This window comes from Cariama cristata, unplaced genomic scaffold (genome assembly GCF_000690535.1).
Source record: "Cariama cristata isolate BGI_N322 unplaced genomic scaffold, ASM69053v1 scaffold5484, whole genome shotgun sequence".
In the NCBI taxonomy this organism is placed as follows: Eukaryota; Metazoa; Chordata; class Aves; order Cariamiformes; family Cariamidae; genus Cariama; species Cariama cristata.
Window position 1 is genome coordinate 11998 of NW_009613398.1, and position 72089 is coordinate 84086.

A 72089-nucleotide genomic window follows, 5' to 3' on the forward strand; every position below is an offset into this window, starting at 1 on the left:
GTGTCCCTTTTTCTTAAACTCACAGCTAATCTTCTATTGCATACAGATATGTAGGAACCCAATTTAGAGACTCAAAATTTTGATACCCCTGTCCAGCTGAGACAGCAGAGAAAGTCAGAGGCTGGCTGAGCTGTGTCACAGTCCACAGGCATTTTTACCTGTAAGGTTCCTGCTCATTCTGTGTTTTGTACTGCAAAAGTTCCTCTCACCAACACAACAAGCAGCCCAAATAAAAACAGTTTCTTCAAGGATAGTTTTGAACATTAATATTAATCCCAACTTGAGTGCCAACGTCTGTATGGGACCTGGGCGGAGTTATGACAACCTTATTTTAATGATACTTCAGAGATTTCCAAATTAGAATACAGGAAATAGGAAGCGGGAATAAATGAAACAAAGATCAGTGAAAGGATAACTGGAAAAAACATTTTAATACACACTTGCCTATTCCTTAAACATTCATTCAATCAACGTTTCCTGTGATTTTTAATAGCATGGCTCTGTCTGCTCTTTTACACTTAACTTTATCGGGAAAGGAGCTAATTTTTTTGAAGATGTTGTTCATAGTTGAAAGCATTTGGCTAGATGGTAGTAGTTGCATGCCGGGAGCCTCCTGCAATGCTTTTAAGATGTAAAGGGAAGTACTAAGTCTTTTGGATCATTCCCATGTACAGTAGCTCATTGGATCATGCATCACTGGTTCTCACTACTTCTCCACAACCTTCTTGTATAACTTCAGCTTCCTTTGGTGGTGTTTTTAAGCAACTTTTTCTATCAAGTCAGATGGATACTGGTTTAATATATGACAACCCCCATTTATAGTGCTGAATTTCCTTTCCCTGTCTCCCTTACCATTGGGTCTTCTTTCTCGTTTAATCTCTGCCCCAGTGACTTACTGTTACTGCTGCAGCCCTTGGGATGTATGACAACCTTTCTGTATTTTTAATTCGTTAGTATACCATCTTCTTTCACATCTTGACTGAAGACACTGTTTCTCATGATTTCTTCCTGCTTTTGCTGTGGCTTTTTTTGGCTGTTCTAGTACAAAACAGAGGAAAACACTGCGGAATACAGTTGTATGGTGAGTGTGGTGTTTTACAGTAACACCAGCCTCTGTTGCCAAAGGTGTATTACAGGTGACTTTCTGTCCTGTTTAGCACACTATAGCTCCTAGTCTTGAGACTTCAGATCCATGTGTTTCAGTGATTCACGTATAGGCAGGAGGAAATACCTGCTCTTACATAGTTGGATGTTTGCCAAAAGTAGTAAGAGGACTATGAAAAGTAAAATATAAACCAACCTATTTTAATTCCTGAAAAAGATTGCAATGCTGTGCAATCAAAAGATAAAGAACATTTAAAATACAAATCTGATGATTTCATGATGGTGTGGAACATCCAATGTATTATATTCTTTGCATGGTTTATCAGTGTCCAACCCTCAGTATCACTAATACTTACATAGAAAATTACTCTTCTCTAACTTTACAGCAGTGTAGATGAAAGTTACTCCTTTTAAGTCATGACATCAGAAGAATATTTGCATATTCCCACCAGTATAACTGTGAATATAGTCTCATGCTGTGTACACACACCAACCTTTGTAGGTGTCACCTGGTAGAAGAGTAAGGTTATACTTCTGTTATGACCTGCCCTTTTCCCATACTCCACACCCCCTTGAATAGCTGTACTGGAACTAAACGCAAATCCTGTTAAACAGAAGAGTAACCACATAGCGTAATTTAAACAAGAGCCAATTTAAATAACTCTTGTGTTAATGCATGCAAAAAACAGTGTTCTGGGGCATGCAGCACTTGAAAGAACAGGACCCTAAGTGTGTTGAGAGATTATTCTGCCTGCCTGTTACCATATTAAAGAGTCTTTCTGAAATTAGCATGTCTCTTGTGTCACAAGTTAAAAATATTTTCCATATTATACTTAGTTGATTGAGTTTTAATAGAATATTTATTTTGTGGAAAATAAATTTAGTGCTTACTAGGACTTTGTCTTTAATATTAACAATCCACCCCTATGTGTTGTATTGATCTCTCTCAAAATCTGATGTTGCTGTTTTCTAAGAAATTTTACAAATGAGAGCTAATGTAGGAGGTCAAGTTTACCTATAGACTCTTAAAATGTCACCTAGAAAAATGGGGTAGCTGTAAGAAAAATGAAATCATAATTTATCCAATAAATCACCAAATAGGAAAGGAACATTAAATATTAGAAATCCTTTCAGATAATACTAAAATATGTGTGACTTGGAGAAGACCACAGATACTTTAATCAAAGGCTGCTGTACAACAGAGTGAAACTGCTGATTCAATATATTGAGAATAAATTCACCAGCAGTACCATAAAATTTACTAGACTCAGCCTTGTCTTCTGATTCCCTGGAGGACATCATCATGCATCCTCCAAAGCAGACCAGACCTGCAAGGCTAACAATGAATCGAGTGGGCCTAATTCTGATTCTATTTATGTGGAAGTCAAAGGACTTGCGTTCATGCAAGTTAAGAGTTAGGAATACGGCCCAGCACATTTTTGCAGTTAGTTTGTTGACATCAGAAAAAACAGGTGTGTTTCCAGAGTAATTCAAGGGAAAAAAACAGCTTTAGTACCAAAAGCTTTAGTACAAAAACTACATAGCATTATCTGGTGGTTTTTTTAATTCTAGACCTAACTATGCATAAACTTCTGCTGTACTAACATCAGTAGAGATACTCACAGGATTAGGATTTTTAAGGTCAGTACTATGGGTCCAGTCCTGAAGAAGGCACCTCCTTCTTCACCCTGTGAAAGAGATGCTGAGAAGAAGAATTAATTTTCCTTTTTCCTTATCTTTGCATTCACTTTGACAAGGAAGAAACACTGCGTTGTAAGCAAAATTTTCAATTGGGACTAAAAAGAAATCCTTTTCTTATTTTCAGTTTAAAAAAAAAACACCCAAAAAAGAACCTAAGAAAAACACATTTATAATTCATCAGAAATAATGCTGACTGTGAAATACTAAGTCATTTTCCATGCAATTTGCACAGAGATAAATGTGAGGAAAAGGAGGAAAAATAGGAGTGTTATAAGTTGTGTTTGACACACTATATAATTATATATACACACATAAAGTTTATTATAGCTGCCCTTTCATCTGATGTTTGAAGAAATGAGATTTGTTGTTTACCTTCTCCTTAATAGAGGGGAATGCTCTCTAAATGGAGTCCAAAGATCTGTAAAAGAGAGGTCTTATTCTTTAGTAGGATCACCATCTGCTGCTTGCCCATACTCCCTTCAGCAATGTGAGGCCCCTAGACTCATGCACCTTGTGTTATATTCCTGCAAGAAAATGGGGTGAGTGTGAACTGATGCTCAAGGCTGCGTTTTATTAAAGTATTTTGGCTCAATGGAAGATTAGCACTGAAGCTGGGAAATGGCTGGTCACTGCTGCTTTGATCCTCTCTCTCACAGTGACCTTACACATAGCTGTCCAGGGGCGTGGAGGGCAGAAGCTGTTGCAAAGCCTTCACTCTCCCTGCGTGCATTTGCTAAGCAGGGAACACCACACACCATTCAGAGCATGGGCACCGCATATTCACCCCTTCCCCTTCTGGAAGGGTAAAAGTGCGGGGATTTTCAAAGTTATAATGTTGCTTTGTGCTATAAATTCCTTATCTATGTCCTTTAAAAAACTGAAAAGTGCCTTGATATTCCAAATACTAATGGTTCTTTGAGCAGGGAGTTAATGAAGCATTTTAGTCCTCCTCTCTTCCTCTCTCTCAGTTCTCTGCTGTTGAGTAAAGGGTGAGCCTTTCTTGCAGCATGGTACCCAGCAGTTATTTTCCTCTATCTGGATACTGGTTCATGCAAGGCATATAGGAACGTAATACTTTGGATACATGAACTGCCCGTTGAAATAAGCTGACACTGACTGATGGATTCAGAAGTTATGGAAGGAAGCGGCGCACACACACACACACACACAAGCAGGCACACACCGAGTATAACTGCACCTTTATAGCAGCCTCTTCACATGTTGTAAAGGAGCAGGAAAAGAGACACGCTGAAGTATTTCTATTATTTCCTTTCATTTTTAAATCACAAAAAAATGTGAAAATGCTACCAAATTTGGACAGATTTTATACTCACTTCACACTAGAGCTGGATGGCAACAAGACAGTCGACTAACCCAACACAGGCTTGTAAAGATCACTCCCTGCCTTTACCTAGAGATTTTATATAACACACAGGATTCTAGTAAAGAGCTGGAACAATCATAGTTAAGATTAAATCATTCTTTCTTGAACTTTTTAGCATTTTATTACTGAGGTTATAGGTAGTAATCACATTTTATTAGGGCATTTACTGATTCTGAATGTTACGTGCATTTACTTTTAAAACCGCATCGGCTGTTATGTGCTGCTTTTTGACATCAGCCTTGCACAGGAGGTTTCCCACTGTTAGCAGCAACCCATCTGGAGAGTCAAATCCTTCCCTACCTATGTAACGATTTGGAAACCATGCATGCATTCAGGAGTAAAAATTAGCCTCTAGAGTGCACTTGTCTTATAAAACTTTGATTTGGGGCGATTTGCTTCACTATAGCATAAGAAAATGGAGTAACAACTCGAACTATATGTCTGCAAGGACTTGTGAGTGATCTCCTAACTACATTTGAAAGAAAGTTCAACCATGCCTTGAACCTGTATGCTTCAGGCTGAACAATTCAGACAGATGTTTAATCACTTCATATTCACTAGGAAATGGCTATTCAATGGCCGTAGAATTTAAAAGTGGCACTATGAGATGAATGCTTCGTGTTATTTCTGTATTGGCATTCCCTTTTAGAAGCATAAGTAAAAACAATTCAGCTGAATCCAACATGGTTTTATCACATAAATTTCAATCATCATATTTTTTTTTAATCATTAGATACCCTTTTAAATTTTTAGTAGCACAAAAGCCCAAAGCTATAGTGAAGTTGATGCAAATGAAAAGAGATGAAAAAGGATTCTCCAAGTTCTCAGAAAGGGAAGTGTAGACCGGGTAAAAGGTGAGTGCATTGCTTAACTGAATCTGCAGCAATAATTATAAGGAAAATATTTAACTTCGAGCAACACAAAAAAAACATGACCCTGAAACTTTTAACAGGTAATTCATCAAGTGTCAGGCTGAAAATACCTCTTCAGAAGAAAAATTGTAATAAATCCACAGTTGTTGGTTACAGTATGCTAAATATTGTGAAACACTTTGCTAAAAGAAAGACACAGTGTGGTTTCGATAAGATTAAGGTGCATTTCAGCCAAGCATACACATTATTCTTCATTTTACTGTTTGGCAACTTCAATGTTCTTCAGAGAAAACAAAAGTTTATAATGATTAACGTTCTCTGCTGTGGGAAGCATACACTCTGCAACAATACTACTCTTGTGTCGTATTAGCCTTCCTCATCTGTAACATCAGCACAAATAGTTTTTCAGATGAGTAACCAGCATTTCTGAGATAAGTCCTTCCTTTAATTACAGTTGATAATGCGTGATTGTGTATTGCAGTGTCAACAGAGGCCTCAACGAGCCTGACAAACTTCCACTGAGTTCCATACCAAAAGCTCAGGGTCCAGCTGAGTGGGAGTCTGGGGTTCATGTGACTCTCCCATCCCCAACCCCAGACCACCTTTTGTCCCGCGAAGAGATAGTGTGTCACCAAGATGCTCAGAATTAGACCTTTACACTTCAAATTGAGAGTCTATTTCCTCCACTCCTGGAAATATACTACATGGCTCGCATTATATTGGTAAGATAAATTATGCAAAATAATAGTTGCATCTAAACGTATTCTTATGCGTGCCTGTGTTTTAATTCTTGTTAGCAGAGAACTCAGAAAAGTGATTTAAAGTCACCTTATAATTCCAGCTGGCAGTGGAGGAACTCAGGCATGCCACCAGGGAATTCTGTGTTCAAACCTGTATTCAGACATTTAACAGTATGAAGTTCACTGTGCAGATGAGGAATACCACGTGAATCTTTCACAGGGGACACAAAGAAGTCTCACAGTTCCACCAGGCTCCATGGTTCTATTAAACCCCTGGGAAAAAAGATCAATTGACCTGGTGGAGGGGGTACATCTCTTTATGTCTCTCTTTTCACAAATCTGGGATTTTTTCAAAAGTTTTAAATAGGGAACACTATTTTGTAGTGAAATTGAAGAGTACGCTAATGTAGGGAGCACAGTGACCCTCCTATGCTTGGGGCATAGACTCTGCTACTGCACTGTGACCCACCTTCCTCCATTCCTGTCCCAAGACACGCGAGCTCCTCCTGACCCAGCCGTACAGCAGTTCTGCTGTCGTGCTTTACTGAGAAGAGCTGGGATGGCCAATGGCTGGGACACCAAGGGAGCACACAGGCTGCAGCCAGCTCTTCCCCAGCGCTGCGGCAAACAGGCTGTGCAAATAGTGATTCCCTCCTGGGGCGGCCCGAGAGAGAGAGAGAGAGAGAAAGACCACGCCAAATGTTTCTTTCACAGAAGTCACAATACTGAAATATTGTCAATTGATACTGATACTATGCGCTTTTCTACCATGAGGTCACTGAAGATATGTTTCCAGGTCAACATGGAAAGGACAAAAAACCTTATCAGAATATCAGTGCATTGCATCCTGCCATCCGCCTGTACACCAAACACCTGTCAGTGGATATTGCACAGGCAAACTGACTGTGCAGTGTCTCACTCACCATGTCTACCTGTTTACCTATCAGCATTCCAGATGCTGGGAGACCCTTTTTGCACAAGGAGTTACGCTCTTATGTTAGTTTATTCTGGCTAGCTTGGTAGTTAGTAGGCAGCACAGTGGGATGGTGCTGGGTGGTTGTGGCAGGAGCCCTTTGTCTTCCAGCTTATGACTTGGGGAATATGCTACAAGTAGTCCAAACAGCATGAGATACAGGGTAATGGATGACTCCAAATTCTGACATGCCTCCTTGTCCCCACTGTAAGCATAGGTAAATAGGATTTTGGTACAGGAAATAGTAGGATTTACCTATTGCCATGTATTAATGGTATTAGAAAGCTATCCTTGCTCCACCTTTGTATCCCTGCTGTTTGAGCGAGTAGACAACGCACATGCCTGCTTTCACCTCTGGGATTTCTCCTGCCTGTGCTGGTGACAACCGCCATCTTCTGCTTCTCTAAGACAAAGTACTTGCTCCTTCTCTGCCCCAGCAGCACCACTTACTGTTACACAAACCCTTTAAGTCTGCATCTCATCCAATCTCGCCATCCTCACCTTCAAGGTTTTACCTGACATCCAACTTCTCTTATGTCTTCTTTCACCACACATCCTCCCCATTGCCCTTCTTTAAAGCCTCCTCCTAAGCACTCTCTTTGCTTCCCTTGTCACTTAGCAGCAGTTTTACAAGTGTGACTTTTTACTCCTTTAATATTCGTAACATTATTACTCTTTCATGCCACCCTGCATGCCGGAAATGATCTCCTATTTAGAGTCACACACCCTCCCTTAGATTCCTCCCCATCTTTCCTTAAAAGCCATTTCTTCAGCAACAATTGCCGGTTATGCTGTCCTCACTGGTGTGTCTTCATCTGAATGCCACTGGCCAGAGAGGACCTAAATTTAACCATCTGGGCACGGTATTCACTCACACTTTTGCTTGAGGCTAGATAGCTGTCAAGTAGGTATCTTGTTTGACAACTTGCTTAGGTAAGTCATGGGTTACATTATCCTTGTGTCAGCATTCTGTTATTGCAGGGAGCAGCTGCAAATTTGGGGGGTGTTCTTGCAGCAGCCAGTTGTTGGCTGTCTGATGTTCAATTTTTATTTATAAGTGTTCCCGGTAGTTGGAAGAAAGGGCACTTTTTTCTTGTTGTTGTTAAAATACTGATAATACTCTTAAAGATCTCCACAAACTGAAAAACCTCAAAGGTTAGCCAGTAGTACAAGTTTATGAGCTTGTTTCTAATTCAATGTATACCATGATTGAAAATGATGTTGATTATAGGGAAGTGTCAGACTAGAGCTAAATCTCTTGGTGACAGAATCTTACCTTTTCTCCTGCTTACCCTGTTAATGGCAGACTAGCATGCTTTGGCTTTGGAGTCAGAAGACTGAAGTCCACAAGGTGCTTTTTTCTGCAGAGGATCTTCCTCTTCAGAACTCACTCTCCACTTTGGCCACCAAAACTTATGCCTCTTTGCCTTCAGGATCAGTTTAAGGCACATACTGGTTATGGTGAAAGTCTCATTTTTTCATTTTGCCAGATAGTGTGCTTCTGCAAGTCATTTATTGACGTGCCACAGAAACACAAAGGTGTTTGTGTTCTGGCTGAAGTTACACACGTCATATGGTTTACCAGCTCATTCTAACATAAGTGATGTGCTACTGGTTTTGTTCAATGTGGTCTATGTCATTTTCTATTTTTCATTTCATATGCATTAGCAGAGATAAAGTATGTGTTTTTCCTCATCTAGATGCCTTTCAGAAGTAGGCTAGAATCAATCGCATGCCCTGAATTTTAGTAATCCGTGACCCTCCTTAAAGTCATCTCTGTTTCCTCCTAATGCAAACTGGGAAGCATTCTGCTGTCCCACCAGCTTTCTTAGAATGGCAAAAGCAGCTGAATCTAATAGTCTTCTGAATGTTTCAGATGTGTATTGTGCTTTTTCTGCTATCCATTTTATAGGCTTCCACTGGTTAAATTACAATGAATACAGAGGAGCAGATTTTGTGAACCACTAGCAGATGTTCGCTGTTGCTAGTTTTATGAGTCTTGCAGAACAGCAGGAACAGACTATGTGCAAAACATTTTGTTGTGTGATTTTGCCATCTCATACTGTTCTCACAGCACTGGCTCGGTAATGATATGATAACACTTGGGAGGTAGGCTTTGATTGCAGACTAGCTGCTGTTGGGGCCTTCAGAAAGCCAGACGTGTAAAGTGTAGTTTGTTTTCAAAAGCCTGTGGCTGAGACAGATGGGTTAGCTGGAAATACGTAACTTATAATATAATCAAATACTTGACCTCTTATCCAGGTATAAGTTGTTATGACATGGCTGCTGAATGTTTAAACTGTCTCACAATTTGTTTCATTCAGATGTAAGCTGTGGTGGCTTTGTGTGAAATGCTAATTTTGGATGAAATTATTATGTTAGCATGATTTATGTGATTTTTGTAACACCTTGTTGTATAGAGAAGAAAACGATCACAGAACAGTTTCACATAAAAAGCAAGAGTACTAGAATCTGTAAATTTCAAACATTTTCCTCAAATAATGCCTTATTTTAAACCTGGCGCAAGTTTTGGTAGGGAGTGTATCAATGTGGTAATTTACTGTCCTCTCTTGAGCTAACAAGTCACTTGGTTGAATTGGTTTTGTAGTCAAATACACGTTGTGGGCAAAGGAAGAGATCTTTAATACAGAATCAGCCTTGCTCTGTGATCTGAACAGAAATGAATTATCCGAGGCACAGACAGCATAGGGACAGAGCAAGGCTGAGTTTGTGATAGCACTAGCTTTACTTTGACTTAGTAATATATCCATCTACAGAGTCCACACCTCTTCCTTTCCTCCATCTCTATTGCCAAGGGATATGTAGCTTATAGCAGTTATCTGAGCATACACATATTAACTGTGACTGTAAGCAGAACAGCAACCATGATAAAAGATTATTCTTAATACTGGAAAGCCAAAGCATACAAACAATTTGAAATATAAGATCTGAGAGTGTTTGCACAATTCTAATTCAGCCCTTTTGTATCTATGCATCAAAATCTGTTATAACACAAATGCAGATTGAAGATAAAATAAGAATAGGACAGACATTCTTAATACAAGCATTATCTAATTCTGCAGTGCTTGATTTGCAACCTTAAGATTTATTTTAGCACAGATATTTAGATAGAGTTTTCCTTGTTTGGTTGGGGTTTTTTTTCCTTTTTAAAGAACAAAGGGGGAGGGTAAAAATAAAATTTTAAAAACCCAAACCAACCCAAAACCCCATGAAAATTGTATCATCCTCTAGGTAAAGCAGTAGTGGAGGGAATGAGCTGCGCAGTTTTCCAACACAGACCCTTGTTTCAGTCATGGAGCAGGTGAAAGCAAGAACCGAGGGTCCCAGTGCAGGCTGTGTGGGAGAACAGTTACCTGCTGCACACGGGTTCTTCAGCCCTTTTCTCACCACCAGCTTAGTGCTAATCTGCTCCCTTTCTCTCCTGATTTCATTTGCTTGCATAGTCCAGTAAGAGGGAATAATTTGAGACAGATACCTAAGGGGGAGAAACTGGGACAAGAACAGTTGGGAGAAGACTGTGAGTGGGGAGAAGGGAAGTTAAGATGAATGAAGGAGGCAAACAGAGACTTCGATGTTTAAGATGTTAAAGACTGAGCTATATGGCAAGTGACTGGAAAGAGGGAGACAACACTAGGTAACTTCCACAGGCAACACTACAGAAATCTATTAATAACAAATGTTACTTCCTTCTCTACCACACAACCAGAAAACAAGCTTGAAAGATTAAAGTTCAAAAATTCATTAGGTTGTAGCTGATAAAATTTGAAAACATCTATTCAGCTCATGCAGGATTGCTCCTTATAATGAGGTTTCTTGTGCATTATGAAATCTAGTTCTAAAGCGATTAAAATTAGAACCCTTGAAAAACAATTTTAATAGTTCCATGTCTCAGAAATTCTAGGTATTTCTCCAATTTAAATATTCGCGTTGCTAATTTGTTTTTTACTTCTCCTAATTTGTAGCATTTTTAACCTGTTCAGCAATTGCTATCTATGCAGGTTCTTAGAGTCCTTTTAACTGTATACATGCTATTACCACATCCACACCAGACACTTAATTGTAGCAAGGCTAACATCTCTTAACTCTTTCAGGACACATGTCTGAAGTCAAAGATTTTGTTTGATTTTAGGAAGAAATCAGTAAGTTTAGTAAGAACAGGTCCAGAGGATATTGATGCTTATCATGACTTAATTCATAGTCTGCCTTCCACTAATTTTTTCTCCCATTTCCATGGAAATCTTAATTATTTTTCAGTCTTTAAAGTGAATAAAATGGGATGCAATCCAGTTGCAATAGAAGTCAGTTTAGTGATATACTTTGTTGTCATATAATATGCACATCCCAAATAACATCGCACAAAAACTTAATGTAGGTTGCTTGTGCTGAATGCCCAATATGTTCCCTGTGTTATGAAATGCAGTTAGTGGTACGTCTCACTGCTCACTACTGCCTTGTGCACAGCCCTTTCTTGCCCTACTGATGACACCTGAAGCTGATCAGCTTCTATTTATGAAGAAGTTTTCTTCTTTTTTCATAGTACCACAACCATTCTTAGAGGGAGTGCTTACCTCTCTCTTCACCTTTTCCTTTGCAAGGGACCTATCTCTGACTTGGGCTTGTTGCAGCAATAATGATCCTGAATCTGCAGATTCCTTACCATTTCCAGAAGCTGAGGTTCAAGGATGGCTAGTATGGGAAAGTTCACATTGGCATTATTTCCACTATTCTTGTTTCGGGTAAAAGTAATATCCCATTTCCATGAGCATTTAATAAATATACTATTATTATTATTTTGCATAACAATGCTGTAGTTCTGCTTTCCTAGAATGTAAGCAGTAGTAAATATTCTATATGTTTTACAGATAAGGGTTTCAGCAGTGCCCTATTTATTCAGCTGAGAATAGCAATTTTGTGGATGAATAATTTTTTACAGCATTTCTGTTCTTATGATGTTAACCAGATGCTTGAAGGACTGACTTTTGGTGTGATGTAAAACTTCCAGAGTGATGCCATCAACGTTCATGTTTGCTTTACAGGTTGATGACCAAATGAAGTTGCTTCAGAACTGCTGGAGTGAACTCTTAATTCTAGACCACATTTACCGGCAAGTGGTACATGGGAAAGAAGGCTCCATCCTTCTGGTTACTGGGCAACAAGTGAGTATGTGGACTCAGAGAAGTATTGATGGCTTTTTAATAATAATTTTCAAAATAGCAGGAGTTTAACTAGGTCAGAAGCACTCCTGTGTTCTCAGAGATTCTCCACAAATAATGTAGATAAAATTACTTGTGCACTCTGTTCCTAGTCTGCTGATTACAGGTAAACTTATAAAAGCAGATATAATCATAAGCACTTTGCTTTTCAAATATACTTGTATACTTCAGTGATTGAAAAATAGCAGATGAGAAGGATTTCTCAAGAAGTTGTATTTTCTTGGGGCCAAAATGTTTTATGACAGCACAACACTCCCAAGCCTGATGCTTTAGGTCTAAGCAATTACAGCTTATTTTCCCTTCAGAATTGTGGTTTACGCAAAAGAATCACTACCTGGGTCAGAAACCTAGAGAATCTGCAGCTACTACCTCAGAAATATCTTGCTTTTAGAGAAATATGCACATGTGAGAGGCTGAGCAGGTAAGACACCTAATTCCAGGAAAATTATTCAGTCCATAGGCTATAAATACAGGTATTGTCTCAGGAGCTGTCTCAGGGTATGCACCCTGAAGTTTCTGCACAGCTTTCCAAGGCTTAATTGTCTTCAGGTGTCAGATGCATAGATCTCCCAAAATGCAAGAGCAATAATGTGGCAAATATTAGGAAAACTGTGAGAAAACCCAAAGGAAATAGAAAGTTTTGTCTCCCTCATACTTTCCAAAGCATAAAGAGCTTGACAGTAAAATAAGAACCTTATTCCGAAGATTCTTATTCCAGTTTTAACAGAAAAAAAATCACAGTATCAAAGAGAAGTAAAGTGTGCCTCTACATTACGTTCCTGATTCAAACAATGGCCCATCAGTACTTCAGTAGCTGCAAACTGAACTGGCTCAATTTATACACACATGGGAAAGAGCTCCATTTTCTAAGATATATCATTTGTGTCTGCATGTTGTGGAATCTGCTTACAGCTCTAGTTATAATTTTAAAACTGTAGCCATTTCTTAATGCTAAGAACAAGCATCTATAAGAATCAGAAGGAGAAATAACTGTTTGCCTTTATGTTTAAAAGATATACAGTAGAAGGGAGAAATTATCAACTTGTCCAAGAAAAGAAGTGGGAAAATTCAAATTCTAGCTATGGAACCGACTCCTGCACCTTCATGGAAAGACACTAACCTGTCTGAGATAAAGTTATTCTCCCTAATTATATGGGCAAAAATTAGTTGCATTACTCTTGATTTATATTGGTGCTATTGAGAAAATGACTGATCTCCTTTCCATTTCATCATCTGCAAAACATAGACAATTGTACCAGCAATTATTTTATTTACCACACAGGGTGCTGGATTATTCCTTTGTTTATAAAGCTATAAGTGTATTGACAGTTTTCTGTTCCTGAGAGACCTGCTAAATTAGTGTCTTATATGTTATGTGATTAGCTAGTTTTTAAAGGTACTGAGTGCCTAACTCCCACTGAAATCATTAGCGACATCTAAATACCCTTAAATTCCAGCCATTGTCCCCATTTTTCCACAGTAATAATTCTTACCTCATTAGCCACTTTTATCTTTTCTTGCAAAAAACCCCCAGCTGTACATGATCTCAAGGCAAAGCAGAGCATTTCATCCCTGTTGGACAACAGGTAGCCGGATGCTTATTAAATGTACTGCTTGCAAATCATTGGCTAGTTTTGGAAGTTGTATGTTTCCAGGCAGAATTATAGTCTTCAGCTAAATTAAAACCTGGTTAAATTGGACTTATTGAATCCATTTTTGCCCCAGGTTTGTCAAATAGGTTTAAATATATCCTCCTTTCAACCCAATTTCACTTTCCTATATCAAAGTTTGTCATCCTGAAGTTGCTGCAAGCACCCCCAGAGTCTCCCATCATCTTTCGTACTTTCCTCTTTGCACTTAGGCTGCTTGGAGAGCAAGGAGCCATATTACAAGAACAGCAAACAAGAGCACTACAGTCAGTCCCTTTCCTTATGGATGGACTCCTTCCCATTTCACACTTGCTAACAGCTGGAGAACATACTCCCATGGATGCAGCACAGATTTTCCTTGAGAAACAGGGAGACACCAGACTTGAATTAAATACGCAGTCTCTGGCTGCTGGTTTTGAAACTGGAACAAGTCAAAATCTACACGTAATGTCACTGTATTTTCCTGATCTCATTCAGCTCTGGTCACCGTCATCCTAGATGAAAAGCCAGGTTGCTTACAGGAGTGGGCAAGGCTGCAGTGACTGCGCCTGCTCTCGCTGGGCTGTGCGTGCTCACAGCAAGATTGCTGTAGCTGAGGTATTGCAGAAATGCCACTACTATGCCAGTATGTGAGTTGTATAAAATTAGTAATTCGAAAGCACTTACTTCAAAACATCATCTATTTAAATTATTTTCATGGGTGAAAATCATTCATTGAAGAAGCTCGTTTATTTAGATGGACAAAGCTGTGTGAGCTAAGCAGAAAGTTTAAAACATCTAGAACTGCCAGAGCCACAAATCTTAAAATCACAGAATAATCCAGGCTGGAAGGGATTTTAAGGAGTCTCTAGTCCAACTCCCCGCTCAAACCAGGTTTTTCAGGGCTTTGTCCAGTTGGGCTTTAAAAACTGCCCAAGGATGGAAACCACAAAACCTCCCGGCGCAGCCAGCGCCACTGCCTGACCATCTTCATGGGGAGAAGGTTTTTCCTTAGTTCTGGTCTAAATCTGTTTTTTTTCCAACTTACACCCAATGCCAGTCACTGTCCTCCTCCTTGAGCCCTGCTGCAAAGCACGGAGCCTAAGAGACCTTGTTAGTCAAGACTGAGGCAAAGGGCACTGAGCACCTCAGCCTGGTCTGTGTTTGCTGACACTAAATCACCAACTGAAGCCAGCAGCAGTTCCACATTTTCCTTGTTCATCCCGTAACTAGCAATTTGACATCCTTTGCAAGTCTCAACTCTAGCTGAACACTGGCCTTTTTAACATCATCCCTATATGCCTGGACAGTGCTTCTAAATTACTTGTTCAGAGCCACTCCTGGCTTCACCTGGTATATACTGCCTTTTTGCAATGTAGCTCAGTTGTGAGTTACTTGTTTAGCCAAGCTGATCCAATACAACTGCTTCTTTTCCTGAGCATCAAGATAGACCATCTTGGCAGCATCAACTCAGTCTGTTGTCATTCTAAGACACAACGCCAGTTCAAATGTATTTATGAAAGGACAATTATGACTGTGTCTATCTCCTCTGTATTAACTGCAAAATAGTTCTGGAAATCCACACTTCTAGACCCAGGCATTATGAGTCTTTCCTATTGCACTAAATGCTGCATACTTTCTGGTTGCTGCCCTGATCCCTTCAGTAGAGAAAGGGAAATAACCATGCCACTATCTCCTAAAAATTAATTGATTAAGGTGTGGAAAGCACTCTGACACTTCTGATGAAAAGTGCTGTAGATGTTTTTATTTACTGCTACCAGCAAAGCACTATGAGCAAAATTACAGTCAATCATCTGGCTTTCAAAGATATTAACTTTAAACTGAGGACCTGAGCTAGATAACCTACTTTATTACCTGAGAGATCATGATTATTGTCACAAGTTAGCAAATTTAAGACCTCACTCCTTGCTTTCCTTAATATATCCCTCTATAAAAGCTACTCATAAACACAGTCCTTTTTACAATCACAATCAAGGAGGAAGCTGTAAGGGGGGGAACTTATCACCACTTAATTAGAACATACCTGCTTTCTCCACTTAGGCTGCACAGCCTCTGTTCCTCAGACACAAAAGTCAAACTTCATCCAGCTCCCCAGGGCCATACCACTGTCAGTTCTATACTAGGTATCCAAAATGGGCTAGTAGTTAGAAGCACACTCGATAATTTTCAAATGCATTCGCTCAAAACCCGTTACCTTAGGGCATTCTTATCACATTTCCATACATCTGCATTTCCCTCAAGCCACTGGCTTATGAGTTTTACCTGGTGTCAATCTACTGTTCCCACTTTGATAGGGAAAAAGTGCAGTCAGCAACAAAGTAGTCAGCATTGGTCCTTGCAAAAAAGACGACTGTGGTTTATTTTATTTTGTTATTTATTTGGTTGGAGTTTCATAAATGAAGGTCTTTTGTGTGTGTGTGTTTCAAGAAAGCACTTTTTTCAAATCATTACAATTCCTCAGCAGTTCCCCAGAAACAAGTTCCTCCCTATGCTGCACACTTCATTTTCTGCACTAAGTACTGCCCCTCAGCAGTAGCAATTACCATTTCAAAAGGAAATAAAGCAGCACAAATGCATTTTACAACTCTCCAAATTTCATAACAGAAAACAGCTAAGGAGTGATTTACAATGTGGTGGTTAATTGTAAGTCATTGCCAATATGCTCTCCACATGCCAAGTTTCGTAGCCTTGCCATGTGGCATGTAATTTTAACAGACCATTTCTAATTATAGAACTGTAATTCCTCCAAGTTGAGCGCTTTCCTTTTGTTTCTTCTACACCAGCAATACACTGCCAGCTTCCAAGATCCAGGACACACAGGGTAGATACTAAAGCTCTGTACAGAATATCATCGTTCATGCATTTTCATGCAGCAGTCAACACAACACACATGAACTGTAGCCTCAGCTGCCCAGACACAAGCTGCTCATTTTGTTCATACCTATGCTCTACTCATTGCTACCAAATCTTCCCTCTGCTGAGCTCAGTCAAAGCCTTTCAGATTAAAAAGGTTGTCCAAAAACATGCCTAAGTGTCAGATTTTTTTTGAGATTGTTGAAAGTACTGATTTAGTTAGAGTCATCACACAAATACATCGTTCTACCTGGATTTGTATTCTAAAGCATAGCACCAGAAAGGAGCACGAGACATAACCAAGATCTTGACAGTGTTGTGTTTTGAAGCAAATTAAAACTTAACTTCAATTCAGATCAGAATTTTGTGGCTTGAACCTCTCCGTGGATGGGATATTTGTAGATCTTTCAGCTGTACCTTATTGAAAACTGGTGATGTGTGGCCTAGGGAATTCTTTGTGGCAACCTAATCTCTGTAAGATTCACCCACCTGCAAAGAAGCCTTCCACTATCCCAATGTGGCTGTATCTGCTGAGGCCTTTGGAGAATCTGTTTGTCTAGCGAACAGACTTGCAAGTTCAAGGAAAGATCACCTTGCCACAGAAAAGGTTCTCAAGAGGCAGCTGAACTTTCAAAACTGTGGGCTACAGACGACTGTATCACAAAGAAAGATCATCCTTGCAGAAATATCGCTGTTGTGTAAAAAGTTACAAGAGTATTAGAGGAAGGAGTGTCTCCAAAGGACAAGAGAAAGGAGCTGGCAAAAAAAGTAGATAAGGAAATGGGCTTTTTTGTCCATTTTAAGTAATTACTAAAAATACATACACTAGTCATAGCTATAGAATCCTAATGGATATCTAATGGAAAGCTATTGCATCTTACGTTCTTGGAAATTAGTAATTTTTTTATAGATATTTTTTTTCCATTAGATTTGTGATTCCAATCAGTGAGGCTTCATAGTTGTAGCTGGCAGAAAAGAGGTATTGGTATTTGGGGGCCAAATCTAGAAGTCCTTACATAGGCAAACAAACATAGGGTTTCGTTCAAGGTGGATACAAACGAGGTCAAGCAATATTAATTTTGCTGTTCAATGTAGTATTTGTTCTGTTGTATCCAGGCTTGCACAGTTCCTCACTGTAGTGGTTTCTGCCTAAAGGAAAAGAAAACAAGGTTGTGCTAGTTGTTAAAAGTGCCTCACACCTTATGAAGATATTATGCTAGCTGCTTTTTGGTGCTGAACTAGATGTTCTCAGTTAAACTAGGTAAAACACATCAAAATTCAGTTATAATCATGAAGTGACCAATGCAGGTTTGTCCAAATATTCGTTAAACCTTTTGAGCCTTCCAAGTAGCTATGAACACGCCTATGAACAAACTGATCCCAATTTACATTTGCTTTGCTGTGTTGCCATGAAACCATCATAGCACTATGGTTTTAAGTCTAAAATCCCAGTTCCAGTAAAAAGTCCTGGAGAGGGCACCCAGCATGAATCCTTGCACATCAGAACTGTTCCATTTCCCACATGCTAACTCTGTTGGGTTCACAGGAAACACATTTCTTTTGTATTCTGTACACATTGCTCCCATAAAGAGAACAAAAGCTATTTGCCTGGAGTCTGGCAGCATTTCTTCAATGTTACTAATCCTCCTTACAAGTCCCATACTAGTGGACTAATTCCTCCATATAAATTCATGTAAAGTCCCATATTTAATTTTAAGCTTTCCCAAATGAGAGACAAGGTGTTCAGAGACCTAACTCAAAGAAGAAAGCAGCACAACCAGTTTGTCCCAACAGCCTATTGGAGTAGTGACACTGATGGGATTCAAAGTGAGCACATCCAGTCTTCCATCGATGGGAAAGGATTTAAAATAGTAGAGTAGAAATGTGTGTAAGGTAAGAGGGTAATAAGGCAAAATCAACTTACATGGCTAAAAGCTCCTGAAGAAACAGCCTGAGTTAGCATAGCCCTTGTGATGTTACCTAAATATTCACAAAAAAATTTCCAGTGATGGTCTGTCTTCAATGAAGTTCATGGATATTCAGACTCAGCAGTGATTTCCTATCATCTGATCTCCATATAAAAAACACAAAGTGCATTGCAACACTTTGGTAAAAAATGGATTCTATTGTACTCTAGGTTACCCATATTCTGCAGATTACTTTAACATCTTCATATCAATAATTTGAAGAACCCAATATTCACCATTAATAGAGTGGAAAATTTAATTGTACTGATTAAAATAGATACCTGCACAAAACTTAACAATACGTTTATTGTTATGTGTTTTGTAACATAAATCTGTCTACTATAAATGAACTTATATATGATCAGCTACAGGGCATAGAATTTTTCCAGTCTTGATGTACTAGTTTTTCTGAAACTAAGTTAGGCAAAGTAAATGCAGTACTTTGGAGTGTTACTATTTGCATATTATAGCTAATTAGCACGCACAATAACATCATCCTAGGGGAAAGGTCCACTGGCAACTTAATTCATTATCTTCTATTATTGTGTATCATGTTAAAATGACATGCATCTTATGCTGTATAAGTCATCACAATTTTAATTAATATATCCAAACCTGATATAAGCATATCTGCTGATTTTGTCTGTGCTGAGTCCTCCTCAATTTTTGTACATCGGTACCTCTTCAAATCATTTTTCCATGTTCATTTGCTTAGAAACATAACACAAATACTGCTTTAAATGTTTTCAATCAAAGTATTAGTTACATGAAAAGCTCAAAATGAGTGTAATAACCACAATAGTTGCCACTGAAATACATATTTCAGGAAACAGTGGAAGAGTAGTTATGGTTGTGATAGTAAATTAACTTGTTTGCTATATACTGTGCTGAATGCATCCTTCCGAAAGAAAGGCTTCTCCACCCACATAGCTGTACACTAGAGCCAACTCACAGGCTCTCAGCAGGGTCAGGACTTCCAAACGCAGGGCAGACCATTGTGGGTCACATCGCAGGCTTTTGGTGCGGTTTGTAACCGAGGAGGGAGCGGTGGGGGAGCAGCCTCCCAGCAGCAGCAGCCAGCTGTGCTGGTCAGCCTTGCAAGGAGCAGAGCGGGGAGGAGCAGGACGGTCCCTTTGCTGCACACCTAAGCACCCACTGCCTCCTTTGCCTTTGTGCCTCAAACACACAGTGATCCAATTTACTAAATTAGTTACGAAATCAATCTTTCACTAACTTGAACTACCTTAGTCTGCTAGAACATTTGTTCATTATACAGGTACTGTATACAGCCATGGCAGGGGCTTTAGTCCTTACTTGCACAATTCCTGTTCTGGCTGAAAGGAACGGCATTCAGTGACAGTCGGTACCTGGTAACAGCCGTCAAGTAAGACCACTCTAATCCTATATTCTGGAGAGTGTTTCAAGCTTGCTGAAGCACTGAAAACGGGGGGGTGCATTTCCACACAACATTTCCACAATTTGTATGACCCCACTGTCATATCCTAGAAATCAAACACAATTTAATTTTAGAAGAAGGAAGGAACCTTATTCCACCATTAAACGTTGGGCTCCATTTTGTGGGCGTAGAGAGGGGTCGATACCAGAGACCACCAACCGACTCCACCAGAAAGTTTCTGTCTGAGCCCAGGGACACCAGGGATTTGGCTTCAAGAATCATTCATTACCATGACAAATAATTTGCAAAATAAAAAAGCACAAGTGCTCCCTGCATTTCTGTCCTTCAGCCTCAGCATTTATTTAGCCTATGGTTTCATATTGTATAAAAGGTTCGTCTTTTGTTCTGCTTTACACAATATCCTACTGTGTTAAATGAGACCTTCATGTGAGAAAAAACCTGCAGAATTAGTCACTTCCATCTGTCTTACCCCTGTTTATCAGTTGAGAAATTATTTGATAGTTGAATATGTAAATACTGCTGAACTCCAAGTACTTTACTATGATATATTGTTTTAAAGTAGTATTTTCATAAACATTCAGCACTCTCTTAACTTGCTTTTAGTGACATTAAAGGGATATGGACTTCTAAGCCACTCTCAACTGTATCAAGAAAAGGATTTAGAAAAAATACACAGTATTGCCATGTCTTTCTGCAGTCCCATTTAAGTTATGATCCTCTTACTAATACTATCATCTTTTTTATTTCTTTTCCTTTGCTGCTAGTGCCTCTGTACTGCCCCGCTCTCTTGCAGAGCCTGCAGCCTCATCTGCCCGGCCCTTACCTCTGCAACGCAGGGTGCAAGGAAGGCCAGCAGCAAACTCGGTGGTAACTGTAAGAGGTAGCCTTGAGAAAGGCTGAGGAGAGAGGTATGACACAAATGCTGCCTGTCCAAGGGACTTATGCACATCTTTCTACCTGCGATTCCCAGCTGGAAGTTCCTTCCTAGAGTTAAGCACCGAGCAAATCCTTCCTCCCCAAACCGAGCCAAAGGTCCCCCTCTTTCTGCCCAATACTCGTGATCAGAAGATATCCACAAGATGTGCCAGATTGACCTGAAGAAACTTGGTATTTCTCACTTTCAGAAAGATACCTCAATTGCCAGGCTATAGCCTTATTTATTGCATGCACTCATTAGACTGGAGATTTGCCCCTGGGTTTCCCGTACCTCAGTGGCTCCAGCCACTGGTCTGCTGAGGAAATCCTGCCTTTGGCTTTTTTTGCTGCCTTAGGTAGATGAAAGCCACATAGTTCATAAATTTAAGAAGAGCCATATCATGAGCTGGACACACAGTTATTTACCACTGTCATGACCTGAGTAGTCCCGGCCATACCTAGAGGCAGTTTGGCACCCAAAGGGCTGGTGGAAGGTGGAGCTGTGAGGACTTTAAACACAAAGTGAGGTGGCAGCAGAGTAGAGGTTTTGAGTATCTAATTTTATATTTAGGCACTTCAGTTAGCAAATGGCATACTACAGCACAGCCTGCAATATAACATATGTAGCGATGTCTATACTAACCTTAAATATGCCAGTTAAACACCAGAATGGTGAGACCAGGCAGCAGTGTAAATTATTCAATGCTGATCTGTCTGCATTGCTTTGGTACCAAGCTAATCCAATTAAGCCTCTGTCATTACTTCTTCATCATTACTGTATTCATCATGCAAGATAGCACTGTGTACTGGTACATGAGGAACTCACACTTCCATTTGTCTGTGCAGCCATAACTCTACACCTGTCATTTTACTTCCAAATTAGGTTATGTAGAAGCTTCACCAAACCTTCTGTTTTCAAATGTGCCAGTCAACATACCACCTTCAACATCAAAATCAACTGTGAAATGTAATACTATTAATTGGGAAGCAAGAATAATTTATTTCAGTTGTGGTTTTGATTTTACCAAATGAAATTAATGGTACTATATAAAGTAGATGCTAAGACTTCAGTATGCAATTTGCTCAAGATCCAGGCTGTTTTAATCTTTGTCTTTTAAAAGCATTTTTAATCATGAATTGGAAGGTAAAAGAAGTAATACACCTTTTAGTATCAATTTCTGCATACAGGACCAAGCAAGCAGGACAGCGTACTCTTTAATGGGACCACTTTTTCAGAATAGACATTAACTGAGGCTTTTTCATGCACAGTTGATTTTGTATAAACTGATTGACACCTTTGGGGGTCGTCTTTCCACTGACTCATAATTTTGCTCACTCTTGAAAAAAGCCTTCTGCACACCCAGTATTCTCTAGTTAAAGCTGAAAATTCAACTCATCATATTTACACAATAAAAAAAAAATCCATTCTGCGTTGTTTTTAATTGCAAATCCTACTCAAGGGACCAATTCTCTTGCTTAGGAGGCAGCCCTGTGCCTTCTACTAGAGAACCAACTGCAGTCAATTATGGTAATGAAATGTCAATAAATATAAAAATTTAATACAGCCTGCTCTTGGTGAGTGGCAGATGAGGACTTGCCTCCCAGACAAATTTGCTGGTGCCGCAAATATTAAATGCACCTGAAAGAGTAGCAGGTTGCCTGAGAGCTCTCCAGTAGAGGGATGGTGGGAGATCCAGGCATCTACTGGGTTTTTCCATTATGGCATAATCGCTGCAATAAGGCCACTGATATTCTTGACATCCAGACATCTTAACTTCTTATTATGAAGTGAATAGCTTATTTCCCCCACAAACTGGAACCTCAGTGAGGGATTTTGAGCTTTTTTTACCCCCTGAACAATTACAAAAGGGAAATTAAGTTGTGAAAGTAGATGTTTATATGTGACCAGTTTCTCAATATGAAGGAGTTGAATCATTTCACTATATTAAACAGGTCTTCAAGTAAAAAGTATTTGAGGTTACTTTATTTTTTCTTATTATTTATACAAGTATATACACTTACATATAAATACATATATATATATAAGTGTCTATGTAGAAAGAGGGAGAAATAACAGATGAACTAAAAAGTAGTTTATGAAAGATGGTTTGGCTGGGATTTCGAAAGACCAGATCCTAGTTTTGTCACAGATTTCTTTGGCCCTGAGTAAGCGATTTAATGTCACTACTTCAGTTTTCCCAGGTGTAAGAGAGCGCCATAAAACCTACCTCACAGGGTACTTAAGCATAATCCATTGACTTAATTGAAACAAGCACAACTTTAAATGCTTTGCTGAGTTGGAGCAGTGTTATTCTTAACAGCCATACAAAAAGTGTAACTTCATTTTTCTTGTACAGTTGCCTTCAGTCAATGTGTTGGGAGCACTGAAACTGCATCTAAATAAAATGGCTTATTAAAAGTCATTAATCTATTGATTATATTAAGGTCAACACTGGGGGAAGTTATTTGTAGTTCCTTTCGGTCATCTCTATCTTTCCTGGCTGAAATTTTCTCAGGTTTAAAGTCTTTCAGGTTTTTTTTTTGCTTGCTTTACTGCTGTTTATACTTGAGAAAAATCAATTCAATAATTTAAAATTCAAAAACATATTCAAAATACATGTTCCTTAATAGATTTTTTAAAAAACAGATTTTCAGGGATCAGTGCCTGGAAAAACAAAATTTTGCAGTATTGGTTTGTTCCCTCTGGTGATACCTGGCCATTCTTTATTAACCACTTTATTATGGGAGACCCTAAAGGCGGGATTAAAGCACAGATACCTTTAAACAAATCATTAACCAAAAGTGTGCACTTACCTTTGTGCATCGTCTCAGTTTAGAGCCAGACTTCACTTACATGTGCTTAGATGAAGTATGGCTAGCAATTTCCCTGTTGTTACAAACGCTCCTAAAAGAGAAAGGTGTTGGTAATATTAGAGCAGCCAGGCAAGAAAAGGCATTTTGAAAATGTATCAATAACTCATTTAAGTCTCAGCCAGTTGGCCAGGAGTGGTTCATCACAGGAGCAAGCAACACAGTTGGCCATTTCCCTGGGACGGTGGCACTTGCAGGGGATATCCAACACTCTGGTGAAAACAGGGCTGAGCCGAAGGCATTTCAGCTGAACCAGTGGTGGAGATCACCCCAATTCCTGACACACCAGTTACACCCTGCTCCACACTGTCACAGCTGCCAGCCCTGTCTCGGAGCCAGCTCACCCCGGCCCCGGCCCCTGCGTGTCACCTTTGCATCACGCCATTCCCACAGGCTGCAGTACCCGAGCACTTCTCTGCTGCTAACCAGCCCATGACAAAGCGTGCATGTCTTCAGAGTGGCAAAGGCTGGTATGGCCACCTGCGTGGAGACGTCCTCTTAATGGGGACCAGCATCAGCCAGAAAAGTTTCAGTGTGCAAGCAGTGGGGAGGTTGTCCGAGATTCAAGGATCACTCAGGGATGTGTCAGCTATGACAGGCTTTAAGTATACTTTACTTGTGCATATTACCTTTTTCAATATGGTGTATTAATTCCAGCTTTCTGTGGGATTTCTGTAGGCAAGTGACACTTCAGAAAGCTCATAGACAGGTCAGCCTGCCCTGGGAACAAATGGGCAGCATGAGAAGGGCAGCAGACCCCCAGAGCAGTATTGCTTCTTTCTGTGCCCCAGAGAAAGTAGTTCCGCGCGCTGCGGTTGCTGCTGGGGACAATGCAAGTGCAGCTGGCCTGTGTCACGCACCTGCCTCCTCCTCCTCCTTCCCTAGCACGGGAGGACTCGGCAGAACAAGTCCGTTGGAACCAACTCCAACAAATACCAGGATTTTGTGTAGCTAAGGAGAATAGAAACCACTCACACAATACCTCTGTTTCCTGTGGGAATACACCGACATTTCTGGGCTTGAATAGATGTTTCTGGCCAAGTTATGGACACTGGACCATTTCCCATAAATACCGTTACGTCCCTCTGGACTAATACACCCAGTGTAGGCGCGAAGTTCACTTCATCAGTCTTTCTTCACAAGTTCATACAATTACATTGAGAACAAGAGACACCAAACGAATAAAACAAACTGATATGAGGACAGCTGCCAGTGTCATAAGCAGTTCTCATATATAAAGCTTCTAAAAAAGCTAATACAGAGAAACCAGCATTCACACTGACATGACATACCATTAAGATATATGGTTTAATAATATTTTCAATATATACCATTGTGCTAAAAATCGGTTTACATATAAAATCATCTTGACTTGATAACATCATTAAATTGAGAGTGATTCTTTTATCCAGGAGCATCCTGGTTGTACGTGATTGCTTGAAACGTCCTAAAGTGGTTCTGCAGGCGTGACAACCAGACAGAAATATAATTCTCTTTTACAGGTGGATTATTCCGTAATAGCATCCCAAGCTGGAGCCACTCTCAACAATCTTATGAGCCATGCACAAGAACTAGTAGCAAAGCTTCGTTCCCTGCAGTTTGATCTACGAGAATTTGTATGTCTCAAATTCCTGGTGCTGTTTAGTTTAGGTAGGTACACTCTACTCTTCATACTTAATAGTGGTATTATATTTTTTCTAAAAACATTGAAAATACTTTGCTTTTCTTAATTTTTTCCTGAAAAATATGATTTTGAAATATATTTAATGAAGTTTACAGTAATCCAAGAATTCTTTTTTAATTATCAGTTGCAGGAAAATTATTTATAAGGATTAAAAGTGGGTTTCTATGGAAATTACTTCTAAAATCTATAGAATTTAATAGAGTATTACAAGCTTTCTGTATTTCTGTATGTGATTTCTGAATATTTCAGAGCAAGAATAAAATTCTATTAGAAATTCTAGAGAACAGTGGAAAATACAGATTGCCAAGTTTTTCTATGATACTGAATATAGTTATGTAAAGCAGATGGAGTGGGGATATGCTTGAAATATCCCGCTTTTTCAAAGGCATCTGTGGTAAGTATAAACAATCTTCTTTGCATATGATGGCTGTCATATCGTAATCCATAAATCAGGAATGTATCTCATAGTTTTTAAGAAGTGAAAGGAACTCTTAAAGTGCAAATTAATGATAATAGCTTTATGACAGATCTGGCTAGGAAATAAACTTTAAAGGGAAGACTGTTTTGTACTAGTGGCGAGGACATGGAACAGGAAAGATACCTATGCAAGACAAATTAAACCAGTGCCCTCCAATGAATCAGTCAAGAAAAATCACCAGTGCCGGGGAAAAAAAAAGGACTTAGGGAGATGGATTCTTATTGACTTCATAGGAACAGATTTTTCTGCCTGTCCTCCATTTCAGGTTTGCACTTTGTTGATTTAATAAAGCTGGTCTAAATAAACTTTGGCCAAGTGAACCTTTATTTACTGGCAGACAGTTGAAAGGAGAGACTTAAAAACATAAATAAGGTCAGACACAGCCATAGCCAAAACTCCTGTTTTACTCAAAAGGTCTTTTTTTTCATCTACAAAGAGAGTGAACAGTTGAGCCAAGCACAACAATGAAAGAAATATCAGCAGTGGTGACATTTGTAATGTTTTTCTTTCATTTTCAGTTTAAAAAAAAATGTCTGTAAAGGAATAAAATTCCACAAATAAATTATTATAATACAATTGCAATTATACTAAAAGAAACAGTTTTGGTTACAGTGTAAAGCATTAATTACTGTCCTAAACATGTCCCTTCCGTGTGGTGTTTATAGAATTTGAACCTGCTTCGGAAAATTCTGTATGAAGCTCTCTTTAAATTCAGGGAGCATAAAAGATCAATACTTCAGAGGTATAGGGGACAGAACAGGTAGGAAAAAATAAGAATTATTTTTAAAATTAGAACAATGCTAACAGAATTGGCTGTTATGAAGTACGCACATTCTGAATCCTAGGAAGATATGATGGATTTCCTTGGTAACTGTTAACATTCTGTATTCAGGGCTTCGTTGCTTTCCATGTCTTAGATTCAGAGAAAGAGAAGCAAGCCATCTGTTGCAGAAATTATGTTTTATGAATTAATCTGGTGAATGACAAGAATTCAGACTTTCTAATTCCTAATAAGTAGGTTTTTCAATCACTAGACAGTGGCACAGAAAAGTCTAAAAAGCCTGTAGCTTTCCTCTGATAAAATATTTAGAGAATTCATCTCAGTTCAGTGATATTTTAAATTAGCTGAATAAGTGAAGTGCATTTGGAAAATTCTCCCATTTAGGCAGCCTTTTTGTTTGATCACTTTCATTGGCTTTTCTAGTACTTTGCATTGATTTAGGAACTGTTCCTACACCTTTAGCTCTTCTAATTCTGCCAGGTAGCGTGCTCAACTTCTGAAGCAGTTGGGCAGGAATACCTTGCAAGCTTGTACCGAGACAGGTTATCCAGTTTTTCTCTCATTTATGCTGCTATAAAAAGAGCCATTCTGCTGCTAATAGAAGCCTTGTAGTCACATCACTTGCATATAAAAGTTATGTAGCTAAGAAAGGTTCAACACCTTTGAAACACATTTGTTAATTATTTAGCATACTGCATAATTCCATTCGCTAATAGACAAAGCTAGATGTTATTCTGCAAAGAGTAAAATATAAAGATGTTACCACTTAACCCACAGGACTGAGGCAAATATTTAATAAGAATGATGACAAAACTGAAATGAAAAACATAGGTAACCTTTCCAGCTAAGTACTTAAAGCTTGTGCCCGAAAGTATGAATGAATCATCTGGCTGAAATTAATAAGACACCACGTATCCCAAAAGTGAGTCAGGTTTTTGAAGACATTGAAGTGCCTAACAATGCTGGTAGGCATTCAGCAGGGCTGTCAAAACTAGCTAAGCATCAAATTCTACATAAATAACTGGGAGCAATTATTGTACCTAAGTATCTAGGTGCATTTGACATGTATCTACATCTCTTAGGCATCTCAACAGAAAACTGGTCTTAATGCCAAAAATATATCACATAATCAAAAAAATGTTTCAAAAACCTCAGCTGGTTCTTGTTGACAGTCTGGCCCTGTAATGTTTAATGGAATAAAAAGTGCTTCAAGACATACCAGCCTTTTTACATTTCTAAGGATGTTCGTGCCACAGTGTTAACCAAACCAATAAACCTTATGTGATTGTTCTGTAGTATAGTGCTTGGCTGAGAAATAAATGTCTAATATAAAGTCTCTCAAAGGCAACACAAAGTCAATAATCCACAGAATTAATTCATTGAGAAGAAGCTATTTCTTTTTTATAACTGCACAAATATGACGCTGCCTTCTAAAGCTATTTGTTATTCATGGCTGTACCATATTGTCTGCTCTTCACAAGATGGCAATCTCCTTCAGGGCAAAGAGCTTTGTCTCTGCCTTTTTTCCTAACATTTCACAAGTGATTATCTTAGTAAACTAACAGTAAAATAATGCTCAAAACCCAAAGCACTTACAATAATTTTTCAAAACACAATTAAACCATATGAGTATTGCTTGCTAGATTCCTAACACGAGAGGTAATTGTTCATTTTCTAACTCATCAAAGGTTTCAAAGGGTTTATACAGGAAAATGCTTTTGATTGATGGTAGCATTAAAGGAGATGCTGTTGAAGCTTAGACAGATGTGTATTTATTGTAGCCTTAGTGGTCAGCAGTGCACAACTTTCCTGCAGTCAAACTGAATATACCCACCCCAGTGAGTGATCCACCCAGGCATAGGAGCTCATCTCCTTTCTCCAAGTGGGCCATCTAGTCTGCCTGGGCCCCTCTGACCGACGCTGCCAAGTATATAATGGTACAGTTGTCTCAGCAATTATTCAATAAGCCAGAATAGCTTGGTCAGTAGTTCCTGAAGTGTCACATCGCTTTAGTTTAGTGCTATATAGTATTAGTATATGTAGAGTTATGCAACCTTTAAATTGCCTCCATCAGTTATAAAAAGCAAATGTCTTTACAGCTAGGTAGTTCTTACCTCTCTGTACATAAAAGTCTTCTTTCATGTCCATGGATCTTCATACTTCAGCGACTGACTGTCTGTCTACCCTCAGTGGTTCCTCCTACCATCCTTCAGTCCAGTCACTGCCAATCTCTGGAGAGGAGCAAGTCCATCACACCTGGACTATTGTTCTCAGCAGATAACCAGTTCAGCTGAATCAGTCCTTCAGCTCTTGTGCTCCCACAGGTTAAAAAGTCAGAGAACAAATCAGTCCTCACAATCATCATGACCACTCTGGAGATTACCATCTTGTGCATGGTTCGCACTCAGCTGTATTTTAGATTAACAAGAGCCTTAGCTCATAAGGACTTTAAAGCACCAGCAGAGACCCCTTCCTTCACAGCTTCAATTCACCATCAGTGGTCAGTCAATTACTCTGTCAAGACATAGGAAGTTTGGACTAAACTTAAATTCCATCACCTTATTCTGATCCACTTACATGATCTACAGATTTCTACACTAGTCCACCAGGGTTCCCTTACAGAATCACAGTCTTTCCATGAGTCAGTCTGTGGCAATTCCCTCGCTGTGTACCTCCCCACTACACAGAAACAACCATATGTTGCTTTCCTCTCTTACTGCACACCAGAACAGCATTACACAAATCTACCAGTCTAATTGATATCTGAGACCACAGTAAAGCAAACAGAAACAGGTCTTGTGATCAAAATTACCCTTCACAGTTTTGGTTGCATAGCCTGGTATAACTGCTAAGCCATCTTCTAGTGACTTCTTCCCCTACTTGACCTCTGATGGACATGTCTGGAATCTGTACCAACATCAGTCTTTGCTGCAAATGATACACTAGATGATGATTAAATGTTTTATTTGAAGATGAGCTGGACTGCTGAAGCCAAAGCATTTTGTTGCAAAGGAGTAATCCATCTACCAGCATGATTTATTTGAAAGAAGCCTTCTGTTTAGGTGGCCTCGAAATAAGCAATTTCTGTTATCAATCTCCATTTCAATTATCTTGAGCTATTAGCTTGCTTTGAAGTAAACCAGGACACTAGTTCTGATAGCAATTATTCTTGCCAACCTTTCTTGGGCTGAGGTTTACATATTTGCAAACCCCCAAACATGCCTGTTTTCTGGGGCGTCATTCCTGTGTTTTCACATATAGAGGTATTCTCTCCTTAATTCCAACTAAAGCAGTGAAGGTAATCAACATACTAAACCACAATTTAACTCAGGTATATCAGCCAATTTTTTTTCCACAATCTGAAGAGAGGTGGATTAAAAAAAAAAAGAAAATCAGTAGCTCAAAAGATATGGATTTTCTTGACTACTTAGTTGCATTTGACAGGTTTCTTTCAAGCAAAATGGACCAAGACGGAAGTATGACAATTCAGCAACTGCAGTCCCATAGTTGATGGAAGGTTAGTGGCCAGGCATGTGTTGCAAAACTGGGAAAGATTAAAGAAATCTTTGACAGACTTCAGTGTTAAACCTACTTTTCACACTACTTTATGAACCCACATCCAAAACATAGAAAGAGCACATCTGAGAAAGATACTGATCACATAGTTGTCTAACTGTTTATCGGATTTACCACTAAATGAGAATAAACATATCTGGCTTTCCCAAAGCTAGCCAAATTGAGGATAATGCAATTTCTTTACTCTAATCCCAGAGTAATAACATCCCCGATTTTTCTATAGCATATAACCAGCATAGCCCACAGTCCACATTATCAAAAAGTAGGCCTAAAAAGAAATACAAATGGTTTCTTTGTCTTTAATAATTGATGGTTTGAATCAAGATACACTACAGCTAGAAAAAGCAAATGTGTCAGTTTATCAGCCTCTTTGAATTTTCATTACCAAATTTGACATTAGTTTGGAAACTCCTTTCTTTGTCATAAATCAGAATCAGAAATTTTTTAAAAAGAGCCTCATCCCACATGTGCTGTTGAATTCTCTTGATTCTGGGGCTGAAATAGATTGGCATGCTCCACTGGGGTGAAATCTTGGCCTCATTAAAGTCAAAGATAATTTCACAGTTTTTACTGGAGCCAAAATTTGTCTCACAGTTTCTTTCGTCTGCTTCCTATCACAGAATAAAGTTCAGATCAATTTTTCAGCAATTAAATTTGCTAAATGACTAAATTTAAATGGTACTTGTAGAATCAAATGAGTGCCTTACACGGGATACTTTCAATCATCTTTGACACAACAGATCTCTTCATTTTACCATCCAGTAGCTTTACAGACTGGTCACTTAACCTGAAATCAGCCATTGTTTTCTCTTTACTAAAACTTCCCATTTGTCCTGCTAGTTTTTATTATCTGAACTCAGCAAGGATGATTTGTCAAACCTCCCATCAGAGCAGTTTGTAAAGTGAAATGCCAATAGGAAGAAAGTTAGACATCATTTGACCCATGTCCAGGCACTTGTCTGCCTGTGGAGCTAAATGCTAGACTAGGCAGCAGCTGACGGGTACTGCTCCCTTATCACTGTCAGGACACAGATAAATGTACTTAATTTAAGAAATGAAGGCTTTATCAATGGACAAATAATTGCAGAGCCACTATTGATCTCACATCTCACTTAACATGAGACAAGAGGGTCTTGTAGAAATGGTAAACATTTAATCGCTGTGGATGGTAAACAATAGGCTCTTGCTTAAACAACAAAAAAAAACCAAACAAAAAAAAAACCAAAGAAAAAAAGAACTCAGTTTTCAAAAAAACAACAGCCTTAAGGGTAAAAAAATCCATCCAGATCTGCAACACTCCATTCTCATTTCTGTTAAATAAGAGGAATATTAGCAAATTAATCTTTCCTTGCTTTTAGTCTCCCTTAATTGTCAGAGCTGAGATGAGAGGAGGTATTGGAGGTACTGGGCTCTACCACTTGCACTTTTGGAAAAGAAATGTACCTGTTAAGATCTTCATGCAGATGAAACAGGCTGAAATGAAGCATTTTTGACTCTGCCCTCACTACTCACAGAACTAGAAGGAGCTTCCTGCAAACATGCTCTCAAGGAGGAGCAGCACAAAGCCTGCCTGTGCTGTGTTTCACCTGGTTCCAGTAACTCACATCAATGCAATTGTGCAATATTCTGGAGCTGGGGAAAGAAAAAAGTAAATTAGCTATGGCACTTTTTAATACACTTTATGTAACATCATTGGTCTATTAGATTTACAGACTATCCAGAATCTCTGCCTCAGTAAGCTCGCAATCTAAATACACAGAAAAGATAAGAAAAAACACAGCAGCGAACAATGATGAAACATGGGGCTGTACATATTTTCACTTCCACAGTTTTTGCTGAGAGCTTAATTTGGGGTATCATGTATGCAGATAGGAAAATAAGTGTATAAGCATCAACTGGAAGTAATATAACAAGGAATATTGATTAAATTTTTGTATTACTTATGATGCTTAAGGGCACACAAACAAAAAGAATAGGAGAATGAAATGAAGGAATTAGTGAGGTAGAAGGTTTTATCAGACCAAAAGGAAAACAAGAAACAAGACCGGAAAATTAGATAAGAACCAATTCATGCAGGATTATAGACACCTAAGCGTAATATAGACATAAAGGCATAACCTAGCAAATTTTGGCATGTAGATCTTTATTGCAGCCTTCCTAATAACCACATTATACTTTCAACAAATATAGATCTGCCTTTTACACTGTTTAATAAGACTCCACTAGCTTTTCAAAGCACAGTCCACAAAACATGGGAACTTACTAAGAACGAGAATTAGCCAAAAAGCTGCTTCTTCCTCCCATCATTCTAATATTTTAGTATCAGAACAAAACTAATTAAACTAGCAGGTGACTGGCTCAAAATGCAAGAATTCATTCTTCAACACAGCATATTATCCAGCTCTGGCACTCCTTGCTCCAAGATGTAGAGGATGATGAAAGTTTCTGTGGTTACCAAAGTCACCTGGAGAGCTTAAAGGAAGGAAAATCCACTGAAAGCTATGAAATCCAAAACCCACTACTTCTGGCTGTTGCTAACCTCCTGGCTGCTGGAGCCTGAGTGACTGCTCCTGAGAGGTATCACTCCATGCTTTTCTTCTTCTTACACTGTTCCCTAGGGCATCTGCTCCTGGTCACTGTCAAAGATGGGACAGTAGTCTAGATGATCCAGAGTGCCAGCACGGCCATTATGCTCTCATTGGGTAGGCATGAGCCGTTTGTAGTTTTCAGGGATGCTATTCTCCTTCCTGTAAAATGAGTGTGGTGGTTCTTTGGCAGGATACCAAGAAGTTCACAGATAACAGTACTTTGTCTTCACAAAGCACCATCAGTCCGGGATCTGAGGTAGGGGCTGTGAATTGGAAGTGAAAAGTATCTCATGACAGTCTTTCTTGCCAAGCCAATGCAAGCTGGTAGTGGAGCACTTATCCAGGGATGGACTTGTCATCACAAGTGTGTTCACTTCTTACTCACAGCGATCAGCAGTACTTAGGGTTTAATGCAGTCTTCTTCAAATTGGTCACTCTCGCCGTTTTTACTTTTGGTAGTTTTACATCTGTTTGTTTATATATATGTTATTTATAACACACATGTATAACTAGGCTGTTTATTATGAGGTGGTTTTATTAAATCCATTGGCAGTTTTCTTATATTCATCCATTTGGTTACCCAAGTGTATTTGTAAGATTGCACCTGGTAAACACCAGTAAGTGAGTAGTTGAGGGGTTCTGTACAATTAGCATTCAGCCAGGGCTTTCAGGCTTCCCCACATTACGTTTGAGTTTAGAAAAATACTTACTGCACACTTGTCAAATACAGGCTCATACCTCAACCCTAATGTCTGACTACAGTAAACATTGGAGAATAATATTGGCAAAGAAACATTTCCTAAACTATATGTAATCGTTTGGAATTCAGGAAGGATTGATTAGTATTCTGGAGATATGACTGCTCAATATTTATACTATAGACTTGGCAGAAGCAACTAACGGTACATAAAGCTGATGCTTGTCTTAATTAAATGCAGTACAATAGGTGTTGGGGATTTTTTTTCTTAGTGAAGAGAGTAGTTTAGCAATGACCAGATATAACTCATTCTGAAGTTCAGAGTTTAAAAACTAATCAATATGTATTTATAACAAGGAAGGCACTCAATATAATTTATTATTAACTGACAGCTGACTAATAGATAAAAACAAGATTTATTTAAGTATGTTTTTCCACATACTAATTTCTGACAAAATATTTGCCCCCTTGGATTCTTGATTATTTTTTGCTGTACCAACAGTATTTCAAATAGACTTTTTGAAACTAACATCTCATCTCCAGATAAGCTGGGAATGCAACCAGACATAGAGGTAGAATAAGACATCCAGCTAGGACAATCCTTTCACTGTGACAAACTTTATTAGGATTTTATGATTAGGAATCCTTAATGGCAGGTAATATTTTTAAATACTCCTTTAAAGTATACAGTCTACGTATGTGATAATGAACAGATGTTGATTGGTAGAAAATGCAAGGATGAAAGGCACAATTCCACCACACCTACAAGCCCAGGCTTGCCTCAAATGTCACAGCAAAAATTTTTGAGAGGGAATATGAAGAACAGGACACATAGATTTGGCATATTAAGCATGAGAGGCAGAGCAGAGAAAGCAGAAAAGTACTTGGTCTGGAAAGGTGGTGAGTAAGAAATGGAGATGGCATTGCAGGCAAGTCAGAGGCAGGAGATGACCCCATGATGCTGAATGACCGATAATAGGTAAGGAAGGAACAGCTACAAGACTTTAAAAGTGAACTCAATTTATGTCTGATGTAGCAGGGAAAAGGGAAGATGCAAAAAGATAGGGAAGCAATGAGCTTGGAAGGGTATCTTGGCAGCACCATTTGCCAAGGCCGAAGGAAGAAATGCTGTGGTTATTGAGATGTAATATGAGGCGGCAACATAGTATGTGTTAAAAGTTTAATCTAGTAAACAATGGCTCCTGTGCACATCCTATGGAAGTCAATGAGAACACATTTGCAGGATTAGCTATGTAATATTAGTTTGGGATTAATGATATTAGAAACAGACAAAATTAAAGGTGAAGTTCACTGTCTTTTGGAAGACCTCATCTCTGGGTATAACAGAGGCTCTGTTTCTTGAAATCTGAAATCAAGATGACCACTTCTTTACATCATTATGATACAGCTCAGTCAAAAGTTATAGCCTTGATGTCCAACTGCTGGATGGAAATCTACGGCTTGTATTGAGCAGAAGGCTGAAGGAGGCAACAATGATGATTATACGGGTCCTTTCTTGTCCCCAAATCAGTGCAAGTAAATTTCATAGGCAAGAAGTTTAAATTTATCATGAGTCTCCTAATTTCACAATTTTTACAAACTTTTCTCCATTTGCCAAGTTCGTATTTGGTAACTTCTAATGTGAGCAGTTGTCAGCAATCTTATATAGTCCCTTGCTGCTGCATATCCCACATTGCCTTGGAAACTGGGGATAAATCTCCTATTAGAGATGGTGAGGGCCAGGAGAACAGTTAAATAGCCAGTCTGCTCGTGGAACATTTAACTCTTCTCTGGGTCTCAAGCAAAGCAGCCAGGCTACTCCACTCTGCCACTGGAAGAGCTACTCCACTTTTCTTTAATCCTCTGGGAAAGTAAAGCAAATGAATATAGACAAAACTTCATTTCATAATCATCTCATAAGGGATGTTCTCCTTTCATATAGCCAGCATTGCCCAACAGAGAAATCAACCCTCTTGTCTCTAATTCTGCTTCTGACTCCATTACTGACTATGGAGCTTTGAAGTCTCTTAAATGATATCTCAACTACCCTATCTGGTAAATGAAAACAATAGTTATCTATCTTTGTAAATAGTGGTGAAATCCAGAGTATTAAAGGTACTACGTAAGGTGCAACCAAACTGAAACAATGTTGTTTAAAATATTTACAGATACCATAACAAAGTCCATTGTTAAAAGGAATCTGATTTAAAATATCTTGAATAGATTTTAAGAAAATTTGATCCTTTCCTTTATAAATTGCTCAACATGAAAGTAGTTCCTTGCTGTATTTTCATATTAGGGTCTAAAACTTTGCAAAAAATTTGAAAATTCATCTTTTGAGAGACTATTTTTAGAATTACATTTTAGCTCATGCAGGACAAAGTGGATTTTCTTTTGCCCTATTAATTTATTTCTTTGCTTTTTCTGATTTCTTTATAGAGAAACAAAAGCAGAGACATGTTCCTTTCACTTTATCTGTTAAAACTGGTAGCAAAGCCAAACAATTAAAAATCAGTCCTTAAATTTCTTATAGATGCTAAATGATGTATGGAGAGATGACTTTGATAAACAACCATTTGCTCCTGAGAACGCTTTTTCAGCAAGCTGACAGGTTTTAGTCCAGCCTCCCATGCAGGTTCCACATATTGTGCAGGCAGTATGAAAGAAAGTAGGACAGTGTCTATCTTACAGGTATCTATATTAATGAAGTCTCCAATCAATTATGTGTGAAAAAAACCCACAAAACATAAAAGGAATAAAATACAAAATTTGGGATTACAAGGTACAGTTAAGAATTAAACCAGTATTTTTAATAAATAAATCTTTAATCATACATCTCAGCTGTGGGTATAGGAATTGTGAATGATAAAATTCTTGCAGGAATTCCAGAGATAGCCTTCTGTTTCATGGCTGGTTTTTTTGAATAAACTACACTAAATTATAGAAGAAATTTAATAATAACTGTTGATTTATCCTGATTTTATTTCATAAAATGCAACAAATGTTGCAAATTCATCTCTCGTGTAACTGTTGAGTACAACGGTATTATTTGAGGCATGAATTTGATCCAATCTGATCATTGCTGGTTTATGTTGTCTGCTTGTCTGACAGCTGCAAGCCATGGAAAAAAAGACTAACCATCTTCAGCAAGTACTTTTTCTTTTCATGCTGTTTTTTTCTGAAATGCATATTTTACAAGGTTTTGAAATAACAATAGGATTAGATGCTTGAGAGAAAATTAGGTCATATATTTGTTAGATACAAATCTTGCAAGTAATTAGAAACATGGATATCAAGCAATATTTGTATTCTGTACTGCTGCCTTTGTGTGGAGACAGTGGGGATTTCAGGATAACCCAATCAGTTTGCTCTGCACTTTTCCCCTCTCTAATATGTTTATAGAATACTAGTAAGTATGGCTTTTAAACAGCTTCTGGAAGGGGGGGAAATTACCTGCACAGAACCCACATTTACATGTGTCTCTACTTTTGGAATACTTGTGCACTTTCTCTCCATTTTTAATACACATTTTAGATGTTTAAGGTGCAAGTTTCAATATATTATATATGTATCAGAGGAAGTAGAGGATATAACAGAATCTTTTTAGCTACTATTGGCAGAAGTGTTTAACATCAGCAGCTACTTTTGTTAGCCAAGTTTCCCAGCATAACATGGGAATAAATGGCTATATATTAAGATACAGATAAATGAATTAATATCCTTAATCTTGGAGATGGTGAGACCACGCTATAGTCTTAATTTGAACATGTGCTTAAATGCTTCACTGAATGAGGAACATCCTAAAGGAATGTAAAGGCTAAATTCACTTTGCAGTTGTAATAGACAACTTACTAAATACTTTTTAAACCAGAATGTATAGACCAAAAACTGCTCCTCATGTATTTCTAATTAAAAACACACATTGCAGAGGCTCTTACCTGAAAATTTACATATAGGTGGCTGTGGACCATTTATTGGTGATGCACTGTAGACTGTGCCGAATTCCCCTCTTTCTCTTACCCCTTGCCTGCAAGATTGGGCACTGGAAGAGAAACGAAAGCAATGGCTGTCTCTGAGGGAGTTAAAATAGAGAAGTGAAATCCTGTGAAGGAACAATGAAAAGACATAGCAGTAGAATTAAACAGGAGACCAGGAGGAAAGAAAGGATCTGCCAGAGCAGAGGGAGAAGAGTGGAAGAGAAGAGGATATCTGGGCAGAGCAGGAGCCAGGAGCAGTCATTGAAAACGAGCGACAGCAGTGATGTGGATCAGAGGAACAGAGAGAGACTGGAGGGCTTGAGATAAGAAAGGAGTCAAGAAAACAGGGGGAAAAGGCCAGGAAGGAAAGAGAAACCATGGAACTGTGATCAAAGCCAAGCCAGAGGTGGAGAGGGAGGAAACAGAAGCAAACAGGAAAGAAACAATGAAGGAAAATTCAGAAACAAACTTTATAGCCCTGCCTTGAACGCAGCTGTGATCATGAATTGGGAGGTAGAAGGGGACTGTGCAGAAACAGTGTTTCCCAAGCTTGTGGCTTGGAGTGTGTCCCGATGATTTCTACTGGCAGGAAAGGGGAGGGGAGGTGAAAATCGCAACTCCTTAGGCTCTGGCAAAGCTGCTACCAAGACTGGATGCACCTCTCAGCGCAGGGTGTGCTGAGCAGATCCTGTGCAGAGCCATCAAGAGTGGGACGAACTGAAAGAGTAAGCCCCAAAACAGTTCATGTGGCTTGCAATAGTTTAATCCACACATGGCCATCCTCCTAAGGATATTTTAAGAGTTCTTCTTTATAAGATTATTCAAAGATTAATAAGAAAAATCCTACATTTAACATCATCTTCAGTACTGCCAGGGTTTGATGTATATTGTAAGCATGTTGCACGGCACCTCTGCTTGCCAGGTGAAGGAAAGTCTCATCTCAAGAAAGGGAAAGATTTCAACATCAGAATGGGGAATGACACTACAACAGTGCCTTTGCTCTCTCCCAACACCAAAAATTTTAATATAGATCAGTGAACTGCTCAGGACAAGATAGACGACGCTATCCAGTCTTTCACTAGGGGAAAACCCATAGCCTAAGCAGAACAAATGATACAGACTGTTCTTCAAGCCCAGCCTGAGGCAAGCTGGATGGATGGTAGCTTGAGAAAGTACTTTCCTCTTGTCTACGTCCATCTCTTCTGGGAGACATTTGGCTTTAGAGAATGGAGTCACCAGCGAGGTTGGAAAGGACAGGCATCAGACTCATATCCCCTAAAGAAGTGCTGGAAAACAACATTGCATACCGAAAATATTCTTTCGGAGAGGAACATTGCTAAGAGGTTACTGTGGGAGCGGTGTCATCTACACCGCACACTGCTCCACCTGGCCAGCTCTCACCTGCATTTCTTCCTCCCTCTCTGTTTTTAGACAGGGAAAAAGGACCCTCACAATTAATTAAAACCATAGATAAAACTACCAGAGATGAGCCAGGGAGTAAAGAGAGAACAAAGTAATTAAGAACATTCCGGCTAAAAAGTCACTAAGCATACTGTAAAATTCAGAGATCATTGCAGCAGAGAGAAGCAGACACTTAAAAGAGTTTTCAATTACTTACGTGCCTTTGGCTCCCTTTCAGGATGCCGTGGAACTCGAAACAGCCATGGTAAATGTATTTTCTCTGCATTTGCCTTTCTTGACAAAACAGCTCCAATATTTTGATCTCAAGAATAATCAGCTTGTTCGCGTTTCCTTTTCAACTAACAGCAGACTTTTGCAAGTTAAAAATTAATGACAACTACTCTTCCTCTTTTTTTTTCCCCAAATAAAAACTGACTGTGCTTTTTTCTGGAAAAGAAAAACCCACCAAAAACAAAAACAAAAAAATTCTTTTTCCTACAACTTTTAAGTATTAGTCTAAAAAGCATTCAAACCACTCTTTCTCCCTCCTTCTGCAGTAACACACAAAACGAATTCCACTGCAACAAAGCAACCCAGCTCGTGGAAACCATTATTTTGGAGATGAAACATTGTGCTGTGTCCTTTACCACTATTACGGGCAGTCAGTCTGCTAGAACATATTGGGCGATTATAGGCTAGTCTTTTCACAGAAAGCCATGGGTTTCAAGTTAGCAGTAACCATCTATCAATTCTTGAGATTATGCCATGATTTACTGTCACAGCATCATGTATTCTCTGATTTTCTGCCTCCTGTGAAACATTGTGCTTTCCTTTTCTATTGATGTATCAACTATAATAGTTACAAGCAGCTACAGAAAAATCAATAGGGAACTTTCATTACTGTGCACATAAAGAGTATCATGCTGTGAGAGCACCTAGCTGTTAAATAGTCACCAGCAGTAAGGTGCGCTATAAATGTCTGTTATTTTGGTCTAAATGAAGAATGTCTGAATTTGAAACAACAAATATCTAGGATTTTTGACATCACTGGATTCTACGTCAAGTTTTTCCAGTATGCTGACCCAGGAAATTAACATCAAAATAGAGTACTGCTGGGCTGGGCTTAACTGTAAGCTCATTAAGCTTGGTTGGACTGAAGTGGGAAGAATTGTGTTAATCTTTGTTGAACTAGTCCATATCTTACTAGTCAAAGTAAGCTGACTTTGATTAAGGTGAACAGACGACCAATAATCTCTGTGGTAAACACGAGGTGAAAGAGGTACTACAGCGTTTACCGCAGACTCAGAGGTGCTCCCAGGACCCTGCACTAGGAGAAGCACTGAGCTGCTTTTCAATGCACAGTTTGGACAAAATAGTATAATTTTTGATTTAAATATATTTATTTGCCTCTGGGAACACATTAGCTTCCAATTAGTGAAAGTAAATGAAGAAAGGCAAGAAGAAAAGTAAACATGTGAGTGCATTGGCTTGAACATGTCCAGGTCATTTGGCATTTCAGGCCATTTCTCCAGCAACCGGGCAGGAGTCCCTGCAGGGCGGGTGGGCAGTTCTGCTGCAGGAGTTAGCGCTTACTTTGGCATTTTGAGGCTATGGTGGTTTACAGTTATACATGCATTGTCTGTTGCTGAATACCTTAGATTTGAAAGCCCGTGCATTTCCATGAAACTAAAGCATGAGGGTGCACATGTGTACTTAACATGAATTGTATCCTGCCAAACACGTATCCCACTGACTGCCATGGCCACGAGGTTACAGGAAAGCACTGTTTCTTGGCCCAGACATAACTTTCAGGAAAATTAACCTTTAAAGTAAGAAATCCAAATTGCTTTTACAATTTTCATAGTACTAACTCATATAACTTTTACCATAAATTGAAAAATAGAACAGCAATTTCATTCCAAATGGCAACTCACAGTTCTGGCCGTAAAACATACCTACAGGTGGGGAAACACTCCTGCTTTGAAGAGTACAGTGAGATCTAGCTTGAACCAACCTTAATCCAGTAAGTGTTGATTTAGGTGGAGGTGGATCTAGAATTAAAAATCCTTCCAGAGCCTAAACAATAAAGGCAAAATCCACAGTCTAATTCAATGAAGTATCGAGGGATTTGGCAGAGCATCACCAGGACCCCGAGGATATGTATGTCACTGGTGGGGCGAGCCTGGCCACGGCAGGAAAAGCGCAAACCTCGGTTTGCAGGAGGCTGAGCTCCCTCCTGTTCCCAAGCCCCTCTGCAGACATCGTAGCAGACACTGGGCAGTGCCAGAAGCGCACTCGCTTCCTTCATCTGGCATGTGGCATCGGGGCACCAAAACCTACCTCTGCCCTTCAACAGGGAACAGGAGGTTTTTGGCACTGCATTAAGGGCAGCTCCAGCCAGAAGCTAATGGGGTTCTGGAGTCCCTTAGTTCATGCTCTTCATGTTAAACCAATGACTATGCTGTCTATGGAAACATCTCAGCCATCTCTGACCAAACATTTGAGTCTGAGCTGAGCAGTGAGCATCAATCTGGAGTTTACCTGACTTATTTCTGCCATTCCTTACCAAGCAATTGAAATGTTCAAAATGTGCTGAGGCATTACCTTATGTGAAAGCATCCAGTCCTTTCTGGTCAGGGCTTCTTGTCAAGAAGTCAGAGGTAGCTGAGAAATCAAACTCTCTTCTAACAGCCTCATGTCTGAATTGCAGGTGTAAGAGTATTTCCTCTATTCCACACTTCTCTACCCTATCTAATGAGATGATGAGCAACCATGTTACCAGAGGGACTTTCAGGTGGGCTTTTCTTTAGCTCTCATATTTGTATGCTTAAAAGTGTAAGCAGTGAGGACAAAGAACAGTGGTGTACATATCAAAGTCTTTGGGAAAAGAGTCCAAAGGCTGACACACATCTGGATGCCTCTCCAGCGTTTCCTGCGTGTCAGCACTGACACTTGCAGATTGCCAGTGTGGTTGCAGATGTCCCCGTTTGGGCTTCTGTCACTCTCGTTTGCCAAACCACTTCCACAACTAAGCACAGACATATGTCACAGTAAAAAAATGAAATTTGCAACTTCCACTCAGATCAATAGGCAATGCCAGAAACAATATGCTTTGAAATACTGCAGCAGAAAATGACTTACCTTAACTGTGTTTACTGTCCATGAAAGCAGGACTGAGAGTACAGGAGAACAAAGTGTTTCTTTTTTCTACCACCTAGCAGGAGGCCCAGCAGCCTGGGCCAGCCAGGGGGAGGGGACAGGAGCCCTGTCTCAGGGCCACCAGCTCTGCTGTCACTCAGCGAGGAGCACCAGTGCATGGTGCACGGCATTTAAGCAAACTCGTGGGCTGTAGCAGTCAGGTGTGGTAATGATCTGATGACTGATACACGCACGTATAGGGTGGGACCAAACTCATCGGCACTTTTCATCTAAGCCAGCAAATTTTTTGTCAATGCTAATTTGATAGGGAATTGAAACAGCATCTGAGACAATGGCTTCAATGTTCCATCAATGGTCTCATGAGCTGTCTGCAGTTACATTTACACAGTAAATAATTGTAACTGCCTAAAGTAGAGTCTAGCTCTTCTAGATAATAATAATAGTAAAATGCAAATGTTTGGCTAATAAGAGTCATACAATTGTTTCTACTGTAGTGCTTTCAGCACTGAGCAATTAAATGAATGCATTTTGCTTTATATTATTTCAACACAATTACAAAAGAAGTTAGTTCTTTTACTGATTTCTACTTCAGAGGTGATTATCTTTTTCATGGTCTTTCTAAACTAGAATCAGTTTCCACTGATACAACTTAGTTCAGTGAAAAAAAAACCAAAAACTGTTAGTGTAAATATTGGCACATAAAACTAGTAAAATCATGTCTTTAAAAGCCTCAAAAAAGAGGAAAAATAGGTTTTTGAAAATATATCTGAGATGAGTGGTTGATTGTCTCACACTAAGCCTTGTCTCAAAATAGTGCAAAAGACTTAAAACTCTGAATTATTTGTCAATTACATTGACAGAAAGTCATAGTAGAGTATTGCACCTTTTAGATCAGCATATCACTAAAACACTTTTACTTAACTATATTTCCTTCTTTTAAAGATAATATATTGTAATAGTTTTTGCTCCTGTGGGACTTTGGATCTAAATAAAATTATAAAGCCAAACAAAATTCAGCAAGTAATAAAAAGGTGGGATGAAGATCTACCCTTATCTGGAAACCACTATAACTGGCTGGCCTAATATTTTTAACCAAGTTCAAAAAAGTTTGAAATGTAATAATTAAATGCAAATACAGTTCTCATCCCAAAGACCAGAAGAATGCCTTTAAGCTAGTATTTATAACAAGAGCTATTCGACTGAGCTCTCTTGTAAATTTTATCATACCTGAGGCAGTTTTCCTCAGTCGATTAGCTGGAAAGCTGAATATATCCTGAGGCAAACCAGACATCTAGTACAGGCTAAATTCAACTACTGGAGCTTAAATTTGGCTTAATATATCCCCACTTGGATCTGCCTGTTTAATTCTCTTTCATATGATAACGTTGGTTTATTCATAGTCTGGACTTGCCACCTGAACAAACTGTACCTCATATCTTATTCTAATGGAATAAGAAAACTTTGCAAAAACCACAAAAGTTCCTGACTGAAAATCAAATGCAAATTTGGGATTAAAAACTGTTTTGTAAAGTGACTACAAGATTAGTACAGAGAGATTTTTTTCCCCTAAGGAGTACTGCTTTTTATGATCATGCATTTTTTATACTCTGCAGAGACAGATGGGCTTTATAAAAGGGTACAGCCTGCTACTCAAAAGGGTTTCAGTGGCAGCTGCACTTCTGTGTTTTAACCTCAGTAGAAATTTATATTTGATATTTTTCCAGAAAATATTTATATTTCTTCTTTTAGGACTATATCACTCCTTGGTGTAGTTCCAGTGGCGGCAGTAGAAATACTTCTGAGATTAATCTGGTCCATTATTCCTATTTTAAACAGTACTTGAGTAGTAGGAAAGGGATAGAAAGGGAAAGGCTAGATAATCTGCAAGCTTCTCATGAGTTCAATAAATCCAATCATTCAGAAAAGTTGCAAATGTCTAAGCAAAAGCAGAGCAAATATTTCTAAAATTTTTATTCCTTTTTTCCTAAACATTCAGTTTCTTCTCAGCTAAATAATAGATTGCTTCTTGCTCCTCTCTACATTATACCGTACTGCCTATTATTGCAAGTTGCATATAACACTTTTTCTGCCTCAGTTCATAACTTCAAGGATTTTGTATGATGTCCCTATCACCATTCCCAGGAACTTCATAAATATTTATGACATCTTAAACTATTCACACCCTACAAATTGTAGACATTGACAGTCAGTTCCCTTAAAAAACCAACAATCCTGTATTGTTCATGTGCTATTGAAGATTAAAATGATGTTTCAGAAATTAACTGGAGAAACCATTTGGTTCAATACATTTAACATTTGTTCTAATTTTTTAAACTCTTATCTAGTTTCTGCTTTTATCAAATATGATACCTGTTTCTGGTAACTGTAAGTGTGATATAAACTAGTGCTACAGCTGTAGATTTGTCTGCATTTAAGCAAATATGTGTGTGTATATATATATATATAAGCCTGCTGATAGCACAATAATTAACATACTAGTTTTCTTATCTATGCGCACTCCAACTGAATATTCAGAAGTCAAACATTTCTAGCCCAGACATATAACATGAACCTGAGATTATGTAAGGAGTTAGGAAAAAATGAGTTTTGACTCATGTTCTTTCTCAGTTTATCTGTGAGACTTTTGCTAAATCACTTCCGCCTCAGTTTATCAGCGTGTGCTGGCATACAAATATCATAGAATCATGGAATCATTATGGTTGGAGGAGACCTCAAAGATCATCAAGTCCGACCTTCTATCCAACACCACCATCTACACTAAACCCACTAAACCACATCTCGAAGCGCCACATCTAAACATTTTTTGAACACCTCCAAGGATGGTGAGTCCATCACCTCCCTGGGGAGCCCCTTCCAATGCTTAACGATTCTTACAGTGAAGTAGTTCTCCCTAAAGTCCAGCCTGAACCTCCCCTGGCACAACTTGAGTCCGTTTCCTCTTGTCCTATCGCTAGTTACCGGGAAGAAGAGACTTCACTACAACCTCCTCTCAGGTAGTTGTAGAGGACGATAAGGTCTCCCCCTCAGCCTCCTTTTCTCCAGGCTAATGACCACGGCTCCACAGGATAGCGGTTACACAATTTTTCCCTGGAAAAGAGAGACCTAGATTGAGACATTTTTTCTAGGTTTGATCTGTCATTTACCTTAAGCGGTCACTACATCAAATATATAAACGAACCTGGAATCAGGAACCAGAAACCCATGCCAGACCGGGCAGGTTCCCTTACCACCAGCCTAAAAAGGCAGACTATAAATTTGGGCTTAAATCACCCAGGGTCATTTTTTTTCAGTGCAGCAGCTTCAGCCCAAAGACTGGAGCACACCTTCACAGAGAACAGCCTGTAGCCAGCAATAGCTGAGACCACCCACTGGCATGGTGGGAGACTCCAGTTGTTTGGGGAATTTCCTTGAAGACACAACAGAGCAAGTGCCGTTCAAATTCCTGTTCCTCTGTCATGTCTTTAAAGAAAGAAGCAGCTACTCTCTTATGTGGAACCTAATCCGATCAGTGAACACTGAAGCGTGGATTAAAATACCTACGAATAAACCTTCAGGCAATAGACAGGCCGCCCTCAGTCCCAGATGAGCAAGAGACAAGCAACATGTTGCATCGCTCACCCAAAGCAGGAGCAAGTCTAGGACATCAGCAGGGGCATAACTCCAGGCACGGAGGAAGCTTTAGAAAGTGAAAGAAAGTGAGGTCTCCACAGCCCTAGCTATGTGGCTGTACCTGGCCATGCTTTTCCCTCGTGAGTCTCAGTAAGAAACATTGAACTTTGTGTTTCAGGGTGTAGCTGGCTGTGGACTTTGGGCCAGGGCTTGTGAGCAGCTCTTCCTCCAAAGAGGCCTGGCAGGATCTTGTTTTATTGTGTTTCAATGGCCACCATATCACATATGCCTCATTTGCAAGTAATAAGGATGTTGGTTCCTGGGGTGCCAGGACAAGAAGCGGGTGGAGATTTTGTTTGTTTGTTTAACTTTCAAGTCAGTAAATCCAGCCTGAGCTGTTGAAAGTCAAGCTGGTTTATTTTCCTGAGTGATGACTCAGTAATCACACCAGTCATAAAGATTCAAGAAATCAAATTAGGTTTTGCCCTTTGTCTTTACTGGGACTGCAAGAAAAGAAACAACTGAAATTTAGTAACATAATTTTACAGTCGCGCAAGGAGAGGAATCCAGCTTATTTCCCCATGTCTCCCTTTCCGTTACAGAGCTAACAGTAGCAAAAGCAATTATTCATTTCTTCACAAAAGTCAAGAAGCACGGTTCTTAGTAGACAGGAGGAGCTGATATTCTCAGTAAGAATCTATCATCTTACAATCTTTTTGGAATAGAAAAATACACTTCAATATTTTAAATAGCACTAGAAAGAAGCCTACCACTATAAAACACCACCGAAATACGCTTTAGTTGAGTCTGAATTGTTCTGAAACAAACCAAAGGTCCATCAAGATTGAATACTGAGGAGATGAAACAGGATTCAGACTAAGAATTACAGCTTGTTCTCTCACAAGCATCTTATTCATACTTTAAAAACATACATAATTTTGCCCAGGCGTGAGTGAAATACATTGCTATAGAGGAATTTAATCAAGATTTTCAAAACAACGTGCCCATTATCTGATGCTATGTTCAACTGAAAATGAAAATTACTTTATGACCCTAGTAAACAGTCAGAGATCAATCGTTTCACTGTTACAGATAGCTTAACCACTGCCAAAAAAGAATCCTAAAATCAGGAAAAGTTTTCTACGCATTCAGTTTGGACTTGGAAGTCTTAAGAAAATAAAAGTGGTTTCTGTTGTTATAACATAAAGGTTTTTCAGGGTTTGGCAAGTGCTAAATATAGTGCCTTACCACTGATTAACAAACACATCTATCAAGAATTGTTTCCCATGACTTCTAAGTGAATAATATTCAGCACAACCTTGCTGTAATAAAATTGAGGGGAATTTTGCAGTAAGGAGCTTATCTTTACCATAAATCTTCCTTCATTATAGCATTTTGTCTGTCAAGAAGGCTTAGCTATACATCCGCCTTCATGACAGATGTGCTATATGGAAGCGCTGTTGTTGCCATTAGTTTCAATGAAGAAGAATTGTGGGTAATTTTCAGAGATTGGCACTTTATCAACCATTACCACTCTTGCCCTCAAAAAATTTTTTATCGCATGTCAAAAATCTACCTGTGTTTTAAGTCCTGTAACCTGCAGGGTTTGCAGGACTAGCAGAAAGTGGGCAAAAAAATTAGGAAAAAAGCTGTGTTTAAATAGAGGGAGGTTTGGTAACATCACCTCAGTCCTGGGTAATACCTCTTCTTTGAGCTACTCTGGGGGAAAAACCTTCATCAGAATTAACATATTCCATCTTCAAGGTCAAATGGGAATCGACCTCACACCAAAGCCCCTGACAGGAACCCCAACTTTGGGCTGAGGAGGCACGTTGTATCTTTCCCTGATAAAACAGCATGTTTCTCAGCGGAGGCAATGCTGCTTGTGACTTTGGGTTGAGGAGGCACATTGTATCTTTCCCTGATACAACAGTATGTTTCTCAGCGGAGGCAATGCTGCTTGTTAGACCATGCAGTCTGGAGAGAACAGACAAACTTCTCGGAGGGTGAGCCTGAAGGCCATCCTGGCCAAAAATACCATCACTAGAGTTTGGAAGACATCATATTTTATCTACACATTTAACAGTCATCGCAAAGAGCTGCTAAGCGTTGGGGCCAGTTGGGATTTAATAAAGTCCTTAAATGATGGGGCTCATCAGCCTACTCAGGGTGAGGATGCTCAGCCCTGGGCTGGTATCAAGTCCTATTGCCTGGAGTATCTGTAAGACTGTTTCCAGCATTGTGAAAGTGAGAAATTTCTCCCCATGGAGAAGCCCAAACACAACCTCATTTCATCCTTGCAATACCAGGACTTGCGATGGTGCAAAATACAGAGAGGCAGCTGAGCTGCCTGTGCACGCACCTCTTTGTTGCTTCATGTAGAAAGAATATCTGATAAAAGATGCAAGCAGGAGAATTTAACCAGCTTTCTTCAGGAAATATTTATGCTGCTCCTAAGGAGTTACTGTTTTTCAAATTTAAATCTCTCATTCTGTTTCATTTGTCTTTGCAAAATTCCCAGACCAAGGGAAGCTCTCTACAGATTAGTACACCACTAAATTTTCAGTATTTCATGTTTGGAATATAAGAGGGAGAAAAATCTCTCTGAAACCTAAATATTTTCCTCCTCTAAAGACCAGACCCATTTTGGGGGAAAAATATGCAAAAGTGTTCTCCTTGGGCTGAATGTTGTATGCAGTTTCAGCTTAATGCACAGCTATATAGCAGATGTAGAAAATAATCAAAATAGGGGGGATTTCTGGGAATACTGGCAGATCTTTACTGTGACTGCAGAGCAGATCCTGACAGACTATAATACTGTTTTTGTCTTAATCGTCAAAAGTAAGCTATAGAGAACAAAAATTCTTTGTTTGACAGAAAAGCAATTGCTATTTCTTGTAAAACATATAATATATTCCAGAAGACCTAAGGGTTTACTTTCCAATAAGGATAGAAAAAGATGTGCGCCCCACTGTGAGCTCACAGTAAGGCTGTTTCATGTAAAAAGTTGGTAATTAGTCCCTGAGTGAATAAAGTAGAAGAGATAAGAGACTGATACTTACTGTAGCAACACAAAACACTTTTTCTAGCTGCTAGGATTTAAAGGGTGTGTGGGTGGGAGGGGGGGACCTATTCCTACTCATTTAATTTACAAGCATCTAAACCTCAGAAAATCATTTCTTGCATTAAGCTTAAACATGTGTACTTTAAATTGTTACTAACTGATGTAAAGATTGATAAGAGACATTCCAATTCTAAAAAGCAGACAGGAATGAAGAATTATATGAAAGTGTAAAAGACTGTTGTGCCGTGCATATCAGTAGCAGATTTCATGCTCATTGTAGACCACTGCCTTCAGCAGACTTACACCAGCATTGCTTGATATTTCATCAAGTTAACTCTTTAGCATTCAAAGGATCTTTATCAAAAGCAAATACTTGGAAAACAAAATCACATACCTTTAGCCAGGGTTACATAATAAACACTGAGAATAAAAACAAACCCAAACCACAAGAAACCCATCTACTTACAAACCAAAGTTACTATTTAATAACATTTCTATCACTATCAGCTAAATACTAAGTACCAGAAGTGAGAACTGTATAGCATTTCGTTTTTTACCTGCAGAACTTGGAGCTACTGGAAATAACTTAATATTCATACGTTTTCCTTTGCTGTTATTCATCTTTATTAGAGCTAGAGTTTGTGAGTCTCTCCTAAACATAACTACGTAGTTTATATTGCAATATGTGTTCGTCAGACCTCTTTTTTAGCAATATACAAAATGTCATATGAGAGCTTGAGACATGACAACGGAGCTTTGCACAATGCTCTCAGCACATAGCCCTTGACTTCTCGCTCCTCTGTTCAGTTTGTCTCGTTTGCTTTACTGCAGCATTTGTGGTTAATGTACATGAGACGAGAGCACTTATCAAAAATAATATCAAAAATCTTGGTTACTTCATGAAGACTCACTCCAAAATACATAGTTGGTCATCAGGTTGCCTCTACATCCCCACTATTATGATTACAGTCCTGAAGAGATGATCATACAGATGAATTGCGTACTGATGTCCTAAACTGTAATCATTTGGACTATGAGTATCTGATTCAGCATAGAAAGAGTCAGGAAAACTCTACATATTTTCACTGGTTAACTAGTAACTTGTTGTTTATAAGCTCTGAGCCTCACCACAAGTATCAAGAATTTGTATAAAGGAAATACATTAAAAATATTTCCTCAGGCTGGATGTGGTATAGAAGCCCCAGAACTACTTTTTATCTACTGTTAGTGTTAATTGGACTTGTTTCTACATCTGACTTCAGTGCTTATGTTGCCACATATGAGTATTTAAAGAACTCTCCACTGAGATGAGAAAAAAAACCACACCACAGACCTTCTTGCTTCGTAGTTCTGCAACTTCCATGCAATTCAGGCAGGCCACATAGCCGAGGAGTGTACAGGAACACCTACACAACGCACAGGTACACCTACTGCCACAAGCCACCAGTCCTGTATATGGGGGTAACAGAGACAAAACATTATGCCTCCTTTTGACTTAGTGTGACATCAACACAGCTGAAGAGAGAACACATCTGTATAAAGCATACATTGAATTCATCACTTTTACAAGAAAATACAGAAAATTTGCAATTCTCAGATTTTGTTTCTTCTTGATCTTTGTAAGAATTGATTTTGTGATGTTGCCAATAAATATATATTCCATGCAGTAACATTTAGACAGAGCAAAAACGAGACTTAACCTCATTTTCCAAGAAGTCAGCACAATTTAATCTCACAGTATGATTCAAAACAGACAGACAGCAACAGAAAGATGCCCTTTGAATTTAAAAGGGGTCGAATCAGCTAACAGTTTCTAAAACTTCGTGATGTAGAGTTATTTTTAACAGGGGAAAAAAGTTCAAAATACTGATTCTGAAATCATTATACACTTTATCTTGCTGTTTAACACAGTTTAATCTCCAGCATAGTCCCTGTTTTCTGTGGGAATTTCTTATGTTCTAACAATTCATTCATGATTGGATTTTGCATGTGAAAGCAACCTATTTAAAATAATTGTGATAGTTGATACTGTTCCTTTCTTAACTTTATAAAAATATGCTTAGAACACCCAATTTTCAAACCAGGTTACACTCGCTACAAAATACCTTGGGAGTTTTATGTAGCTATGTAAAATAATAAACAGCTATATTTTGTGTGAGAAAACGTCCAGTGTAATACATGAAAACATGATTATCCAAAGATCTCCAGAGACACTGGCAAAAAGACTTTGGATAAATGAGTTTGAATAGCTAAGGGACCAGGCACAGAGGCTTTGAAGTTTCCAGTTCTCCTCACTCTGGATAATGCAAAGTTCAGATGATTCTTGTTGGACAGCCGTCATAATTTAAGCATTGCTAGCGAGTTCCTTAAGCCAGCTAGCAAAACTCAGACAGAGGTTGTGTCCCCGCTTCCCAAACAAGCGTCACAAACCTGGGAGCCACTTGCTTCATTTCCACAGTGAAACTGGGACAGGAAAGAGGCAGGCAGTAACGACCACAGCAGGAAACACTCACCCCGGCTCATACAAGAGTGAACGTGGAGCGCAGCCGGCAGCCAGCACGCTCCGCAGAGGCTCCTGCTCAAAGCCTGTAACTCAGGCCCGGGAGGCTGTGCGTGCTACCCTGGGCTGCCACTGGGATCCTTGGCATCCTTCCTCTCCTCTTGTCCTGAAGAAAATGTTTGCCGCCTCCAACCATTTCCCTCGTGGAACCAATATTTGCTCTATTTAAAGCACTTCTAGGAAAAGGTGCAGTGAGACCCAATTTACCCAGCCTCTCAGGCTGCTGATGGATTGGGGGACCAACATGTGTTCCTGTTTTGCAAAGGAAAACACTCATTTCCCCTCCAATCAAAAGCTGGCATTTACAATGAACCAAATTCTGCCAAATTCCCCATCTCCTGTGCTCCAAGAACACCCACAGAAGAGCAGACGTGTCTTTATTCAAAGTGAATTAGCAGCATAGTTACGCTCAGTATCACCATGCTTTAGCATTACAAGAAACTGTGTTACAGTATTCTACTGATGGTATAAATGATCAAACACCAACCAAAACAAGTTCTCCCAGCAAGAGCACTTTGATCACTTCACTCTTTCTGCATTATAGCAGCACTCTAATTTGCAAGCTTTAGAATAACTTCTGCATTCTCCAGACATGTCAAAAGATGATGCCATCAGAGTAATTTTTACATGGGGAAGCAAATAATGAGGAGTTAATATACTGGCATTTATCTCTGGCCAGCATTTCCAGAGCTTGAACTTGCTGTATAGTAACAGAAGATAATCAGAGGCAGAGTGAACAAACTGTACCTGCCTTACTGATGTAAATGCCCCTGTTGTCCAATACCAAAAAAAAAAATCAGCGTTGAATTTCAGAAACCATATTCGGGTTAAAGGGCACCGTTCTTATCTGGTATTCCACCCAAAGGACAATGATTTCATTTTATAAAGATCATTAGTCAGTGAAATATATATTTGAGAGAGTTTCTAGTAGGGAAGATTATTTTGGCAGTCACTGGAGTGTACCAGATGGTTCATTAACATAGGCTAGACAAGTCAAAGGCTTTCAGAATCATTTAGAAAATGTCAAACAGAAACAAGAACCCTGTCACTTTTTATTAGAATTAACTACATCATACCCTGGACACAGATTTCACCTTGGGTCAGAAAAATTAATACAGAATTATATGAATTGTATAACATACTAGGTTAAAGATAGGGCTTCCTCTTGGGACTCATTTGCTAGCAATATATTATGGTCTTCTACTTTAGGAATCCTCAACCTTTCTTTTTGTAAGCTATGAAAAGAGCTGACCTTGCTTAGACTCCATTGGTGTCTAATTGATTTGAGGTATATGCAGAATTTCAACAAGACACTCCGCTAAAGCTCTTTTGTGATCATTTTCCCAGGAAAGTTGGCAAAAGGGTTCACTGAATATTCAGCAGCTTGTAAAGTATGCTTTTGTCAGGAGGCAAAAAAACCCACATCCATTTAGTGAAACACTGCTGTCGTAAACAGGAATTAAAATGCAACTGAATTGTTGTTACCTTTTTTTTTTAATTATCATTCAGATGTCAAAAATCTTGAGAACTTCCAGCTTGTGGAAGGTGTTCAGGAACAAGTGAACGCTGCTCTGCTGGACTACACAATGTGTAATTACCCACAGCAAACAGACAAATTTGGGCAGCTTCTCCTGCGACTACCAGAAATCCGGGCCATCAGTATGCAGGCCGAAGAATACCTCTATTACAAACACCTGAACGGGGATGTGCCATGTAATAACCTTCTCATTGAAATGCTGCATGCAAAGAGAGCATAAATTGTACCCATTAGAGCTTCTGCTTTCAAGGAAAAAAAAAATATTCTGAACTGCTCCAAGCAACACTAATTAAAATGTGGTTTTAAGACTTTGCAAAATGGTATAATAATCAAATACTAATAGTAAATAAGTGATGTATCAGGGTATTTGTATTGCAAACTGTGAATCATATGCTACACATCCCCAAAGGAATCTGTATAGGACTTTATACTGGAGTGAAGTGAATTTACTAAGTGGATACTATCACCAATGTCAACATGAAAAAGGACAGAATGACTCTTGTATATTTAACTCCGCTGATTGCCAATATGAAGAAACTTGGGAGAAAAAAAAAAAAGATCCGTATTATCAAGTTAAGATAGTGGGGGATTTGAGCGCACTAAATTCCTTCACTGTATAGCAGGACTTCTAAAAACAGTTATAATAGATGTAAAACTATAGCATCTTCTGTCATCCTTCCAAGGACCCAACACTTCCTACTTCTGTGATAAATGATGTGGCATCCATTCAACAATCTGTAAGAGAGAGCTGGCGTGAGCCACGTCCTATGTAGTAACGCCACCAAATCCTAAGAAGCTGGTTTTGACTGTCGGTCTCTCAGGCCTGCAAATCGCTAATATGAAGAGTCTGTTATCCAGTTAGCTTGGCATTCTTACTATGTTCTGAGGTTTATTTTGTCACGTGTTCATGTTGTTCTATCAGGCAGTATCCCTCTTCTACTACTGTTATCGCATAGCTATTAAATAGCAAAGATAAATATTCCAAAACAAATTAGCCAATTCAACTATATACTTAATGAGGGCAGTGGCTAAAATATAGTTCTGCTATATATTCATGGCCATTTCCAAATAAAGACAATGGAGATATTTTAGCCACTACAAACAATAACTTCTTTGACAAAAGAAAAAAAAAATATTTTTAGGACACCAAATACTGATGTTGAAAAACTAAAAAAAAATAATTTAAAAAATGCATTTAGTGATGCAAGAATAGACAAATAAATTGTATGACTTGATGATGCCATGGAGCTTGTTAAGAAATTAAAATTACCAGTAATTAAGAAACTAAATTCCAACTCAAACATCTAATGAAATATCTACTGAAACTCTTTCTTTTTAAAGTTAGGTAATACACGTCTTTTATGCAAGGAAAGAAGAGTGATACTGCTATGTCTATGTAGGCCAAAGTCTGCTGCAGAACAAATATTAGAGAAGAACAAACAATTCTCTCTCTGTCCAAATGAAGATATCAGTATTAACATGTAGTGCCACAGTTGTAAGTCTTGCCTTATTTCATTACCCTTAAAGGTAACTGTGCAGGTGTGGATCAACATACATTTAAAATAAAGTATTAATCTCTAACATTAACAAAAACATAGTGTTTACATTCTTTAGGTCCTGTTGGGAAAAAACTGTGATAAAATTGCAAAGCAGTGATTTCCTTATTATTTCTTTTAAATTGGTAATTATTTTACCAGTACTTAATTACTGTATGTCGTGAGACACTAAAATCAACAGGGGTATTTCATTTTGACTTTAATTTTTGAGATTATTGGCTGCACAATCACTTGTAGAAACTGTATAAAATCCTAATACTTTAATTTTTTTTCATGAAGATTGCTGGCTTTTGAATAGTTTATTTATATTGTATATGATAGTTTTCACTGTAGACAATTATGATGCTAATTTATTTTTCTTTGGTTTCATCTTTATATAAGATATAGCCAGAATGAAGAAGCCAAATATATGTGTTTACTGTAGCATGTCTTCAAGTTAGTGGAACATAGTTCAGGGACACACAAGGGTCTTTACAAATTAAAATAATTCACTTGATTAAATGTCTGTAAATCTTCATAATCATAAATGTAGTTTATTTAAATCTATTGTAAATTATGTGAGTTATATCTTTTTCTGTTTCATGTGAACTTGAAAAGGTGCATTTCTCTTACTTTTTTCCAACCATTCATACATTGTATACCAAAGACATCAGTTATTACATCTGTGTTAGTACAAAGTACACTATTTTAATCGCCTGTATTAATCAGCTCTAATATTCTGTCGATGCATAGGGTACAAACACAGCAAAGCCTCGTGTCTGCAACTCCTAGATGCCTGTCTTATATCACAGAACACACACGTACTGTCGTGTGGACCAAGAGCAAACCAAGCACAGCTCCCTTAGTCATCCCACACAGCAGACATGCAAGCATTATTTAAATAATAGCGTTCTCCCTCAAACAGACCAAATTCACAGAAAGTAAGATGCGGGTGGCAATTGACGGTGGCTGTGAAATACGTTTAACCATGTGTACAAGATAAGTGTGGTCATTCTTTCCTTTTTGGAAGAAAAACAAAGCATATGTCAAGTGTTTGCATTCTGTATTTTCTCTTTTTTTCCTGTTGAAATGCTACAGTGAATCTCACTGAATATTAAGAAAAAAGCTTAAAAAACGTTGCTAACTACTCACGGCACCATTATCTACGTACAGGACAAAAGAATTAAAATAAGGACACAGAAGAAAATAGCAATTTTTCATCCAGTTTAACGGAAACAATTTCAGATAAACTAACAAGTATTTGCCCACATCTGTGGTTCCAGGAATCCCACCAGATTGCCCAAAGTACATGAACAAAACAAAACAAAAAAAATCACCAATCCCGCCCCCCCATGTTAATTGTTAACTACTTTGCAACCAGACATTTACTTCTGACTGACTTACTGATTACAGGACATATTAGTAAAAGCAGACTAAAATTCAAAGGGTTTGGCTTTGGCTGGTTTATTATAGTTGTTCTGTGTTTGTAAACAGACAATCTGTAAAGTCTAACTATTTGTATTACAGATGTTCTGCAGCTGCCTTGGATTTAAATCCATGCAACTCTTAGAATGTGCAGTGAGTTACTTGTTGAAGTTGAAGTTCTCTTACTGTATCGGTGAAATACATATTGTCATGTCAGTTCTTGCCAGGAGTTTCTCATCGCCAATGGAAATTTTTTTTTTTCAGTATTTCAATAAATATTGATATGTCCATGCTGATTACTTTATAATTGTCTTTATAATAAAATCATTCCACTGAAATGAAGCACCAGTCAAAAATCAGTTACTCAGAAGAGGAGAGTAAAATGCAGGAGATATAAAAGCTCCAAAGAGAATTCGGTGCAGAGCAGAAGACACAAACGTGGAGAGCAGCACCTTCGAAAGCTCAGACAGCAATGGTGAAATTGCCTAGGCTGAAACAAAATAAATACAGCTAAACAGATCAGAAAAGCTGAATCTCTAATCAAAAAGGAATTTACCAATTAATGCTTTCAAATTAATACCTTTCATCTCATACTGCATGATTAATTTTTGCTTTACACGTTACCCACAAAGAGTTAAGCAGCCAAAGCATCAGAGAGGGTAAATGACAGAACAAAAGAAAATCAGGTAACAGGATCCAGCAGAGCTCAGGATAACCTCTCAGCAATGTAAATACGCGGCAGGGCCAGGGGCAAACCCACAGCTTCCAACACAACTGCCAGCGGAGGCTGCCAAGGAGGCAGATGTTACTGCTACCAGAGAAAAATATTTTCCTAAAGTCGCCCTCTGGCTCATCTGATTGCCATTTGGAGAGCAGGAGGTGAAGTGGTCCAAGAGAACTTGTCAGCAGTACCCTACTGTTCTGAGACCGAGTCCACCGCTTCCCCTCAACTGTCTGGTAGTTGAAAAGGGGCTGTTCTCCAAGGTGCCAAATGTGAGTGTTTCAAGGGGAAAAAACAGGACTATAATTAGTTATTTACAAAGCCTGTGCTTCAACAACACAAAGCTGGTTCAGCGTTGCAATAAAAACAGAGTAAAACAAATAGGATTAGGTGGCTTACAAGTGAGGAAGGATTATTTTAACTTTTAGGAATCATAACTGAAAACCATGATTTTGCATAAGACCCAGGGGAGATTTCAGGGTTGATATATTTTAGATAGTTCTCCTTACGAGAGATATATTTTGGGGTGATATATTTAGTACATACACTACACATTTAAATTATGAGGGGATTTATTTTTAACCGAGTTTGACACTGTTTCTGGAACAATCTGTTGTATGTTTTTATTGGAAACATGGAAAGACTGAGTTCAATGTAACACAGGTCAAGTCAGTACAATACTTAGTGATCTTGACAATTTCCTGGAATACTGAATAACACTTTTTATTAACCCCTAATTTGAAGCCCACAGTCTAGATATATCACAAAAATTCTAACAATATTTCTACCTTCTCCAATATAGTTGCCATTGTTTTCCAGGGAAATTCTACATAGGCACATCTGCTGGAATTTGAAACGGCAGACAGCATTGCACTACCAGCAAGCCAAGAAAATTATGGGTAAACTTTTAGGGGCATCAGATCCTAGAGCTATATAACCCTGTGATGCTGGCATGAGCCCACATACTTCTGTGCCAGTCCGGAAATTTCAGTTGCATGTAAGCCTGTAGAGAAAAGATTCGTTTTCTATGGGCAATTTGCCAACAATATGAAAAACCTTTGCTAAACGAAAAAGGCAGAAGGGGGCCTGACCCTCGGATGGAGCACAGACATACCCACCCTGATGTCAGTGCACCTAAGCTGAAGAGAGTAACACTAGAAGTTACTTGATAGATACAGTCTGGTCCAGCACAAATCAGTGGGACAAGACAAAGCTTCCCCTTCATCAAACATGCTTTCCAAACCTCTTATTTTTGCTCCTCTGCAGAACAAAGCCCTCTCCAATTTATTGACCGTCTTGAGGTCTGGCATGCAAGCTTGGACTAGCAATACTAGGTGAGTTTTAACCATTGCCCCAAGAAGGTCCTGACCCCTATTTCCTATTCACTGTAACTTCCTTTCATCCTAGAGTAACTACCAGGCTTATGGCAGTTTCTGCTATGTGTGTCCTGTGCACACCCAAGTGGATAATTCAGACGCAAGGTAAAGCAAGGCGGTGGAACACAGACTGCAGATGCTGTCTGTACTCATGGTGGCTCAGCTGTAGTGTCCTGCTCAGACCACTGCTGCCCCGCCTCGGTAACGACTACAGGTTTTAACATTAGTTAGTAATAAACACAGGCTGAAATAAACAGCAGAAAAGCCTGGTGTTGGAGTCACAATTTTGTCCATTAACGTCTGGCTCTTCCTATGCTTCAGGATCAGTAAATTCCCTATAAAAGGGTGAAATGACTCTCAGCCTGGGATGTAGGATGTTAGGGCACTTCCAATAGCACCAATTGTTTATCATACTGCTGCAAACCAAAACCTTCACAGAGCACGAGCCTCCCTGTGCGGCATTCACGTCAATCACCCTGCCACTGATGCTGCTGAACGTTTGCTGGATACTACCAATCCAGGCTGTCAGTTGCAATTACATAGTAAAACCAGGACTCTGCACCAGAGGGAATAAAGTGTGTTTGTGGGAAGGACCCCAAACACACCACTGTTTGAACAACAGAAACTGCTGACGGCCATTTGGTAGCTGCTGGCATGCCTACAGACACACGCACGCAGCCACATGCCACCTATGGGAATTCCTAAAGCACATTCAAACACCCAGTACTTCTGTTCCTATATAAAATATTTCATGAGGGGCTGCTCCCCGGGGAACACCAAGCTTCAGTCGTCTGCGCAGCTCAATCCCTGTTTCGCAGTGGTGTCCTTCCACTCATGTAAGCAGAAGAGCGTTGGTGCAGAATAATAGAAAAGTGAGGCAGGCCTTTCTAATCAATGCTGTGGTGTTTGTATCTTGTACTACATCACTATAGCTGTCTTGCTCTTTACAACTTGATCTCAACCTACATGTATCAAAGCAGGGAAGATCTTCAAAGCGCACCGCTTCCTATAGCAAAGCAGCACATTACAGCTGTATGTTAAGAGAAGCTCTGTAGGACTGCCTGCGTTTGAATTCCACAGTAAGAAATACGGAGTATTGTAAATGTCTGTTATGATCAGTCCATAACTACAATAGAAAGCAAAATAGATAACAGTGGAGGAACAGCTCCAAAAGAAAATAAAATAAGAAGGAAGCACATGGACATGGAGGAGACACAAGGATATTTATGTATCATAAATATTTAATCTTGAATCACTTTTAATCTAGAGGAAAAAAAACTAAATAAAATATGCTGGATTATTATCATTGCTTTGAAGTATTAACAAGGCCTGAATAAATTATCATGCATGTATTTTAGGGACCTGCCACAGTAAGTGATATTGTTTTTAATTTTCATTTAATAAACATAGTTTTATTTTACAATGTATATAAATTCCAGATAAAAACCACAGCACGGAATAATTGATTGAATATGTTTAATCAATTCATTCAACTCATGCTGTGAAAACGGAAGCTTATTATTGGAGTATGGTTTTATTTAAAATCAAACACTATAGCTGCCCCACAAACTATGTCAAATTGGTTTTTCACTTAGCAAATTCAGTTGAAAGATTCTACAGCAGTGCCCTACTCTTCCTACAAAGACCTTCCTACAAGTCCCACAACACACGGATTTGCAGTTGCAACCTCCCCCCAAGTCCTGCATGCCTTTGCACACAGAGCCTCAAGACGCTGAAGCTGAGAGAGTGCTGACCCCGAGAAGGTGGGGCTGGGGTGCATCTCACGATTTTTGTTTGTTTCTTTATGTTAGTCTCCCTCCTCTGCTCACTTACGTTACTGGAAACCCAGCCGATCCTTCCAGTGACAGCCCTCCTTCTTCACGTGAGCCTCTTGCTGCCTTTCCACTCCTTTCGTACCACTCAGATTCCCTCCACCCCAACTCATGCTACACATTTCTGCTTTAATTTTCCGTTTCTTTGTATCACAAACAAAACTCACAAGTCAACTTTACCCAACGCATCAAGATTTTCAAGAGACTTACCTGTATGTTGGGGAGGGGGAAAACTCAAGGACACAATATTGTCTGCGTGTTTCAAAGCAGCAAAGTGACCACAAATGTCAAAACAGGAAAGTGACTGCTGGACCTGGTCAGACCAGGCTGAAGAAACCCCAGCCAAAAGCAAGCCAAGGTCACCAGTCAGTCCACTATGTCTTGGCTTACAACGACCAGCTCTAGAGACCCAAATAATCAACAATTCTTACCAAACATTGTTTTCAGAGGGAAAATAGGAAACATCCAAGAATTTTAGTTCAAGAACGGCACATAAATATTAATTGCGGAATCTAAACAGAGGAGAGGTATCAAGGCTAGGATTAAATTATTTTAAGACAGACTTTTTTGCTCAAACAACACACTTAGCAATATTCAATATAGCCAAGAAAACAGCCTTTGCCAAGAAGAGTAACGGGAACAAAATATTTTTTTTTGTTTGTTTGTTTGTTTTATATATCAAACTTTGACACAACTTTATCCCTTGGGCATCCTGCAGGGAAAAGAGAAAACTAAAAAGAAAACCCACCATACTTTCTGGGGTAGACAGATTTAAGACACCTTTTCTTGCTGTCAGAAAAACTGGCTGGTATCTTACCTGGTGTGCCAGGGCCCGGAGAAAGTCTGGCAGAGCAGCATCAACAGTGTCCCAGTAATGTTTTGTTCAGGATGGAGCAACAACTCCAAGGAGGCAACAGGGGCATTCATCGCACGTGTGCGCTGCACAGCCTGACGGCTCCGTGCGTGAAGGTACAGCACATCGGTGGCAGGGGTTGCCAGCCTGTGAACAGACAGAGGAGGTAGATTTAGTGAGATTATCTGCTGCTCCAGAACTATGTTCCCCCATTTATATACTTGGAAGTAATTAATAATGCAGAATCACTGCCCATTGATTGAGTGTGGGAGTTGCGAAGAAAACAGCAGAATTTTAATAACAGATATTTTCAAATATTTATACTACAATTGACTTATTAAAGGATCACTGTACTGATATTATAAGCTTCATCCCGATTTACCTCTCACCTAATTTGTTAAATTTACATTTTGGCACTGTTTAGAGGTTGATTCCATGTGAACAACTACACACAGCAATAATATATACAAAACAAGAAAAAAGCTCCAGAAAGGAAGAGATCACTTTACGGTGATAAAAATTGAGGCCAAGGACACTAGAAAACCCTGTTTTCTTCCTGGTAGTTACTTTGTAGTTGTTATGCTTTGTTTTAATGCCTTCTCATGAAAGTCATAAGTAACACAATACAAACTAATGCAGTCAGGAAGAAAATGATAATTTGTAGTTTAAAGAATTCTTTTAGAAAAAAGTGTACGTACAGACATATTTGATGTGCTCCAGATGATAGATAAAAGGGCAAAAATTCTCACCCCACTTTTTTCTTTTTTAAAAAAAAAAAAGGAAAACAAATTCTGTTCTATTTTGATAGGTCTGTTAGTCACGAGGTGTTTGAGACTTAGGTCTGTAGTACAGCTTGTATGAGAGCTGCTTCCTGGAGATCCAGAGCAGACAACCCGAGAATCCCTAATTCTCCTCAGCCACAAACTTCCCTGTAATCCTGGAAAATCCCCAGGATGCGCTGCCGTGATCTTCTCACCTGTAACACACACCCAAGGCTGTCCTACATCCTGCACTGTTCCAGAAACATGATTATTTGTCATAATAACATTTAAAACCTGTAACAAACACGAGAAATAGTTGATAAGAGCCATCAGGACATGAGGTGTCACTAGTGTACCCACCCCGGAGGGAGACCGGCTGCCTTGAGAGCACCCAGGCTGCTCCGGAGAGGCAGCCTTGTGAGTGTGGATTTACCAGGCAGAAGGCAGCTTTTGTGCACATCTTGTGGCATTCACAAATAAAGCCTGGCTTTGGGGATGGCGTTTTATTGACAGACTCTCCCTGTCCCAAGGTGCTAAGGAAGGAAAGAGAAAGAACCAAAGAATGAGGCAAGCTCCCCCGAGATGAAACACAAATGAGGACAAATTCCCTCTTTCCGTTTCAAAGGATTTTTCTTCAAGTTATTTGATATCATTTCAATCAAATGTAAGCAGAGATTTCAACATGTTTCTTCTGAGAGTATTAGCCTCTCTAACAACTCTCTCAGTCTCTCTCTCCCCTCTGATTTCCCCAAACACACGATGTGCAGTTGTCGGCGTGCTAAGTTAAGTGTTCCTCCCTTAGGTCATTATTTCCACTCTTTAATTGTTCTTTCAGCCTTCTGTAGTATTATTGTTATCCAGATTGGGTTGGTGCTGCTTTCCAAACACAGATGAGTAACAGTTCCTGCCCTTAAGAGTGTATATTCTCGAAATAAACTTTTCAAATTCTCCACCCAAGACAAAACACACCAATTACAGCTGTAACAGTCTTCAAAGGTTTTTCAAACTCTCTGAATTCCTGTTTCTGACATGAAGCCAAATACACATCTTTTATTAACGTAAAACTAAGTGGGGCCTTTTCCAAGAAACCGGGCTTGTGTTACAAAACTGATCTTAAGGATCTGAACTTCCCCAGAAATAGAAATCTTCAGTTTTAGACCTTTGCCACACCTCATTCCCGTAGGCACCATATACCTCGGAAACTACAAAAGGATCTCTGTGCCCCAGCCCAGGATAGTTTACAAGCAGCGCTTACACAGCACGTGTACAACGTGTACAACCAACGAGACATTGCTGATCGAAATCTTCCTCCTTTGACAGGCTGAGCTGTTAAAAGGTAGTTAGCAGACCTGTTGCACAGGTAAGTTACAAAGGAAAAGTTAGAAGGTGAGGCTTTACCAGAAGCCACACAAAGCCACAACAGAAATGCAAAGAAAGTAATTCATTTCAATTAGAGCAAAGAGAGAAGCTGAAAATGACTCAGGGCAGTTAATTCACTTTATTACACAAAAGTTTATTTCCATAGCCCATTCACATAACATAGTTTATTTGGTTTCTGGACACTCTAATGCACTGCAAAATGTAAACTCCACAAGCTAATCAATCCAACAGTGTGTTTTTCTGCATGAGCTAGGAGGGAGAAGGATTGCATGGAGCCTTTTTAAAAAAAAAAATAAAAAAAAAAGCAAAAAGCAGCAGACCAGGTAGAACTGCATTTAAGAGAAAAGTCACCCTTAAATATCAAACTTAGCAGTTAGTTTAGGAATAGGTCTCATTCTGTATTTGCTGTTGAAGTTCTGAGCATAGAGATGTGCTTGGTGATACCGACACACTGTAAAACATCTCTCTAGAGCACACTGATCTTTATTACCTGTAAGTTTGTGGGCACTGATTCTCCTGATTTGTTTTGCTACTGTGCTATTTCTTCTAAGCTACACTAAAAAAAAAAAAAGCCTACTTGAGTCATAGGAGAACATTTTCACAGCACTTGATGTGCAGAAAGTTTTACTGCTGAGCTTTCAGAGGCACTTAGCTCATCATCCAGATACTCAGTCTATTGGGTCGCTGAACTGTAATAAAAGACATCATTAAGTGAAATAGTTGATGGAGGTACTTGGCTCATTGGGTCAGTGGTTACAGTTATAAGGAACTCCTTGAGAAGCTAATAGATGAAAAAATGAGCTCTTTTGATTTCCAAGACCAGCCTCTCTTTTTAAAGAGGGATACATGGCAGTTTCTAGTAATACACATAATAACTTAAGACATTTTCATGAAGGCCACATGCTGCCACTGTTCGAGCTGCAACAATACTTACGTCTTTGACACGTACAACTAGTACTGACATCAAGAAATTTATGTTACAAAACTTGCCAGGATCCCGCATCGTACTATTACAATGGAAGCGTTAAGAGTTTCACCAATTGTTAAGAAATCGCTCTCCAAATCCACTGCAACGTTGCATTGGAGCCAGACAAATCCACTGAAACATAGCAGTTACACGATTTCTTTCCAAAAGCAAGACAATAACCTCCACAAAATTATCAGAAGTTTTTGCTTCTCACTCTTCCTCTAACCTTTGTCCTATTCATTCCCCACCTATCTGCACCACAAACCCTCAAGCCTAGCTCAGGCCTAACTCAGTGGCCAACAACATTGCTTTGCTTTGATTCTCAAGCTTTAAATGGAGCATAGTCAGCCCTAGAAAATTTGGTATTAGCTGGCCAATGTGCAAGCCCCAGTGCAGCTGCTGGCTAGCTATTTCATTACTACAGGTACATCTCCAAGTAAGCAGTCACAGAGGCCACCAACCTCTTGCCCCTGCCCCACCTCCTCTGCCCTGAAATGTCCCCTCAGAAGTCTGCCCGGCTCTCCCTCGCCAGTCCCGGTTGGGACAGCGAGCGGAGCGTGACATGCTGCAGCCGAGAGCCACGGGTGGGAAGTAAGTCACCACACAGCAAATGTTTTAGAAACTTTAAGCCTGTGAAACCAGAGTGAAAGGCAACGGATTGTTTCACAATATTAAAGCAAATGTGTTGACAACGTAGTAACTAAATCCAGCTGTACGATTAGAGGCAGGTTCCTGGAACACAACTTCCAACTTTCCTTGGAGAAAGGAGACTAATCTGGAAATATATCCCTGAGAAAATTCTGTTTGGATCTCCTAGTTCAATTAAAGGTAAGAACAAGTCTCCTTTCTTCTTTGACCCTACCAAGGGTTTCCTGATGAACTGAGCTGCGGGTGACAGAGCAAACTACAGAACTCCTGGGGAGGGTCCCCATGTGCTTCATGTTCACAGCTGCCTTGGAGAGGAGTCTCAGTTTCAGAGGGACACTTGACATTCGAAATACACCTGTATGGACTGGATCGACCTGTGACTGGTGTAAAGGGTAAAGCAACAGAGCATAGCTCTTACAGCTTTTTAAATTTTTTTTTTCTTCGAAACAGTGAATTTCAAACCTTGAGAACAGAGCACTCACACTCCAGCTCTGGCTGATGCAGCACATAGTAAGTACATTAAGAATGAAGCAGCAACGTGCAATGTCAAACCATTTCCATGAGTTTTCCTATCACCTTATCTTAGCAGTGAATATTTTTGTGTTCAGAGAGGTTGAAATACAGCATGTCTACAACTGGGAGGTACTGCTCTCTAATAATATCACTGATACTATCTCTATGATGGGGTGTTTTTTAAAAAACTACCAAATTTCATCCATTGTGCAGGAAGCTGTATTTTTATCACTAGCATGACAAAGCCCTGACCTGGCTGAGTACCTAGCTACTATCACAACATAGATCTGAAAAAGTTTAATGCTTAATAAAAGAACGGTAAGCAAGAGATGGCACTGCTCTCACACTTCTCTACTACTACACATACGAAACAGTTCAGTTGTTTCGTTGCCTCTCAGTTTTTCAGGCTCTGCTACTTTCATTTTTATGTCACCTCCTGCCTTAATTTTAATCAGCAAAAACTTGATAATAATCACAAAACAAAACCCACAGTTTTCTGAGAATCCATTTACCCATCTGCTCCAAGTCTGGTGCCATGTCACTAAACCATCATTAAAATAATTGCCTCTAATAGCAGGTTATGACTCCCCAGTCAAAGACTACAGCTATGTGTACAAAATACACTGCTACCTTGGAGGAACACAAGCATTGTTTCTTAAACATTCATTTGCTATTTATGATATGTAAATTCCATAAATAATTCAAATTCAATGGGGCAAACCCACCTAGGATATTTTAATCAGCACATTTCTGGAAGAAAGGGATTGTGGTTGTACTACTGATCTCACCCCGCTGTATCACCAAGCACAAATGGCTTTCACAGCCTTTTCTTATTCAGCCATCCCGAAAGAAACAGGATCAGTCGGTAGAAGAAAACTTTTATTATCATAGAATGATTTGGGTCAGAAGGGACTTTTAAAGAAGATCTAGGGCATCACTGAGGAGATGCCAAGTTCCCACATCACAGAGGCTGCCGTCTCAGTCCCAGAGGTAGTTACTTGATGCCAGTCAGCATCAAGCTCTGAAACAGAAACGACACGCAGCAGCAGACCCTCTCAAGCATGCAGAGACTAGCAAGGCAACATCTATTAAGTCTAGGAACTGTTTCTTGTCACAAAATATGCCAAACCGTTGAACTGTCTGTGACTTATCACAGCCACCACTGCTATAATACTTGAGTTGCCATCAAAGCCAACAAGACACACAAGAAGCCATCGTGACCGAAGAAACCATTGGAAAAGGATTGGAGTTTGCTTGCTTGCGTGTTTTTTCTCTCATTTCTGTATCAGTAACACTGTGACAAACCTAGCAGCAAAAACTTCTCCTAGGACTTTCGCCCAATGAAACACTCCTCCAGTACTGCACGGGTTAGCAGAAAACACCTATTGTTTCCGAAACTAAATACAAACAAGTCTGTGTTTCTGCTACTAAGAAACCTAAACTGCTTCTTATTGTGAGAGATGCATGGAATAACCACTAACGTCATAATTTCCAGTAATTATAAGCCAGAGTGGCAACAGGATCAGGAGAACTTAACCATGGCAATAACTATTACAGAGATTATCAGACTACCAAAAAAACCCAAGACAAACAGTAGCCTGCTAAGCACTGTGAATGTCTTACAACACAGCAGCTGGCAAATCCATGCACCAGTGTCTTCCACGGGTTATGTTTGGGGTTGCTGCAGGTGCAATCTCAGCAGTGCATAATCAATTGAAAACTGTCCAGTAGTAGGAATCTGCCATTTAGGTTGGGTCAATATTTCTTCAGCGACTGTACAGTAAACACTGAAGACCTCCTGAAAATTCAGCATTTGGTATGGTCTTAACTCTGGGTACTTGGGGATTTTCTCATCTGGTTGGGCTTCTTGAATGGCAGGAAGGAAGACGGGGGCCATTGAAGGGAGGAGGTTTGAGCATCCCCCATCTCCCCCCCACTTACACCAACAATGTCAATGCCATCTAGTGGTCAAGATACTGTGATGTACAGAAGTGGATAAAGGTTACCCAAATATTGCTTGGGATGAAACCTGAGAAATGCCATTTTTTGTACTGGATGCTTTATGCCTCTCATCATAAAGAACAAAAGAACAAAATTTATACTGGAAAGGTTGTTTCTCAGTACCTGGAAATGTTCCTGAACCTCCCTCTCAATGGGTTCAGTAAAGAGTGGTATTTTACATCTGCCTCTGCATCCTTCTGTTTCTAAGTGTGGCAGAGGAAAAAATATATCAATAATGGGCAAACCTTGCATCCAGCTCTATGAATGGCAAGAAAAAGATTACTTAGATTAAACACTAATATTTAAATTTAGTAAATATGTACCATTGCAAGGCTGGAGCATTTGTGAGCTGCATTTTCGACAAAACCAAGCAATAATTACAGATCCTACAAAGACATACATGCAGTCAGTAACATCCATAACATCCACTACATTACAGTGCATTTAAAGAACGCAAGAAATAGAAAGTTCATAAGGATAAATGCACACTTAACACCTGAAGTCTTTTGGTTAGACAACAAGGACATGAGTATTTAACATCATCATCATCAGTATTTAACATGTTTTGTAATATCTTTTGTTCAAGTTTGATATCCAGTTCAGGGTGAGGGGGATTTTTCACTTTGCTTCAGAATGCTTCTCCAAAGCTTCTTCAAAACTGATTATGTCTGGAAATGCAGTAAAAACAAACCTTGTTGAAAGATGGTCACTGCTTACCCTACTTTCCTTTCTGAAACCAGAATAGCTGATATACACAACAAAAAAATTAACAAATAAAAGCCAAGGCAAAAGAGCTTTTATGTCTGCATAAAACCCGTTCAACTGAATTTTCCCAGAAAATATGATAGTAACTTGCAAAGTGTAAGGCAAATTGCAAAAAGTATCCTGAAAAAAATTCATGTCAAGACATTTTGGAAAAATGCTGAACTTGTTCATGTATCATAGTACATATCACATTACTCTTTGAAAGGGAATGAAAACTTGCCATTGGTTCCAATAAAGGCAGTTTCTTGTCCTCTCCCTGTATTTTCTGTACATTCAGAGTTTTTGCAAGCACACAGCTCCGATCTCAGTTTTGGTCCCACCCAGCTCAATCGTCTCTTCAGAAGCCCCTGGCTTCCAGATCTTCCTAACTTGTTCTTGCACATGCAAGATTTTTTTTCAAGTTCCACTGTCGTTATATGTATAGAAACACTACTTCATGCGCACAGATGCTTGTGTGCTAACCCAACCAGTTGGAAATGTTTTGAGTAATGCATCATAAGAGCAATGGCACCTTAACAATGTATTACATTAATACATCATCAAAGCTATGACACTGTTATGATATATTAGTTTAATACATCATAGTTGTGCCATATCTTGGACAATGTATTACTCCAAAACATAGCAACAGCCAGAAAGCTCTCAATATAAGTTTTGTGGTTTTTTCAACTTATTTACATTATATGAGTTTGGGGGATTGCTTTTTTAAAAAAAAATTCTCAGAAATAACAGTGTTCACTAGGGACAGAAGACTAGTTATCTACTGATAAACATCGATATTCCTAAGAAGCTATTTCACAGCGTGGATTATTGTGCCAGGGTACGCATAACTGGGAGGAGGGAAGTGCTGGTGCGTACCTGCTTTCTGTCCTGAGCCCCTGCAGGGGAAGGAGAACTGATCATCTACTCCGTAGTCACACCAAAATGCTTCACACAACCAGCTCCTCCTCAAAACAGCCAGCAAAGACTCTGTAAAATGAAGCGTTTCTTAAAGACAACCTTCCTCAAAAAGGGTTGCTGGAGAAGAAATGGAATTTATACTAATTATATTACTTTTAAACACACTGTTCACATTTGCAGTGACGTATCAAAAACCACCAAAACAGAGAGGTGTGTATTCATCATATTACTGTCCACCCTGCACTACCCACCAGTCTCTCTCCTCTGCTGGCAATCTATAAAGAACCTTAATTAAATGAAAATTTAATCTTTTAGTTACTCATTTCATGACAGCAACATAAGGTATACTAGTGAGTTACATGTTAAATTAGTAACAGAGATTATTGGCAGAAAGACAGGAGGGAAAAAGCTGCTTTAAAAGAGAGGTCTTCCACCCTGTTTCAACTCCTTTAAGAAAAATTTTAACTGATCATCTGTATCACATGTCTTTCCATGATATCATGAGACTTTAGTCAGTGCAGACAGTAACATCAATTACCTGGCAACATAGGCCATATTTGTATGAATAAATCACTCTAATTTCTCTGATATAAAAGAATTGCATTCCACTGTTCACACAGAATATTTAGGTTTCCTCTAGATGTTTTCTTGCATGATTAAAACCATGCCAAAATCAGTCTGACCAATGAGTCTGTATGTCTACAAAGTAAGACAGGTTATGTAGGCATGCATGTTTTGGGAAGGGATATTTTGCAAAATTTCAAAGGTCAAAACCAGAATACATGCTGGAACACAACAGAAGAGAAAGTACAAAAGTTAAAACAAAGCAGGTGAGCAGACCTGAGACAAGGCAAGGGGAGCAAGAACTGCTGAGGAGGGAGGGGGAAAGCAAGATGGACAAGGCAGGGAGGGCAGAAAAGACAAACAGCAGACAAGGAGAGAATGCAGAGACCTCCGAGAGAAATCACTGCTGGCAGTTTCCCAAGTATTTGGAGTTAACTGCATCCCCAGTTCAGAGACCATCCCTTGGATGAGTCTGGCTGAAGACAAAAACACTCAACCCCCATAAAGAAATCCATTTATACATAAGTAAGCCAATTTTTTGAATGCAGACTTGCTTTTTCTGGTCTTATCTCTAAGACTCCCTACATTAATATTTTCCAATGGTCTAATGTAACCTGTAAGAGAGATTGCTTTCCCAGCCTAACACATCTACTCTATTTCTGAAGAAAATGCACATTTCTTATTGTTCGCACGCAGCATAAAATACGTCATTACTAAGCTACAGTTGAGTTACTCTCTATTAAATTACACTTGTACACATTCTAATAATTTACAGGCAAATGTGAGTCTGGATTCAATTTTTATTTCCTTTCATTTGAATACATTAATATTCTTCTATTTCTTTGGTACACAGCATTCTATATTTTCCCACAGTGTCAAAATCTTTCGAAGCATAAAACATATGTAGTCATATCATTACTGGAGGGGAGTATAAATGCTATTCATACACATTTGAAAATCACCAGTCTTTGCAGAGAAGGAAAAAAAATAACACACATTAGCAGAGCAAGAGATTCATGAGAAAACGTAGTTAAGAAAACAAAAAGGGGTGCCTAATTTTCAAAGGGTAGGAAAGGCTTCATAAAAATTACTTTGTTTATGTATAAAATCAACTGCTGTATAACAACGCCCAAAAAAGCAGTTCTTTGAATACATACAGTCCCTTTCCCCTGTAGGTCCCAAAACTGTTTCACCTAGGTAAATCCCCACTTTACAGATATGGGGAGGGCAGGGAACAAAACCTATCCAACCTGAGTGATTTTGGGGAAAGCTACACAGTAATTTGGGGAGTGCAGAACAGAAATGGAAAATAAAATATTTTCATCTCATACTTTGTCCAGTAGCTTAGTCTACTAAGCCTGCATCACAGATCACAGGGTTAGGTGATCCATAGGACTCTGCCCTTCCAGCTACATCTGAGAGCAGAGCTGGAGTGAAGGCAGGAGGCAGCAGCCAAGACCTGTGCTGGCCACCCACCAGTGGGCAACAGAGTCCTGTCCTCCATACTCCTTTCCTGGGTCCATCCCCAGCTCAGAAGATGCTTTGTGCTCAGTGAGCCACCTTGGTTTGCTGACAGAGCGAAAGTATCACTCTCTCCAGAGTGATGACTTTTGAAACCTGCTAACCAGCTCCAGGTCCTAATCTTTACACAAATACACTCTATCAGAATAAATACTAATGGAAACATCATCAAGACACATCTGTGGGAAGGCAATGTAGAACAGATCAGATGCTGAAGTACTAACAAATTACAGGGTCTTACTAGCAACAGAAGTTGTGCAAAGATCTAGAGCCTGACATACGTACTGGATAAATTAAAATTATATGAAAAAGTATTTTAGTTATCAGATACTAATTATAAAATATCAGCACCTAAACCATTGCTGGACTGTCTTTCTGAAGGTACTGACAGGAAACGTTATAGAGAAAATAACAATTTCACTTGAAAAAGTATAATTCAAAAAAGAATTCCCCCTCTTAAAAAATATTGTACAATGTACAGAACCCACAAATTTAACAGGTAAACAGAGGATTTCAATTTAGTCTTTAGAATAAAAGATGACCTACAAAGAAAACCTAAACGTCAACCGAAGCACAGAAATAAGTTCTGCACACCAAGGGTGAGTGCAGAAATAACCTCTGGAGAAGAGGGAATTTATAGCACCTGCAGAATCCTCTCACCAGGTTTGGGTTCGTACTTGACACTTCGAGTGCATCACTCTGGGACATAGCTGTTGCACTGAGGAAGCTCACAAAGCAAATAGAGAATTGCCTGTTTTTTCATCTGTAGTACAGAAACAAAGACAATAATAGAGAGGAATCTTTAAAAACTGTGTGCCATGCCAGAAAATGTACAATTCTTGCTGGTGACCCTCTGAGACATTTCAGTACATTAAGGAATATTCAAGTGTCTTTGGTGTCAACAGCAAATACTGAACTAGGTAGAGGACTTTATTGGAGCTATAAAGAATGTTTTCCAGAGGGTTTTAGATTTATGCACTGAAATCTCCCTTTTCATACTGCCAAGCTAGCAAGGGACCACAACGCTCATTTTTCAGTGTTAGATCCATATGAAAGTTGGCAGTCTTGGTTATCTTCAATAGGATACTGCCCCATGCCACAAAACCTGTGGCCAAAACTTAGCAATGTTCTCAACACCTTTTCGTGAAGTCATCTATATAGTATGAGACACAAAAACATCAGCTAACGACAAGAAGACTTTTACCATATCCTATACCTGAAACATAATTTGATAATGCTAACCTAAAGACTAGATTAAACATGGCACCTTACTTGCATTAAATTCTATTCTTAGTTCATTCGGGAGGAACATAGAACACACTTTCCTGAAAAGCTGCATGGACCCACTATCATGCTACAGGCAAGACTGGAATTTAATGAAATCCTCATCTCAACTCATGGCACTCCTAGCCCAAAGACCACCAAAGTGATGTTTTGAGGTGTGGTTTGTTTTTTTTAAAACAAAGATGATAATCAAGCTAAAGAGAGGCAAAGGGAATGAGTCAGTGTTGGGGT

The 72089-nt window shown here is 39.1% G+C and overlaps 1 protein-coding gene across 1 annotated transcript; it reads left to right on the plus strand.

Annotated features, from left to right (window-relative positions):
- Positions 1 to 4990: 4990 nt before the first annotated feature.
- On the plus strand, positions 4991 to 53494 carry LOC104160774 (nuclear receptor subfamily 5 group A member 2-like). The gene is made up of 5 exons (XM_009698990.1): positions 4991 to 5043; positions 5543 to 5684; positions 11832 to 11951; positions 25183 to 25330; positions 52785 to 53494. The coding sequence occupies exons 1-5, from the start codon at positions 4991 to 4993 to the stop codon at positions 53030 to 53032; spliced, it is 711 nt and encodes a 236-aa protein (XP_009697292.1). The 3' UTR covers positions 53033 to 53494.
- The last annotated feature ends 18595 nt before the right edge of the window (positions 53495 to 72089 follow it).

Excerpts from the sequence above, each read along its gene's own strand:
- LOC104160774 (XM_009698990.1), top strand. The coding sequence starts at position 4,991 with ATGAAAAAGGATTCTCCAAGTTCTCAGAAAGGGAAGTGTAGACCGGGT. Across the intron at positions 11,952-25,182 it reads TTCTGGTTACTGGGCAACAA|GTGGATTATTCCGTAATAGC; the intron begins GTGAGTATGTGG and ends TCTCTTTTACAG. Across the intron at positions 25,331-52,784 it reads CCTGGTGCTGTTTAGTTTAG|ATGTCAAAAATCTTGAGAAC; the intron begins GTAGGTACACTC and ends ATTATCATTCAG.